The 72,089-nt window shown below is 34.6% G+C and overlaps 1 protein-coding gene across 1 annotated transcript; it reads right to left on the bottom strand.

Annotated features, from left to right (window-relative positions):
* Positions 1–39,015: 39,015 nt before the first annotated feature.
* LOC124890032 (ras-related protein RABD2a) lies at positions 39,016–45,965 on the bottom strand. Its single transcript, XM_047401927.1, has 8 exons — positions 45,647–45,965; positions 41,472–41,544; positions 40,708–40,755; positions 40,587–40,634; positions 40,166–40,237; positions 39,904–40,059; positions 39,704–39,807; positions 39,016–39,446 (listed from the first exon to the last, which is right to left on the bottom strand). Exons 1-8 carry the CDS (start codon positions 45,658–45,660, stop codon positions 39,350–39,352), a joined length of 612 nt encoding a protein of 203 aa, XP_047257883.1. The 5' UTR covers positions 45,661–45,965; the 3' UTR covers positions 39,016–39,349.
* Between the last annotated feature and the right edge of the window lie 26,124 nt (positions 45,966–72,089).

Below are 72,089 nucleotides of genomic sequence, written 5' to 3'. Positions count from 1 at the left end.
TTTATAGATGTAGAAAATCTTTCCTCCAAGAAAGAGGTTAGCCAAATATGGAAAAGAATTATATTTTTTCTTTCAGAAAAGTAAAAGTAATTATGGTAACTTTTATTTTCCTTCTAAGAAAAAGTAAAACTTAAATATAATAAGAAAATCAAGGCAAAAACTTAAATATGCATAAATATTGTGTGTGGGTGTGTTAGTTGATATTATATCAAATCCCGACTATAAAAAAAATTCTTTGTCTTGTTCCTGTATTATGATCTGCATCACTTCGGCATGTTTATCTGCTCGGACAACTCACATTTAAGCGCTTTTTCCTTCATAATCCTATTAAAGTATCAGATAATTTCTCAAAATATTTTTTGTCACACCCTTTTTTTAACCAAAAAGATTAAATTTTATTTTAAAAGAATTTTTATTATTAAGTGAAAAAAAGTAAAGTTTTTTCAAAAAGAATTCATTTTTACAATTAACTCAGAGTCGCCACATGACATAAATCTGGTGTGCCAAGTCACCTTTGAAAATCCTTTTTCAAAATGATTTTTGACTTTTTTAAACTGATCTGCAAACATAGATTCTGGCTAAGGAATTCTGTTGACCGAGGGGAAGGTGTTAGGCACCCCTCGATCCTTTGATTCAACCACGGTCACTTCATGGAGTATATCGTATAGTACAACACAATAAAATGTATAAACTAACAAAAACACACAAACCAAGCAACCAAACCAAACCAAACCAAAACAAGTCCAAAATAGTGTCCAGTCCAATTATTATAGTCCCAAAAATAGAAAAAAATACGTAAAATGTAAATCCTACTCTAAACTACTCCTAGACTGTGCTTTACCCGATGTCTTGGGCCTTGATCACGATCATCTTTCATCAATATAATACATCGGGGCATTTCCTAGTGAATAAATACAAATGGCCTCGGGGCATTCCCCGGCTAAATGAATCCATCAACATAAGACATCGAGGCATTCCCCGGTGAATAAGTATAAATGACCTCAGGGAATTCCCTGGCTAAATGAATACAATTGATCCAAATGCGGTAAGCAAAACCATTCAACACAATATTTCAAACACTCCACAACACATGATTCCTAAATTTGCCTACCCGGCCTATTGTTTACCTACCAATTTCAACATATCATAATACTATCACGTTCAACATCGTTAATGCATCAAAATTAATCAATATTCAGTTTTTCTCAATTTTCAAACCATGCCCCAATTTTATTCTCAACCACAAAAGTAACTAATTCTTCAACTATCGCTTCAATTTTTTAAAATCTGAATTCCAACATCAATCACATACACACAACAAAGATTCAAGCATGCTAAACACACAATACATTCACAATCACATAAAAGTTAAAAGGGATAAAAGAGATAATTGGACCTCATATGCTTTTCAATTGGAATAATCCTTTCGAATAGAACCGCGTTCGAAAAAACTCGATTTGAACCTCAATAACAAATTCCACGGGGACCCGTCAACTCGATCAAACCCAAAAATCCGAGAACAAATCCAAAGTTATGAATTGAACAATGACCCACACCTAATTCCACAGACAGAGATCTGCTCCGTTCATTTTTTGGTGGGGTTTTTGGTGGTTCTTCATCGAGGTCGATGGAAAACAACTTTGGGGGTGTTGGTCGCAGTTTTTAATGAATTTTAGGGTGGCTTGGAATGCTTGTCATCGATGTGAATAAGGTTTGGAGAGATGGTAGTCGGATCACGAGATGAGGCAATGATTTCAACAAAAATATCATTTTTCATTGATGAAAAGATCGCCGTAATAGTAGCGTGAACGAACTATTATTTCTCTCCTTCCTCGCACGTGCAATCTCTCCCCTCTCTTATTTTTTTCTTCTCCTTTGATAAAAAACTCTTAGCTTCTCTCTTACTTCAACCAGCTCTCTCTTACATCCTATCTCTGATCTCTATTTTTTTCTCATACAGGTGTGGGTGTGTGAGTCTTCTCCGGTTAGGTTTTGTGTGTGTGTCATGAGGGTGAGTGACTATGTGAAAGCATTTGATCGTGAATTTGATACTTCTGAATAAAATTTGATATTGGAGATGAACTGAAAAATTTGGTGGTACTTTTGAATTTGAAAAGGATATCCCGAGTTGTGAGAGAGTCAAGTCATATGTAATTCCAGGGTTAAAAAGAATGTGGACTATACCGAGTTGGAGAGTCGAGTGAGGTCTCGTTGAGGTTTCGATCTGCGGATCTATCATTACAGCAAAATGAAAATTTCAAGTTAAAAGATAAATGAAAGTACAAAAGTCCTATCTATGCAACATTTCTTGATTCTCGTCTTGGGTCTCCGATGCTTTCTAAAGTGACAAAAGATCTGATATTCTCTCGGTTGAACTGAAAAATGCTTTCACACAGTCAAATTCATGATCAAATACTTTTACACAGTCACTCACCCTCACGACGCACACACAGACCCTCATCGAAGAAGACCTGCACACCCACACCTATGTGAGAGAAAAATAGAGATTGGAGAAAGAATATGAGAGAGAGCTGGTCGGATTGAGACAAAAGTGGAGAGATCTGATCAAAAGAGAAGAGAAAAATGATAGAGAAGAGATATTGCACGTGCGAGAGAGGAGAGAAACAATAGTTTGTTCACGCTACTGTTATGGCAACCTTTTTGTCACTAGAAAGAGATGTTTTCGCCAGAATCATCGCGTCGTCTCGTGATCCGACTACCATACCTCCAAAACTGATTCACATCAATGACTAGTATTCCAAACCACCCTAAAATTCATTAAAAACCGCGACCAACACCCTCAAAGTTTGTTTTCCATCGACCTCGATAGAGAACCACCAAAAACCCCACCGAAAAATGAACGGAGCAGATCTCTATGTGTGGAATTAGGTGTGGGTCATTTTTCAATTTGTAACTTTGGGTTTGTGCTCAGATTTTGGGTTTGATCGAGTTGACGGGTCCCTGTGGAGTTTTTTAGTAAGGTTCAAATCGAGTTTTGGTGTTTCTAATAAAATTCATGGCTTTCAAATTCTTTCTCCATATAAAATTTGGTGTTAGAGATGAACTAAAAAATTGACCATGTTCCGTCAGTGGTACTTCTGAATTTGATCGTGAATTTGAAATTCTTCACCCTATTCTCCAGGCACGTTCCTGACTTACAATTTCTTTACCTTGTTGGTTGAATTACAATTTATTCATCCTGCTCTTCATGCGGGCTCCTGACTTGCAATTTCATCTCCTTGTTCTTCAGGCAGGCTCCCAACTTTCAATTTCTTTGCTATATTCTTCAGGCAGGCTCCTAACTTTCAATTTCATCACCCTATTTTTTAGACGGGCTCCTGACTTTTAATTTCTTCACCCTGTTCTTCGGGCAGGCTCCTGAAATTAATTTCAAAACTAGAATGAAAATTATTCCAAACAAGGATTATGATAAAGAAAGATTTCCTTTTACTGACAGTAATGTCCCATTTTCTAGGAGAGTCCTGAACATAAAGTAATGTCCCATTTTCCAGGAAGGTCCTGAACATGAAGTAAATCTCCATTTTTTCAGGAAGGTCCTGAACATAATGTAAATTCCCATTTTCCAGGAGGGTCCTGAACATAAAGTAAATTCTCATTTTCCAAGAGGGTCTTGAACGTAAAGTAAATTCCCATTTTCCAGGAGGATCCTGAACACAAAGTAAGTTCCTATTTTCCAGGAAGGTCCTAAAAATAAAGTAAATTCCCATTTTTAAGGAGGTTCCTGAACATAAAGTAAATTCTCATTTTCAGGAGGGTCCTGAAAATAAAGTAAATTCTCGTTTTTCAGGAGGGTCCTGAACATAAAGTAAATTCCCATTTTTCAGGAGGGTACTAAACATAAAGTAAATTCTCATTTTCCAGGAGGGTCCTGAACATAAAGTAAATTCCCATTTTCCTGGAGGGTCCTAAACATAAAGTAAGTTCCCATTTTGCAGGAAGGTCATGAACATAAAGTAAGTTCCCATTTTGCAGGAGGATCCTGAACATGAAGTAAGTTCCCATTTTGTAGGGGGTCCTGAACATGAAGTAAATTCTCATTTTCCTGGAGGGTCCTAAACATGAAGTAAATTCCCATTTTCCAGGAGGGTCCTGAACATGAAATAAATTCCCATTTTCCAGGAGAGTCCTGGACATGAAGTAAATTCCCATTTTCTAGGAGGGTCCTGAACATAAAGAAATGTCCCATTTTCTAGGAGGGTCCTGAACATAAAGTAATGCCCCATTTTCCAGGAGGGTCCTGAACATAAGTTCTAAATAATTAGAATTAAATTTTTTTTTTGCCCTAGTTTATCATCAAAAGCTTTTGTAGTTGTCACTTTCAATCACAACTACTTGCAACAATGCACAATGCAAAGATGAATCAAGATTCTGATCAACAAATGCACCTTTAAAGGGTAAATAGAATGATTGAGACTAACAGTCCGTCTCTTTAGAGTGAAGGGAAAGATACTTGCTAAAAGTGCATCTTTTAGGATTAACGTCTCAAATTAGGAAGTGCACCTCCTAGCCATGAGACCTGAAATACCCAAATTAGAGAATGTGTCTATTAGGGGTACAAGATGATGAGTTTTACCATAATAGTGATTACCAACTATGTAAAACAACACTGCTCTTGCATTTGCAGAAATAAGGAATTGCAACTCTAAATATTCGTGCTTTGAAGCCTTTGATTTGAAGGTAGCAATTGTTCCTATTTCATACAAAGAAAACTTGTAAGTTTAAACATGGTGGTTGGCTTTCAGCTTTGGATTTTGAGGTGATTACTCTTGCACTTCTGACATTTAATCTTGCTTTCAACTAAAGGCACATCACTACCTTGCTGCACCATTGATCCAAACTCAGGTTATTATGAGTGACTTTGAAACAAACACCATATATCGATTCAGCTGTGTTTCAAAAAAATTCCTTGAGCCTTGGTATTTCAACAAATCCCCAAACTTGCTTGTTGACAAGACCTTCTGCATGCCTTGTTTCATCTTACAATTATGTCTTTTTCATGTGCTGCCTTTTTGTCTTGCTTTGTATAATTGAAGAAGCTAGTAGCCTGTTTTGAAATCTTTTCTCACTAATTTTGACATGGACTTGACTTAAAGACAAGAGAAAAATGACAATGATTTTTTATTTGGATAAATGACTCAAGAAAATAAAGAGAAGAAAGAAAATACCATGAATTTCCCCATTTGAAATAAAGAAATGAAAAATTTATCTAAAAATGGCAGTCAACTCTAGTGATTATGCCATGCATTTTGGATTAAGCTGCCTGATCTTTCCATCCAAACTTTCTACCAATTTTTCTTGAGTTAATGGCCCGGGAACTGAGTTACTTCCTTGGGCCGATTACATTCAGAGACCTTATTCGGCTAGTGATGCCTTGAAGGGTTTTCGCCAAGCCTCTCTCATTCTCTTTTTATCATCTTACCATTGCCTTATGGTGTTCGTGAGGGTTTTTCACCAAGAGACTCTCTTATTTTTATTTATCTTACCAGCGTCTTATGGTGCCCGTGAGGGTTGTCTCTATGAAGACTCTCTCATTTTTATTTCTCTCAACTTATCATCGCCTTATGGTGCCCGTGAGGGTTTTCACCCATAAGACTCTCATTTTTATTTCTCTCCTAGTTCCTTATGCTGCAGAAGATAATTAGTACCTAAATGAATCATCATATCCTTCACATGCTTAAACTTAACATTTATAAAGATTGATCTGAAGGTCTTTTTTTGGTTGTAACTTGGCTTTTGGATATGGTTAGAAAGAAAAGATGGCATGAGGCCCATATGACACTTGAAGCGGGGTGGTATTTACAACTTTTGGAATCGACTCAAATAATAAAAATTAACTTATGCCCCAGTTTTTTTTTACTGCATAATTCTAAATTGTTTATTTAGTTGGATCGAGCCTAGAGTAGGGCAGCCTACGTATATCACCCCCGAGAGAGGAGAATCAGGTCATGCGTAATTCTGATGCTCGTTCTTTTGCTTGATTCTGAATTCTCTCCTCTTTTTTTGGTTGTCTCTTTTTTTCTCTTTGAAATCTTTTCTGACTATATTTTTCTTAACACTTTTCTCTTTTCTTTCTTTTTTTGACACATTTTTTCTCTTTTTTCTCTTTTTTTTAAAACTTTTCGGACTCTATTTTTTAATCGACACTTTTGAACTTTACTGACTCTATCTTGATTCCAAAAGAGGGGTATGAAAGAAAATAAAACTAAAGTTCAAATGGTGTAAAAAAGGATGATACAACGTTTGGATAGAAGAATGAAATGTCTTCGTCATATCAATCCTTAAAAATGCAAGTACGTAACATGCAATATGAAAGTGGGCGATGCATGACATTTTTTACAACACTAACATGACCTGAGCATGTGCGTCACTACTTTTGTACTTCTCCAACATACCACTCCACCTTTATTGTGCATCACTCACATCGAATAACCCATGCTTTCGCGGAACTGATTATCTTCCTGTTTCTCTTGATATAGGAATCACGCTTCCGCTACTTGACATAATTGAGATATGTTTTTCAATTGATGACTAAGTTATTCTTGTGATTCTCGAGATGATTTCCTTAATTTTGAAAGAAGGCTTCAATATGGTCTTCAATTGTCTCAACACTCTACCTATTTTATTTGATGCTCTTTTTCTAAATGTAGCATTTTGATTCAAAATTCATGCTTAAACTGGATTTCAAGATCTAGCTGAAAATTCCACCAGCATGTCATATCATTAAAATCAACATAAAACGTATTGTGTAAAGAAAACAAACAAACAACATAAATAAGACAAAAACAATAAGGACACCACATTTCATTAAAAAAAGGTTTAAACAAAAACGATAGAGAAACAAGATAGATTCCGAACTACAACCCTAAAATAATTCGAAAAAACAGAAAGGAAAACAAAACAAACTACCAACAATCCTTCTAAGTAAAGAAATGAGTGACATCCCTTTTTTTAGCTTGACATCTTAGCCACCGATTTGCATATCAATATGACTAGAGCCTCCACCGTTGTCCAACACATTTCTTTCAACAAATAGGTTCTGGATTCTCATTACTTCCCATGTATTCTGCAGTATCGTGTGTTGATGAAGGATTCTGTGTGACCTTTGTAGTGTCAATGTTTTGAACTACGATTAATTTTTCTTGAATCATCCTTTCTAATTCTCTTTTCAAAGCACTACAACCTTCAATACTATGACCCTGAATAACAGAATGATATACACATCATACATGAGGATCAAAATTTCTTAAATGTGGATTAGGAGTACACCCAAGGAGAGGAGTGATCATGCCCAACTCTTTTAATCTCTGTAATAAACTGACATACGACTCCCCAATTAGTATAAAATTATTCCTAGGCTTTTTGTTAAGAAATTTTGGTGGTCCAATTAACATTGATGTGGGCTCAGGAATATAGCAATGATCATCAAGAGTATTAAACATGCATTTACTAGCAGCCTGGGAAAGCACAACCATTAGGAGGCTAGCCAATGTGGAAGCCTCAGTAGAGGCTTAAGCAGCAAAATCACAAATGATAGATGATGCTATCAATGTGGCAGATTTACATGGAAAAGCTGGAGAATGAGTGATGGAGGCATTGGGATCCTTTTGTCTTGGAGTAAATTTTTAGTCATGTTGTGGTGCACCAACAACAATAGGAAATTGACTTTGCAATTGTGATGGAAAACTCAAGGTATTTGTGGGATGAATAACGTGGAATGAGGGAGGAGGCAACCCACTGGCCTAAGTTCGGTGCAGTTTCATCATTTGTTATCTTAGTCTCACAATCTTTTGCTTTAAATTCTTATTTTCCTGACTCTTTGTCTGATCCACGATATCACTCTCTATATCCTTGTTGAATATTACTAACTCTTCCTTAGTCTTGGTGTGATGTGGAGGACCAGCCACAATGCCACAAACCAACCACCTTAAACTAACTGAACAAGAGATAATAAATGCATTAGAATTCAACACTTTCTCAAAATCTTTCTCTTTTTTTCTCTTTTAAAAAGATCACCGAACCCAAGAAGAGCGCCTACGTATCTCACTCCCGCAAGAGGAGAATCAGGTGTGCGTAATTCTTGAAATTTGGCCAAAAAATGACCAATCAAACTCTCTTTCTTTTCTTGAACTTTAAGAAGAAAACAAATTGTCAAAGAATTGACAAAAATCTTTTTGAAATTTTTTATATTTAAAATTCCTATATAAAATGAAACCTATGATTAGCAAAGGAATTTCTTTTTTATTTTTTTTGAATTTCATACGAAAATAAAACTTGAAATTATTAAAGAAAAATATTTTTTTTAGTTTTATTTTAAAAATGTATATGAAACACCTACTCTAAATAAAGAGTGAAGAAAATCTTTTTGGATTTTTTAAATAAGATCACCGAACCCTAGAAGGGCTGCTTACGTAGCTCACTCCCAAGAGAGGATAATCAGTTGTGTGTAGTTCATTCAAATTGGACAATTAAACATCAAACAACCAACTGAACCTTGACTTGAGATACACGACCACAAACAACATATGAAAAACGTCAATAAAATCTTTTTTTAAATTTTCAATTTGACACTTACATAAAAATGACATCAACAACTATGAAAGGAAAATCTTTATGATATTTTTATACGAAACACACAAAACCTCTACCTTTTTTTTTTGAATTTTCTTTTTATGAGATGTTTCTATTGCAAAAATTTTTTTTGGGGGGTTTTCGAATGGTGAATACTTACTAAAGAAACAAAAGGAAAATCTTCTCTCTTTTTTTGAAAAATGAGTGCAAAACATGAAAATATTTTTGAATTTTTGGACTGTAAAAAACAAAAGTCATACAGAACTCTAAACACTACGAAACCCTCTTTTTTTTATTCACCTTATCTTTTTTTCTCTTTTTTTTCTTTTCCCCTCTTTTTTTCTTTTTTTTTTTCAACTTTCTCTTACCTACATACTTTACTTCTAACACGCGATTTCCCCAAATCAGTCCGTTAAATGACCCTGTCACCCTAAAAAATACAATATTTAGCACGTAAGGATGCTTTTAAGGGTGAGTCTCCTACAAAATACCAAGCGGGTCCCAATAGGTCTCAATATGATGTAGATAAGCATGAACTAAAGGCTGACCTATGCTGGGGTCCACTAACAAGGTTGTTCGGGGGAGCATATGGTTGGTAGTGGCTACGACATCTTTTCACCTACTCTATACGTCCGGTGGCTTCCCCTCCTAAAATAAGGGTAACTCAACTAGAGTTCGTGTATACGATGTACACTCTGGAACTTTTTGCAGAAAAAATTGACTCAGATTATGCAAATGATGTCAGATATAAAGTGGTAACACATAAAGAAAGATTGTAAACCAAGAGCACGTAGGCACTCAACAATGATAAAATAATAAACACAAATAATAACACAAACAAAATATTTATACACCTATAGTGTTAAACTAAGCTGATACAACTCAAAAAAATAAGCTTGAATTCTTAAAAATCCCCATCTGAGTCCCCAAACTGTCACACCCCTTTTTTAACCAAAAAGATTAATTTTTTTTTAAAAGAATTTTTATTATTAAGTGACAAAAAGTAAAGTTGTTTAAAAAAAATTCATTTTACAATTAACTCAGAGTTGCCACTTGACATAATCTGGTGTGCCAAGTCACCTTTGAAAATCCTTTTTCAAAATAGTTTTTGACTCTTTTAAACTGATCCATGAACTGAGATTTCGGCTAAGGAATTCTTTTGACCGAGAGGAAGGTGTTGGACACCCCTCAATCCTGTGGTTCAACCATGGTCGCTTTGTAGAGTATATCGAATAATACAACACTATAAAATGTATAAACCAACAAAAAACACAAAACAAGAAAACAAACAAACCTAACCAAAACAAGTCCAAAAATAGTGTCCAATTCAATTATTATAGTCCCCAAAATAGAAAAAATACAGAAAATATAAATCCCATTCTAAACTACTCCTAGACTGTGCTTTACCTGATGCCTCGGATCTTGATCAAGATCATCTTCCGTCAACATAATACGTCGGGACATTTTTCGGTGAATAAATACAAATGGCCTCGGGGCATTCCCCGGCTAAATGAATACAATTGATCCAAATACAGTTAACAAAACCATTCAACACAATATTCCAAACATTCCACAACCCACGATTCCTAAATTTGCCTACTCAGCCTACCATTTGCCTACTAATTTCAACATATCATAATATTATCACGTTAAACATCATTAATGCATCAAAATTAATCAATATTCATTTTTTCTCGATTTTCAAACCACGACCCTAATTTCATTCTCAACCACACAATTAACTAATTCTTCGACTATCACTTCAATTTTCAAAAATCCAAATTCCAACATCAATCACATACACACAACAAAGATTTAAATATGCTAAACACATAAATCATTCACAATCACATAAAAATTAAAACGGAGAAAAGAGATAACTGGACCTCAAATGCTTTTCAATTGGAATAATCCTTTCGAATAGTGCCGCGTTCAAAAAAACTCGATTTGAACCTCATTAAAAAACTCCACAGGGACCCATCAACTCGATCAAACCTAAAAATCCGAGCACAAACCCAAAGTTACGAATTGAACAATGATCTAGACCTAATTCCACACACACAGACCTGCTTCATTTATTTTCCAATAGGGTTTTGGTAGTTCTTCATCGAGGTCGATAGAAAACAAACTTTGGGGGTATTGGTCGCGGTTTTTAATAAATTTCAGGATGGTTTGGGATAGTGGTCATCGATGTAAATTGAGTTTGGAGAGGGTAGTCGAATCATGAGATGAGGCAATGATTCCGATGAAAACATCATTTTCTGGCGACGAAAAGGTCGCTGTAACAGTAGCATGAATGAGCTATTATTTCTCTCCTCTGTCACACGCACAATCTCTCCTCTCTCTTATTTTTCTCTTTTCTTTTGACTAGATCTCTCTGTTTTTCTCTCACTCTGACCAGCTTTCTCTCTCACTTATTCTCTCTCTCACATCTTCTCTCTGATCTCTATTTTTTTCTCACACAGGTGTGGGCGTACGGGTCTTCTTCGGTAAGGATCTATGTGTGCATCGTGAGGGTGAGTGACTGTGTGTGTTATTATGAGAGTGATGAATAGAATTGTGAAGAAGAAAAGGGAAATGGAGTGTGGTGTGAATTCTGGGGAGAAGATGATTGTGTCTATGGGTGTATTTTTTTCCACTGAAGTGTGTTTTTGTCTGTGTAATGAGAATTGTCTGTATAGGCAGTGTAGTGTGTTCGGTGTGTTAGGTGTGTAAGGTGTATGTGTTGTGTGTGTATAGTGAGTCTATAGGGTAGGTGTAGGGGCAAGCATGTGGGGGTAGGGGTAGTTAGGTAGAGTGGTTAAGGTAGGGTAGGGAGAGGTAAAAATGAGTAAAATTTAATTTTTGGGGTAGACAAAATTACGTATCTACATTTTTTTAATAAAATTCATTATACTTAAAAATAAAAATGACATAATTAACCACATAGAGCTGAAACTTTAGACAGACATTTTCTTTCAATTTTTCTGCATGAGCTTTTTCTTCTCTAAATTCGACTTCGAGTGTATTATTGGTGCTTTCCTCACCCTATATAAACATCAAATTCAGCTATTCCAAAATTTAAGATCTTTCAAAATACAGTTTGATAAACTATCTCTCTCTCTCTCACATACACACATATATCACAATTGTTTTGTATATGGACTTAACATGCCAATAAAACTTGAATGTAAAACCTCAATCCTATTCATAGTGAACATAAGATTAAAAAATAAATATAAGAAGTTATTTATTTACTCTATTATACATTACTGTGTGTTATGTATATGAGTAGATATTTGTAACACTCAGCATTTTGGGTTAGAATGTAAACCATCATTTCTACGCGTAAATATTCCAAAAGCCATAAATCTAATGTGAATGTAGTGTGTTAATCAACTATATAGTGTGGTAATCAAGTTAAGCATGAATTAAGATCATAGAGGTCCCTTAACTCAAGAACGAGTTGAAAGTCTTCCTATCGATTGAGTTTTGGTGAGCGTTTAAACTTGGATCAAATTCAATCGATCATAACTTTTTGTATATATTGAATTAAAGGGTCTACTATATATCAAATGAAAGTTCTTTGGGTCATATTTTCAACACCTCTAGTTTTACCTAAATCCAATATCGGGTTAAAAAGTTATGGCCATTTTACAGTGAGCTATCAGAACTGCCAAAGTACGATGAGAAGGCCAACGAACCATAGCGCCAGCGATGACCATCGCCTAAACCATTGCAACTGAGGTATTAAGTCTATTTTTTGGCCAAAAAGAAATGGTTTGAGGGACATTCCATCCCTGGGGTGACGATTCATCGCCCAAACCATCCCGAACCTCCATTTAGCGACCTAAAGTCATTTTTAATGGGATTTTGGGGTCTTTTCCATTTTTTTAACACCTAATTACATCAAATCACGGGACATAACTCCTTATTAATCGATAACATCAAAATTAGGATTTTTCCTAAGAACAAGGAATCAAGAACCAACCTCTAAGTTTAAGATTTCCAATGAATGAATTGAGATTCAAGTTCTTCTCTTTAAACTAATTAATATATAGTACATGGGGTTTTCCTAAATCTCATGGGTAGGATTTTGATATGAATTTAAAAAAGATTTGTTTTTAAATATGTAAGTATGTACTCCATTATAAGTGAGATTTTGTTTTAACACAAAACGCATACATTGTGATATGATTTTGAGAAGAATATTAAAAGATCATGGGATTGTTTGCTTATATATCTCAATTGCTGAATTTGTGGACATGTGATTTGAATTTTAAAAGGTTTTATGAACATGAGTTGTGAATCCTTGACGTTTATGAATCCCACATAATGCTATTGTTAAAGTACTGAGAGCATGAGTTTTAAAACCCCTTTTTATCATGAAAAGTATGTTTGGCTAATGTTGTACTACTTCATAAATATTGAATTTTCTTGACTATTTTGTGTTGGGGAATCGATATGCATATGTTTGGTAGATGGGAGTCTTGTTGGTGTTCATAAAATGACCTACATAAAACATGTGGAGGAATTACCTCAAATGAAAAGAGGAAGAGAATGTTGTGAGTATGATGCATGTTTTGTCTTATATCAAACTTAAAGCTTAAATTGATGTAAGTTAAATGGTTACCCGAAGAAAGCACATGTCAGATGACTCTGTACTGGAAATCATGAATTGCCGACACGGAAACTTGATACCCTTCTGTGTGATCTTGTGTGTCCTTCCCTCACTAATACTCCAATCTTGGTGACCACCAAGACTTGATAATTAGTGAAAATGTGAAATTGTAAGGTGTACCATCTAGCTCAATAGTGCTAAATTTTTGTTGAAAAAACATTATACTATGCTCATGTGTTTTCAAATGATTTTACATTAAAGTGTTTTATAATAGCTCTCACCTATGTTATATAAAAGTTGTATTTTGTTTTTGGATTACTCTACGTACCAGTATAATTGTATTGTCCTTCTATCTTTCAGGGTCTGAGGCTCAGTCTAGAGGTTCTGCAAAGCCATAGAGTTTTTGGCCAGAAGTGAAGTGTGTGTGCAGCTGCTGAGCCTTCTTTATTTTAGAAGGGTCTATTTCTTTTTGCAATATGTTATTTATTTTGATTTTGGTCCACTGGGGGCCTTGTCCCAATTTTAGTTGTGATGACTGGTTTTAATGTTTTAGAGATTTCACAGATAGATGTTAGATGATATTGAAAGTTTTATTAAATTCTTTAACTTTTCAGTTGTATGATGTTATTGGCCATGTTTTCATATGAATCCATTTCTGCATTCTCTTTATGATTGTATGAATGTGTGCATGATTGCCTGTTAACAAAGGGGCGCTCGGGCCTTCACAGCTCGGGATGCTTGTCACGGCCAAGGCCTTGTTTGGGTTGTGACAAACTTGATATCAAAGCACAGTTCATGATCCCAGGGTGTCTGTGAAATTCCTTCGGATAGAATCATATTTATGGGTGTGTAGCGCACCACACTTATAAGTAGGAGGTTGTAAGTCATTTAGGAATGTTTTCCTTACATATATTCTAGTTTGTTCTATAGAGTCAGAATGTTCCTCTTTTATACTCTAGTTCATGCTATGGTGTCTTCCATACGAAAGTAAAGTTATCCTAATTTTTTCCTTACTCTGATGTTCTTTGATATATCTCATTATTGAGGTGATTCAAGTGCAGAAGCTTAGAATATAAATGATGTGGTCCTTTTTTGATGGAGTCATAAAGGATTATAAAATTGTGCAAAGACTTGAGAAGAGTCCATTAGTTCTTTAAGGTGTATTGATTCTAGTATAAACTATGATCCTGATGAAATCGTGCTCTTCATCCTGAGTTATTAAGTTTATCCAGTCCCTTTCAAAATTTTTGTTGCAGATGTCATGCCTAAGGGGAATGATGTGTAGCAGAATATTGAAATTGTATTTCCACCTGAGTAGTAGTGTATGTTAAAGTGTCATGACCTATTAGTAGGGAGATTAGGCCCAGAAGTTGGGGATATGAAATCACAAGGTTAGTATTTAGAGTGAGAGAAGTTTTGTGTAAGTGAATACTTTTAGTTGTATAACCGTTAATTGAGGAATGATTTGTCATTTTATATTGATAGACTAATGTGGTAGTGATATTTGTAGATTTTAAGGTATTTGATGAAGGAAGTGTTTGGCTGAGATTATTATCTATTTAGAAATACGGAAGGAGCCTAGAGTGGATAGTTAGGGTAGTTACAGAAATCCCTTATAGGTTGTGAATGGAAATAGTTAGATTATCCAATAAGTTATAATTATAGACTCATTGTTGTTGTGGAATTTGAAGGTAGTCTAAAGGTATGTTTAGGTAAGTAAGTATGATGTGAGAAAGTAAAGTATGTAGATAAGATTGTATTGGGATATACTATAAGATTAAGGTTGACCATGTCTATTATGTGACTTTACCCCCTTGACCTTCTTTTCTTTAGTGGTTGTAAACTAGTGCTACTTGTGAGAAGGTATGTAGTAGATTTTGAGTTACAGTAGTAATGTCATGAAGGTGATTTGGTAGTAGGTAGTATCTAAGTAAAATGAGGTATTTGGGTTGAATTTCCCAATTTGACGGACTAGTATATTAGGTTGCATGCTTCATTGGTTGTAAATAATTGATGCTAGACTATAGGCTTGAATTTTAGGTGTAGAATAGGGTGGTAAGAATAGTAGCTTAATATTAATGATGTATCTCTTTGTGGGAATGAATTAGTAGGCTTGATGGGATTTCTGAAAAATCCTAGGTTGATGATTAAAAAAAATATTTAAGTGGTAATCATGAGGCGTATGTGTATATGAGGACTAGTGTTAAAATGATGAATTATGGGTGATTCATTAAGTGGATAAGGGCGTAAGTATATAAGAATAAGTTGCACCCTGGTAGTATTATGTTAGGTAAGATTTTATGATATAAGTTATATAATTAATGGTCTAATGTTAGAAGGTTAAGTAGAGGAGGGTGGAGTTTTATGTGATAAGGAGTGAGGATGTGTATGTTCATGAGACTGGGAGTTGTAGGTTAATGATGATAGAGGATAGCGAAAATTAAGATTAACGTTCTTGGAAAGCGATGCCTTTAGAGTATGCTTAAAGGGGGGAATTTAGCATTTATGCGTATAAGTGTTTTGCGTACCTAGGTGTGTTCGTGAAATTATAGTATGGAGAAGTCTGGTGAGTTATTGTATGGTGTTAGTTAGAGTTGAGTTGAGGAAATATAGGTAGGCAATATAAGCCTTGGTTATGGTCTTACAAATTTTGTTAAGTTGTAAGTTGTGTGATTAGAAGTGTAATGCGAGTATTCCAAGGAGTTGAAAATAGAGTGTTAATTGTTTAGAAGCGTGGATGTCCATGCCCATAATGATGTTAGTCATGAGTTGATGATTTTGGGTTTAGAGGAAGTTATGATTAGTGTCCTTGAGGGGGAATGTCCTAGAAAGAATTTAGTGTCTTTATGTTAAATTGTTGAGGGAAGTTGTGTTCATGTGTATACCTATGCCCCTTATTGTATTGAGAATTATGATTATAGACTGATAAGAAGTTATGTTTTCAAGTCTAGGATTGTGACTTTGGTCTAAAGGGGAGCTGGTGAGTTAAGGTAGTTTTTGAATTTTCTCATTGTGGCAAGTTAGGGAAGATTCATGGTAAACCTATTCCTATTCAAGCATATTCCTCCTACTTCAGTTTAAGAGTTCATTCTACCAATGTCTTATATATTTAAGTCCTGCATATGTCTAAGAATTGAGTTCTCTATGTCAGTCTTGTCATGTTCCGACCCCCAAATTAGAAGCAACGATATCTCAATAAATCTAGTCCTTCACATATTCAGCTCTATGATACGATGTTTATGATCTATAAATCTATGTCCCAAATCATGCTTGGTTCTAAGAAACTATGGTTTCATATGTTACTATTTCATCTTATGTCAGGATTAGCCAAATGACAAATTTGTGTGATCTTATGACTAATTCAGCTTTGAAAATAAGAAGCGATAGCTCCGAGTAAAAGTTCTTGTCTCAATCATTGACTTTGTGAATTCTGAACTTTTGTTAAATGACTCATGAGGTAAGCGCTCATGTTTCTCACTATGGTTAGCCCTAAGAACTCGTGCCATGTTGAGTTTATGCCATAATGACTCTTCACTCATGATCTAAATACTTGACATATGAAGCACTTCGTGATTGTATCGTATCTTCATTTCAAATCCCTCCTTGAGTAGTGCAAAAAGGTATAACCTATGGTCTGACAAGTGTTACTTCCAATCTTGATGATTGTGCTCGGGTCCCTTAATGACCCTCCATATGTTAGTGTAATGGTGGTTGTGGAAGCGTAGGAATATGTTAGGCAGGGGACTAGATGTTCTTGAAGGTTAAAATCTTGAGGTGATTTCTGGAGCTAAGGTTAAAAGAGAAGAGGGAAGAAGAGACAAATTCTCATTATGAGAAATATTTAGAAAGGAAGTATATGGCGATAATATTTGTGAGAGTTATTGATTTGCTGGTTTTAGGGGAGAGGTTCATGAAGTGAGGTGTCGTAATGATAGGCTTGAATTTTGTGTTTGGTGAATAAATAAACCAATGTGACATGTTGTTAGTAATTCTTGAATTAAGACTTGAGGTTGTGGAATTATAGTGATGAGATGAGGTGATTTCTTAATGTGATTTAGAGTACAGGGTCTCATAGGTTAAGTTAGCACCTTTTTCCTCCGAGTTAGGCTTCAACATAGAAGTATTATACGGCGGAACATAAATTATTGTGGTTAGATGTGCTATGGGAGAATTGTAAGTTGGAAATGATGAAGTACGTTGATTAATGTTGGAGTATAGACAAGTAGTATCTCTGAGTTTAAGTCTATTCGAGATATCTTTGAGTTAGAGAATGTTTCTAATCTAATCTAACCTTATATCTCGCGGGAATCTCATCTCGTGTCTCGTGCCAATCTTAATTGGGCCAAGGAGTCTTAGAAAAAAAAATTCATGCCTTACAATGTTTCGATTATGTGCAATAGAATACATGTCAAGATCATGTCGATGTTAAGCTTTGTTATCTTATGATGGCACCAATGTAAATTAGGCCTACTATCACCAAATTAACTCATTCCTTACGTTGTGGTGATAATGAATCGTAGAACTCATGTGCAAGGTCATCCCAATGTAAAGTTTCACTTCCTCATACTACGTGCTTATGCATTTTACTAGGGGTTATCATGAATCTATTTCGATGCCTTTGCATATATTATTGAGGAAAAATGTTCAATGTGAGGTTACATTCCTTATTCCATACCTTTAGAGCTTCAACAAGTCCCTACCCATCATTCGGGGATGAATGATCCCAAGAGGGAGATAATGTAACTTCGTACATTTCGGGCTAGAATTTAAATTTTCATTTCCACGCGTAGATGTTCCAAAAGCCATAAATCCAATATGCATGTAGTGTGCTAATAAACTATATAGTGTGGGAATCTATTTGAGCATGAATTAAGATCATAGAGGTCCCTTAACTCAAGGACGAGTTGAAAGCCTTCCTATCGATTGAGTTTTGGTGAGAGTTTAAACTTGGGTCAACTTCAATCGGCCATAACTTTTTGTATATATCAAATTAGAGGTCCTACTATATATCAAATGAAAGTTCTTTGAGTCCTCTTTCCAACTCCAGTAATTTTTCCTAAATCTGATATAGGGGTAAAAAGTTATGACCATTTTACAGTGAGCTGTCTGAACTGCCAAAGTGCGATAGAAAGGCCGATGGCCTGTCGCCCAAACCGTCGCAACTGAGGCAGTAAGTCTATTTTCTAGCTAAAAAGCGATGAGGGACGGTCCATCCCTGGGGTGATGGTTCGTCGTCCAAACCATCCCGAACCTCTATTTAGAGATCTAAAGCTGTTTTTAAAGGGATTTTTAGGTCTTTTTCACCTTTTAAACACCTAATTACATCAAATCAAGGGACATAACTCCTCGTTCATCCATAACATCAAAATTAGGGTTTTTTCCAAGAACAAAGAATCAAGAACCAACCTCTAAGTTCAAGATTTTCAAGGAACGAATCGAGATTTGAGTTCTTCTCTCTAAACTAATTAATATAAAGTACTTGGGGTTGTCCTAAATCTCATGGGTAGGATTTTGATACAAATTTAAACAAGATTTTTTTTAATTATGTAAGTATGTACTCTATTATAAGTGGGGTTTCGTTTTAACACGAAAAACATGCATTGTGATATGGTTTTGAGAAGAATATAGAAAGATCATGGGGTTGTTTGCTTATATATCTCAATTGTTGAATTTGTCGACATGTGATTTGAATTTTAAAAGGTGTTATGAACATGATTTGTGAATCCTTGATGTTTATGAACCCCACATAATGCTATTGTTAAAGTATCAAGAGCATGAGTTTTAAAACTCCTTTTTATCATGAAAAAATGTGTTTGGCTAATGTTGTACTACTTGGTAAATGTTGAAGTTTCTCGACCTTTTCATGTTGGGGAATCGATATGCATATGTTTGGTGTGTGGGAGTCTTGTTGGTGTCCATAAAATGACTTGCATAAAACGTGTGGAGGAATTGCCTCGAATGAAAAGAGGAAGACAATGTTGTGAGTATAATGCATATTTTATCTTATATATCAAACTTAAAGCTTAAATTGATGTGAATTAGATGGTTACCCAAAGAAAGCACGAGTGAGATGACTCTATGCTGGAAACCGTGAATTACCGACATGGGAACTTAGTACCCTTCTATGTGATCTTGTGTACCTAGTATTATGTCATCCCAAATTGGGACCTATGGTTAGGAGCCCTGCTTTGTGATCTTGAGCCCAACCACGACATATTGACTTGATTGGAGTTGTGGCACCCTGCTGTGTGATCTAGTGTGTCCTTCCCTCACTAATACTCCAATCTTGGCGGCAATCGAGACTTGGCAGTTGGTGAAAATATGAAATTGTAGGATGTACCATCTAGCTCAATAGTGCTGTATTTTTGTTGAAAATTTATTATACTATGCCCATGTGTAAAGTTTTTTATAATAGCTCTCACCTATGTTATATAAAAGTCTTATTTTGTTTTTGGATTACTCTGCTTACCAGTACAATTAGGGTCTGAGGCTCAGTCTAGAGGTCCTGCAAAACCGGAGAGTTTTCGGTTGGCTAGAAGTGAAGTGTGTGTGCAGCTGGTGAGCCTTCTTTATTCCGGATGGCCTATTTCTTTCTATCATATGTTATTTATTTTTGTTTAGGTCCACTGGGGGCCTTGTCCCAGTTTTAGTTGTGATGACTAGTTTTGATGTACTAGAGATTTCGCAGACAGATATTAGATGATGTTGAAGGTTTTATTGAATTCTTTGACTTTTCAGTCGTATGATGTTATTGACTATGTTTTCGTATGAATCCATTTTCGCATTCTCTTTATGATTGTATGAACGTATGTATGATTGACTGTTAACAAAGGGGTGTTCGGGTCTTCACAACTTGGGATGCTCGCCACGGCTAGGGCCTTGTTCGGGTCATGACAATATTTGATCAAATTTTGATTGAAAATAATCAACTTTTTTTTCTTTGTCTTGTTTCTGTGTTAAGGACTGCATCATTTTGATAGGTTGTTTAACAATTAGTTGTTGAAGACTCTCAATTTGGTTATCAACCTTCACATAAATACAAAAAACATATGAGTATATAATTAAGTTGATTAAACTGATTGAATTTAACATACACTTATATAGGACTGTACATATGACTTTATCTCGTCCAAATCAACTTTCATCATGTATTGATGTTCAAACTTGCTGGAAGATGGAAAAAAGTCTTCTCTGTGTCATGGTGCGATGAAGAACTTTTTAAACCTTTAGGATCTTTAGTTGTGCATTCACCGTCGATTTTTATTTTCTCTGTTGAGATATTTTCTTTTGAATCAACTATTGGTGATTTCTTTGGTTCTTGCACTCCGACAGTTTTTGTATCAAAACTAACTGTCTTCTTTCTTTTTGAATGTTGTGCTAATGATGTATCAGTAACGTAACCCGCCTTTATGAGAATTTCAGATGGTGGTAATGTATTGAAATTCTCAAAACCTTAAGGTTTTAGGAGAGAATCTGATAGCTTGTCATCAACAACCCTTTTCCCATAACGATCTGTCGAAGTAGTAAGTGCAGATGAAGGGGTAGAGTTATATATTTCAATTCCCTCTCGCATCAACAAATCAAGTCTTTGAACTTCTTCAAGCTTTGGACGTCGATTCTTGTAAATAAACTACAAACCAAAAAAGAAAATATAAAAATAAAAATACAAAATATTTGAAAGTTGAAGACTAAGCCGAACCAGAAAAAAACTGAAACAAAAACATAAAAGTTTCAATAGTTACTAAGAATTACCTTACTGAACATGCCACTTATAAATTTCTCATATTTCGACTTGACGCTGACAACCTTCCAGTTAAAAGTTCTTGAAATTATGTTTGTATCCCCCTTGGAGCCATTCGTCCCCCGAATGAAACTAAAACTTGGCTAAAATACCAAGGAAAGACTGAGATGATATATGGGATACTTACGAACTGAGTCATAACTGAATATCTGGAATTTGAAACTGATGCATGATGCATGAACAGAGGTGAATTTGTAATTTGCACAGATGTGAATATTTTACCTCATGGAATGACCATATTCATGAAACTCCGGCTAGTAAGACAAGATGGAAAAACCATAGGAACTTGTTTGTCTGGCTGCTAAACTAAATTACTGGCTATACGGACTGAATTATATTGAAAGCTTATACTCAACTGGAGTATTTCTTTAATACTCTTTCTAAGAAGTTCTAATAACAGCAAGGAGAAAAGAACTTGGGCATGATCTGAATAATATATATGAGTAAGGAATCTTAATATGGCTATAAATTTGTACCATGGAACATAGGCCAATGAAACATAAACTGGAATTTTCTAACCTTAGACAATGCAACTGCTACACTCAAGCTTAGACATACTCCTCAAATACTCCCTCAACTATACATTCCATTTCAATACCGTACTTCACTTGAGGCTACTAAAAATATTCACATGGGCACTGATAACTCTATCTATTGAATCTGAGCTGTACTGAATTCTCTCACTATGTTCAAGCTTACTCGAATCTACAAAGTACTACACATCACACCATGACACTAGTCTGAATCATGAATTTAATACACTCTGCGCTTTCACAACTTCTCATCTCATGAATAATTCCTATTACCACTTCAACAACTACATTCAACCCTTACTAGACATTCTCTGACGCATAATGCATTCATCTACATATATATAAACATGACATTCAAGCCTATCATCATAACCATATATGCACTTCTAAACAAACACCCATAAAAGCATCTTTCTCATATTCTCCAAACCTCTATCATCAACAACTTCCATGCACTACCCCAAGAAAATACACATAAAAATTTCAACTAACTATGACATATATAAAAAACCTGGCCTCAATTTTACTTCACACTTACAGCCTTAGCTAAAGCAAGCATACAACAATCTTTCATCAACAAGAAATGTTTTATCAATCTAATCTAAATAATTGTTCATCATCACTATATTGGCCTAAGGAGAGGTCACTGAAAGGTTAGAACATGAGGACCTGAAATATAAAAAAATACTATGCATAAATGGGACACTTTACTGAGGCTTGAGGAATAAAGTATCCACGACATAGATTTATTACAAAGATCAAAACTGAGGATATACATGACATAATATGAATTTCATTGATCATATAGAGTATAACATGAGTACCTGGAACTGAACATATTGTAAAGCATGAGTACATGAGTCATGAGCTGCATGACCTAAGTTTGGAGTTCATAATTTCATGGAATATGATTCTTACTGTAGAGTGAACTGGAACTCTTCATACAAGGATATGGAAGCATACATGATTCTCTATGATATACATGAACATGAACTATGATCATGGAGCTGACACGTAAGGCATGAGTCGATATTATGATGACTGAATATAATACTGAAATAAGAATGGGTTAGGAATCATCCTTCTTTACTGATTTTCTACACATTCAAGCATCACTACTAGGATCTGGGAGCCTAACTTGGTTTCTCGTTCTATCATCTCCCCCTTAGCTTAAAGCCATCATTCTTAGTATGTGGGACCCTTTTGATGAACTCTAAACTGAACTGCAACCACTTTACTCTAAAGCCTGAGATACATCAATAGTAAACTCTGCCTGAAAGACTACACATGATAGTGAAAAATCTACTGCTAGTACTACCTTCTGATATAAAACTCTTAACTTTCTATAGCCCCAATAGTCATCATATAATAACTTAAGCACTTACTAACTTAGAATTTTCATGAGTATCACCATACCATGAGTTCACACCATCTAAAATTTTAACTTTTTTTTTCTATTAGCTCAACCATCCATAATTCAAACTTAGATTCTAACACTTAACATGGATATTCCCAAACCTTTAATAAGCCATGCTACGTTGATCATAGCCTACTAATATCATATATCTAAACTTATATTTTCCCTCAACTATGAGAACTACCATTACACCAACATACCCAACATTAACAACTTATAATTTTGAATCAACAAATTTAAATTCTTGCATACACTGTTTCAAGCCTTCTGGTTTACCTTCATACAACTAGCCTCATGGATACATAATACATCAAATTCAAATAACACTATCCCCACTTTTACTGCTATTAAACTTCTAGGTTCATGCTTCTAACTCTAGGTCATATGTTGCATAGGATTCTGGGGAGGGATCTGAAAGCATATCAGACTTTGGATTAGTGCACGAGTTTTCATGGTCATGAATGAAATCTTTAAACTTTGGAAAATAACAGAACCGATAGGATACTTTTACGCCTGTGTACAATCCCACAACTGTCTGCGGGGGCTATCTGAATGAAGGAATTTGAGCTTTACTATTTCTATTGCCTTAAAAGTAATGTAGAGTTGACATGAGTGGAGCATGATGAGAATCTACATAAGCTTCATATAGAACCTTTCTATAACACGATCTGATACATGAAAGAAGGGAAAATTTTCTTATATGCCCTGTAGCCTCTCGAAGAAAAGTACAGACATCTCCGTACTGTTCTGCAAGACTCTACTAGACACGGCTTTATAGACACCCTAGGACACTTGAACTATGTGCTCTGATACCATATTTTTCATGATCCGAGACTATCCCCTAGTCGTAACACGGTACTTGAAACCCCAAGTGATCCCAAGATAAACTATGAATTGGCATACTATTAAGCAACTGATTTATAATATATAAATAACTAGTTCTGTAGTGCAGAAATATAATCATGACAAAATCTGGGAAGAATTATAATACTGATACAATTTACAATCTGACAAAACTGAAGAGAGAAATGAAATTACATGACTAACTCTGATTGACATCTACAAAGCCTCTACTATACTAACTATAGATAGCTGGGACATGACCCTAACTACCACAATTAATACATATGAGTAATAAAGTAAAGTATACGAACAACATCTGACTGAAGTCCCCGAAATAGGATAACTCATCACCTGTAGGATGGAACTGCAACTGTCTAATCATGATGTATGAACTTCAATTGGTACCGACATTATGAAATAATGTAGCCACACAGCTGTATATGTGGATCAGTACTTCTAGAATGTACTGAGTAAGCGGGGGTGAATGCAATAAGTAAAACTAATTTCATACGTAATCTTAAAATATGCATGCTAAGTGTAAGTAGACTCATCAAGAGACTGAAATAAATTAAAATCTGAAGTAGCTTAAATCATGAGTAACAAACATAATCTGATAAGATGGTGAATCACTACACTTAGTTTCTTAAAACTTTACTTATTGTAACATAAGTAGAGCTGAAGCTGGGATACGATAAACATGAATACATGAACATACAAAACAAAAAATACATGTACTAGGCTGATCTGATTAACTGAATAACTGATGCCTAGGTGATGGAATGATTGAAATCTAAGAAAAGAGATAACTAGCGCCTATACACTGAGTAGCTGATATATGAATACGAACTACTAATATTCGAACACTGAATAGTTGATAACTGAATACTGATCATGTAATACTGAACTATACTTAGTCTGAATAACTAGACTAAAACTGTGGGGTATTGTGAATATGAGATAAGGACTAACTGAACAACATGAGATAACCGAGCATGAATATATGGAAACTGTAATATATGAGAATGCAAGACAAAGAATAAGCATATTTCTAAAATAATCTGTAAACTAAAAGACTAAAATTTGATAACTGAATAACGGAGTGTCTGTATGTTTTGGTCAAGAAAACCTGAACTAAAACTATACTGAATACTGCACGGAGACTATGGGAGCTATCATGTAACTGACATAAACCATATGAGCTATCATGGAGTCCAACGTCTGACCCACGTTGAGGATTGAGGAGGGATGCTCTATCCTTTCCATCAGAATTGAACCTGAATTGTAGTGATCACTAACTGATGTCCTGAAGGAATAGGGTGTCAAGCCTAAATTGACGGGTGACCCCTGAGAGGAAGCCAAGCCTAAACTGACGAGTAACTCTTTATATCCTACGCTGGCTACGTAGCTCTGAAATGTAGGGATTGCTACTAACGACTCTGCCTAACTGACGGGGAAGCTGTCATCCCTGCATTCGGTCGATGCTAAATCCTACTCCCAGTTGAAAGACACTGAATACTAATTGATGCATGCACTGATAACTTATAAATGATAAGCTCAGGCCATGGTATTTTGGAAATAATAGTGCATACATATTCTAGGGTAATTATGAATATATAAACTGATAAAACTCAACATAAATATGAATATCTGAGTATGTTGATAAGATTCATGGATTAACTGTCTGAATACTTGAATATCTGAATTTATGTAAATCACATAGGTATCGGGTGTTCATAACCCACCAGCACTAAATGGAAATAATAATGATGACATATCAAGCTTTAAAAATCATAGTAGGGGATCATTACTCAAAACCCAACGTTTAGACATTTCGTCAAACATGTAAAGAGTCATGAGCTTGATCATGCGAATATGGTATACATGTGAAAGCAACATGAGTGCATGACTAAATTCATAAGTTGGGGATTTAACATGGAATCAATGGAATAGGACATATAAACTTGCAACTCAAAGAATGAATAGATTAATTTTTCACTTAGAAACACTTGTAGACATGACAAAGTTCATAATTCGATAGTATAACATGAAATTCAATTGGATACGTCATGGGAATCAAAACTTAAAGCATGAGATAACCTAACTTTTCATGAAAACATACTTGGACATGAATTTAGTCAAATTACTAAGGAAATCATGATTTAAATTTATCTTGAACACATGATATTTCATAAACAAAAGGGAAAATTCATATCTTTAATTAAAGAAAAGTTTTTTGGGCTCTATGGGTGAAAGGGGACCCATGGATGAACTCCCACATACCTTAAACCCTTAATCTTGGGAAGGAAGCACCATTCTTGAAGATTATTGAACTTGGGAAACTTGAATTCATGGTTTTCTTGGAGAGAAAGTAATAAAATTGATGTTCTTAGGAGAGGATTAGGGTTTCTTTGAAAGGAGAATTGGAGAAGAAGGCCAATTACGACCTAAAATATACCCTAAATAGTGTTATGGACGATGAGGTAGAAGGGAAAATACATAATTTTCCCTCGAGCAATTAAATTCGCAGCTGGAATGCGGTTTATAGGTTCACTGCGATGTGGTCTTTTTGCAGTGGCTTACTAGTTCTAACAAAAATGACCATAACTTTTCGATCGAGTATCGGATTAAAGAGAAATTGGTATCGTTGAAAAGCTAATTCAATTATCTATAATTTGGTGGGTCTTGAGCTGAAAAATTTCACGTATATAAAAAGTTATACACGTTCAAAGTTGACCCTTGTAGAATAGAATATCAAACTTTGGACAAATCAAAAGCTCTTAGCTTAACTTTGTTCTAAGTGATTTCTATGAACATTCTTCACCTCATAAACACTTCACACACTAGGATAAAGATCATGATACATGCATTCAATTATAAATCAAGAACTGGATGTAAACACCTTCACCGCGACGCGGCCCTATCGCGGTGACTTATTGGATTCGTGACCCAAACCTTATCTGAAAAATTCAAAACTCCCCTGAGACATACTTCTTACATCCCTAAACATGAATTAACTCAAAAACTAACATCTTGGGGTCAGAAAGACCAAAATAAAATTTCTCAAAGTTTAGGGGTCTTAAAAATGGCTAAGTTCCCAACACTTAGTGAAAATTTCAAGCCTTAAGCACCTTAAGCATGTAACTAAGAGTTGAATTGAGTTAGGATAAGTACGGGGTATTACAATCACGCAATTGCAAATACAAAAAATTATTAATGAAATACATAATAGACATGTGCAAAGCATCTGCAATGTTTTCAAAGTTTTTCATCTTAAAACGCTGAACAAAATTTATTTTTTAATAGGATTTTTAACATTTGGAAAGTACTTCTCCATTAAAACAGATTTGGATGATTCATAATACAGGTAACCTCGATGTTATCGCGACATTTAAGACTAGTAATGAGAGCAAACTCAAAGATAGAAAACTTAAGCACAGTTTTCTTCACAAAAACATGTATTTCATCTGGGTTATCTTACTCTATCTCAAGCATGAGCAAGCATTTTGAAGTTTTCCCCAAAAAGTTGCACTAAGGCATGTCGAGAAATAACCCAAAAAATAATTGGCGAAAAAGATTTTGTACTTCTTCGCCCAAATACTTTTTATATCTGACCTAAAATCGCGGTTGCATGAATTGTCGAAATGCAACGAATGCGGAGGAACTTTTTTTATTCGATATTTCAAATCATGTAAACACAAAATATACATAGCAATCATATTTAAAACTCCAAAACACAATAACATTGTTATGTATAATGTACATTATACGCTATATTGGTATGTGTGTGCCTTTTTATGTATGTGTCTTTGTATACATAGCATTATACACTACATATTTATGTATGTCCATAAATATACATATCAATGTTATGTACATTTTTCATATACATAAGAATTGTTGTGTATATGACCTGAAAATACCAGCGTAGGTCATACGTAACACTCTGTTATGTATATATAGAAACAAAAGAAAACACCTAATCTTGAATGAAAAATATTGAATCCCATACTTATTGAAACTGTTTAAGTTATCAATAACTTCTAAAATATATATTATACTTTTTACACTAAATTCTTATGTATATGCCTTTATATACATAATAATATTATGTATATACTACACATATACATAACAATTATTATTATATGGACTAAAAACTAACAAAAATTCTCACATGAATGAAAATAACAAGAAATTTCGAACAAAAAATAAGCAGATTCAAACACAAAACTCACATTACCTTTGGTAGATGAGGCCGTGGGGTATCCTTTTTTTTTCTTCCTTGAAGTTTTTTCGATTTGATTTTTTGAACTTTGAGCAACAACTTTGCTCAACTTTTTCATCTTAACGGGGTTGTTCCGATGTTTTAATCTATTTTTACTGAAATTTGGATCCTCGTTATCAAAATTTTCAGGAACAAACCCAATAACTCGATTTGTTGGTTCACTATGTTCTAACTGAGTTAATCCTAGACTAAAAGATGGAGAATCATCCGTTACTAAGTAAGATTTAACGAATGAAACACATGCAACAACTTATTCCATCGAATCTTTATTTGGTAAAATTGAAAAACAAAATTTTACTAACCTCCAGTATAAAGTTTCAGAATGTTTTTAATGGAGTTTCTAATACTTTTGAATGACGCTGATGAAGAGTTTGAACCAAACAAAATTGAGAATTCAAAATTGGTAACCACTTGAAAGTGGTTCCTTGATTGTAGGCAAAGCGTAAAGATGGAAAGGCAGAGTTCTGTATATGAATCTTAGAGAGAAAAATTGTAAAAATGGGATATTTATAATTAGTTTTGAGAAGTGGGATATCGTGTAGTAAAGTAAAGTAAAGTAGTTGTTTTATGTAACTTTTAGTAAGAATATTACCATTTCTCCCTTGTCTTCAATGAAGCACAATTTCTTTAAAAAAAAATCAATAAAGCACAATCTGTAGCCATTAAAGAACTTGATTTATAAGTTTTTCAATCTCGATTAACTTAAAATCTCCTCTTAACTATTTCAAATTTTAGATACAAGCTCTTCTCAATGTTTCGAGTTCTTTGATATATAATTCGCTTGAAACTGTTCACGTTGGCCAAGTGGCCATTTGGCGTAATTATCCCTATGAAAAAAGTCTCGTTACTTCTTAATAAACAAACGTGTTGCAGTTATTTTAGGAGTGTTATTAAGGATACACAACAATGAAATTAGGAATAACATTTTTTATGAATAGGTAAATATATTTCTTTTCTTGTTACTTTTATGAGTGCTTCGTCAAATTTAAAGTCGTCAATATGGGCCAGACCTGTTGGGCTGGCCTGATTCAGTCTGTAATTTGATAGGGCTGGGATACGATTTTTATAGTCCATTTAAGCACAGGATTTTTAGCCCGGTTCGTATAAGCCCGTTAGTCCGTAGGGCTTGAGCAATATGGGCAGGACTGGCCCGTGGACCAAATAAAAAATAATTAAAAAATAGAATAAAGTACTAAGAACTAAAAAAAATGAGTCCAAACTCAAAGTCTATTTTAGAGGTGTACAAAAATCGAACCAACCAATAAATCAAACCGATAAAAATGTTATTGGTTTATTGTTATTGGGTTATTGGGTTAACAATTTTTTAATAGTTTTATAAAAAAATTATTGGATTATTGGTTCGGTTCAGTTTTTTCTTATTGGGTTATTGGATAAACCGATAACCCAAGAAGAATATTCCAAATTATATATATATATATATATATATATATATATATATATATATATATATATAAAACCTACTCTATATTTCTCTTTCATTTCTATAAACCTATTCAAGCTTGAAGATTCTTGTAAAATAAAGCACATCATGTAGGATTTTTGCTGCAACTAAAATTTCATTTCTTTGCTTGTTAGGTCCTACTATTTCTATATTATGCATATTTTCTTATCAGTTAAACCGGCAACCGAACTATTAAGGACTAAAAATCGATAAAAAATATCTTATTGGTTTGATTATTGATTTAACATATTTAGAAATCGATAATACATAAAATCGAATCGAACTGGCCGATGCACACCCCTAGTCTATTTGGATCATCATAGATATTTCAATATTAGGGAAAGGACAAAAATAACACCTAAAACTAAAATAATTCCACAAAACTAGCACGTAAATTTAACCTAGCAAATAGCCACTCGATCATGGCACTTCTTAGCCCAAGATGTCCACTATCACGGCGGCTACACGTACCTCACCTCCCCATCATTTCTTTTTCTCTCATGCAACCTCACTTTCCATTATTTTGGGATAAACTTAACTGGACGGATAAATATACTTAACGCGATGAATATGCAAGTTACCAATCCATTCAAATTTAAAAAATTATATTTTCATGGACTTAATTAATCCCCGTCACAAAATTCTTATCACAATCCATTTATCTGATGATCCGTTCTTATCATATTCATATTTTGATTTTTATTCTTTTCATTTTGGTCACCTACACGAGCTGTGTGGGCACTGCACTCATATTCCACTTGTTTTCACCCCAAAGCTTTAACTAGTATTATTCTTTTTTCTATGTCAAATCACTTGATTAAGTAACGACAATTATTTAGAGCTCCCGGATTAAGCATTTAAGCTTATACTCAGTTTCATTTTAGTTTTACTTATTTATACAATAAAATACAACATCAGATACCTTTAATATAATACAATTGTTAAAGATATATATATATCTATATATAATAATGATATAGTTTCTATATATACACATATTCTATATAATAATTATAACATTTTTATACTATTTTTACCTACAATTATTATTTAGATACATATTTTATACGACTCTATATAATTTCTACATGCATTATAAGAATGTATCAATCTAGTAGAAGAGAGTATCAATTGAGTATATGGACAAGTGTATCAATGTAGTATAAAAGTGTATTAATGTGGTATAAAAGAATATCAATTGATTATAGGGACTGCATGTGCTTGCATTGAATTTCCCTTCTCTTTTTTAAAAAGTGTATCAATATATTATAAAAGTGTATCAATTTGGTATAAAAGTGTATCATTTGAGTATAGAGAATACATGAAACTAATTGAGCCAAATGGCTAAGAAAAGGAATTAGTTTAGTCGACTGGACAATCCATGTCCACCTTTTCAAATGTAGGCCATTTTTTTAAAAAAATGAACAACCCATGTCCTTGTCCCAATATTAAATATGTTTATAAAAGAAAAAAATTACCCGGACTAGCCACTATTGGGCTTTTATTACCACTTAAAATCTAATTTTTAATTAATTACAATTCATAGCCCCTCTTACCTATTAATTATTCCTAATTACAATTCATAACCTTTTTCATGTATTTTCTCTCTTTTTCTATTTTCTATTATTCTCTTCTTTTTTTTCTTTTTTCAAATTTTTTCTTCAGTTTTTCTTTTCCTTTTTTGTTGCTTTCTCTTTATTTTTTATTTTTTTACTTTTTTCTTTTTTCTTTTTATTTTTTATTCTTTTTTTTTTCCTTTTCATTTTTCTCCTCTCTTTTCTTCTTCTTTTTTTGTATTTTTTCTCCTTCATTTTTTTCTCCTCCTTTTTCTCTTATTTTTCTCCTTCTTTTTTTTTTCTTTTCAATTTCTCTCCTTCTTTTCATTTGTGCGAACTAACAAACACAAATACAAGTGCAAACTATAAAAGACAAATACAAATGTGAACTATAATAAACAAATACAAGTACAAACTATAAAATATAAATTCAAATGCCAATTATAACATATAAATAGAAGTGTGAGCTATAAAATACAACTACAAATGTGAACTATAACATATAAATACAAGTGTGAGCTATCATTTGTATTTTTTAATTATTGAAAAAGAACGATTGATTTTCTTTCAACGAATACTTATTTGTATTTATTGATACTAGTTGTATTTATTTATACAAATAAATACAACTCAAATTTTTATACAAATACAATATATGCAAATACATATTGTATTTGTATTTGTAAAATCATTTGTTTCATTTGTTTGTCATTGTATTTGTATCAAGTGATATTTGTTTATTTACAAATATGAATGATAATTTTGATATACAAATACAAAACGGTACATTTGTATCAAATGATACATTGCATATTTATATATTTTAGAATCACGAAAATACAATTAATGCACTTACTTGTTTGTATACAAATACAAATGATAAATTGTACATGGTCACGACTAAATACAATATGCAATCAACTTACAAATACAAATACAAAATAATTTATTAAAAATAAAAAGGTAAGGAAGAAAATAGAATACAAATACAAGTTTAATCCAAATATAATCTAAATATACAAACACAATAAAACCATGATATAAATATAATCCAATATAATATGCAATCAATTATAAAATACAAATACAAAATAGTTCTTTAAAATACAATTGTCAATTATATAAAATATAAATGATGGCCCAAACTAACAAATACAAATACAAGTGAGAACTATTAAATACAAATACAAATATGAACTATAAAATATAAATATAAGTGCGAACTTTAAAATACAAATACAAATACAGTTGTATCAATAAATACAAAAATATAAATGACGGTGTGACTACAAATACGATAAATAATTATGGTATTTACATTATCATCCATGAATTGTGCTAGACTAGTCATATTTTTCAAAAATACAAAAATTATAAAATAGAAAAAAATAATAATAAAGAAAGTAAGTACAAAAAAGAAAATTAAAAAATCAAAGAAGAAAAGAAAAGAAGAAAGAGAAATAGAAGTTAGAGATAAAAGAGAGAGAAAAAGAAAAAAAAAAAAAAAAAGAAAGAAAAGAAAAAAAAAAAAGTAGGAAAAAAAAAAAAGAAGAAGAAAAAATAGGAAAAACACAAAAAAATAAAAATATAAAAAAAGATAACGGTAGTGTTAGGCAAGAAAATATTCAGTTCAATGAGATAAGCGTGATTGAGATTTTTTTCTTTTTTAAAATATTGAATTCCATTTTTGGCATGACTAAATAGGAATTGTATTCATATTTTATATGAATACATACAATCTGTAAAACCGAATACAATGGGCATAAATCGAATACATCAGCTATAAATGGTAATTATGTAAAATGTGGCTATGGAAGGTGGGTTTTATAGTAAAATGTTGCTATTTTGAAAGATCCCCTTTATAAAATACATAAATAATCAAAATACAAAATACTAAATTTTTAAGAATTCAAATATGTTTTATGAAGTTGATGTGACGATGTTGAACATGCCATAAATGTCATGAGGGTTTTTTTAAGGAGTTTATTTTCACTTTTAATGGACTAAATATTGTCATTTCGTCGTGTTTTATTGTGATTAGTTAAAACAAAATTAGATTAATGTTGCTATTTAGCTTAGTTGTATTATTATTCATTAACAGTTTCATTTGTTTTTTAATATCTCTATTTGATTTGAATTTGGTGTCAAAAATTATTTAATTCATAGATTATTAGAATTTTTTTGTAAATTTGAGACTTGACTAACAAATAGTAACTTCATGTAATATTATATCGTAAATATTTATTTAATTAAAATAATTTAAAATACATATTAAGATTATAAATATAATATATTTTAAAAAATGGGTTGATCCGTAGGGGCCAACCCACAGTATGATGAGTTGGACTCGCTATTTTCTGACCTGTCATGTTGATGGGTCAGTCTAGCCTGACCCGTCAAACTCCAAAGCTCGTGTGAACTAGCCCAGATAGGCTAAACTGACCCGTATTGACAGCTCTAATCAATTTTATAGCTGACTAACGATTACTTAACTTGCTGTGCTTATGTGTATAATTTTATTTTAATACAAGAAAAATGAATCTTCCCCCTGATTGCCTTGATTTTGATTCGAGAAAGGTGTTTTATCACACCACTAGACGTGCATTCATTTTCTTTATCAATTAAATGTAGGGTAATCACTCATAAACTGCACAATTACTACAAGAACATATATATTCAAGCTTTCTCTATCATTTCCAACAGCCACATATGTAAAGCACAGCCTTAAGTAAACTGGTATGACATTACATTTTCCTTAATATTATCCTTAATGTCCGTGTTATGTGGCAACTTACGTCCACATGTAGAGGCAGAGTCAGTATTTCAATTCAGGGGGTTTAATATTTGAAGAAAACCTAATCGAATGGGGTTCAACACCTATTATAGATACATAAAAAAATATTTTAATCATGTGTAAATAGTATATTTTTCATCGAAAGTGGTTCAGATGAACCCCCTGCCAAAGAGCTGGCTCCGCCCCTGCCTACATGTCGTCTTATGTGTATTGTGTCACATAGAATATGTGTGTCTACTTATTCAACTTTATACAAGGTTAAATATCTATCTCTGCACATTCAAAACTGCAAGATACTAGATGGCAGTTGAGACAAAGTCAAAAAAGAGCAAGTTTAGCCTTTAAAAAAAATAGCTCCATCTACTTAGAAATGGGAAAGAACATTCTAATTGAGCATTTCATGTATACAACGATTGAAACATTGTGAAAGTGCGTGTATACAACGATTGAAACATTGTGAAAGTGCGTGAATACAAGCTAGTACATTATTGTATTCTACTTATATCTCATTTGGTCAAGCTTATTTTTCTTCAAAAATGCTTATTTTTTCTCAGAAGTGTTTATTTTTTAAAAATTAAGGTGTATAGCCAAGTTTTTGGGAGAAAATAAGCGCATCTAGGAATCGTAGAAACTGTTTTTTATAAGCTAAAACAAGTAATTTCTCCCCAAAAGCATTTTTGAAAGCTTAGTCAAACACTAATTGTTGCTCAAAAGTGTTTTTTTTTTTTTTTTAAATTTATGTTCAAACATAAATTACTTCTCACTAAAAGTAACTTTTTGGAAATCACTTTTAAAAAAGAATACTTCTCAAAATAAATTAATTTTATAAGCTTCGCCAAACATGCTATGTAGCTCCAATGTCTACGTTATAATAAGAGCCCGAAGCTAAAAGAGACACTTTTTCAGGCTTAGGAGTCAAAACAGACAGTACTTTTATTTATGTTACAAAATGGACGGTTTGCTCATTTTGGGGTAAACTACAACTAACACCGTCTGTCAACGTTTGGGGAAGAAAAAAAATATTAATACAGCTTGCCCAAAAATGGGCAAACTACATTTCATAAAAAAAATTGTAATAGTTTGCCCACAAATGGACAAACTACTGAGAGATTCTTATTGAAAACGTTTGCCCACAAAATTATTGAGAGATTCGCCACTTTAGTGTTATTTCTAAAACGATTCTTATATAATGAACGTTTTGTCTCTTCAATTTTTGAGAAATAGTACAACTTTTTCACTTATAAATATGTTGTTGTTTACTTTATTTTATCTCATTCATCACAAGCTACATTCATTGTTCACGAAAAGCTTTCTTTTTTCCCAAATAGTTATTCATTTAAATTTCTTATAAGGATAAAAATAATGAGTGACACCGTTAGGGTTAGTTTAGTTATTGGGGTGGAGAAGTTTTGTATGAAGGTGGTTCGGTTAGATATAGTCTTTCTGCAAAAATGGTTCAAGTGTTTAAAATAAAATGAAGTTTGCAAGCCCCAGTAGTGTAATGCATAATCCTTACAAAAATAATACGCATGCCAGTGGTTCCATAACATGGCTACTTTACTGTTTTGCAAAAATTCAAGATTAAATCTTCTTAAATTAATTATAAACATAAACATCCGTACAATTATTTTTTTTCTCTATTGACTATAGTCTAAGAAAAATTTTAAGCCGCTAAATTGAAATGTAAAACTTATTAAGGTTATAAATATAATGCTGGAAAATTTTCTTTTACTGAGCCGAATTAAAGAAAAATAAAAAAATTAACTCAAATTCAAAAGTATCTTGATATTTTAATAAAGTAGATGAACAAGAAAAAAATATGAAAAATCGTGTCAACAAAATAATTGAGATTGAAGATATTGATGTCTTGACTTATAGAAGAAGTTTAGAAACTATAATTTACAATTTTTATGAGATTGATGTTATGAAGTGTGCAATATGAACTTCTTATACAAGAGTGGGAATAAGTTTTTTATTCAAAAAATAGTATACTTCCTCTGTTTCAAAAATAATGACCTGCTTATTTTTTTTATCAGTTTCAAAAGTAAATGTCCTCTTTCCTTTTTTGATAATACTTCTTTAAAATTTCACGTGACATATTTAAGACCACAAGATTAAAGTATATTTTGATACACTTGACATAACTTTAGTTTAGGACCACAAGATTTAAAATAAAATAAAATTTCTTAAACTCCTTGCCAAGTTAAATTAGGTCATTCTTTTTTAAATAGAGGGAGTATTAAAAAAATAGATAAATTATATTCTAAGAAAATATTTATATAATACATAAATTGAATTCTAAGAAAACTGTTATGTAATTAAATACTTTTGTAGTGTTAAATAGGGGTGTACATAGGTCGGGTTGGTTCGATTTTTATTAAAAAAAAAAAAAACCAATCATGTCGGTTTATTAAAACTACAAACCAAATCAAACCAACATAAAATTGGTTTTTTCGGTTTAGGTTTTAGTCGTTTTTTTTGGATTTTTTGTTTTTTTTTGTTTTTTTTTTATAATCTTTAGTTTTTACAATTATATTGTGATCGAAAATTAGATCAAATATGTTTTCACTCATGTGCTAATAAAAACCATAATTATGAAAAAATGAGGAGCGAAAAGCTCTTTTGAAACTAAAAAGTGAGATGAAGAGTGAAAAGTTTAGGTTTTAAGTTTATATTGGGTTTTCGATCATTTAATTAGCAATTAATGGATGAATATTACAACTTAAAGGCTCAAATCTAAATATATAGGGCAAAATTCAAAAATAGCATACTTATCCCCTTAATTATGAGTTTCATAATTACATAATATAGCAAGTTGTATTTTGTATCTTTGAAAACTGTTGCTACAAAAATACAAATACATATGATTTTTATTGTCCTTATGATCGATATGTATTTTGTATTTTTGCAAATTGTTGCTACAAAAATACAAATACATATGCTACAAAATGTAATTCGTAAAAGTGTCGCTATTTTTTTTGTAATTTAATACTTAAGTATGCTATTTTATGTATTTTTTCAAATATATATCTACATCTACTTTCAAATTATTGAAAATTACTAAAACTAGTTGAAAAAATATTTAAAAAGAAGATTATAATTAATATTTTTTGTATAAAAAATTTTAAATATTATATATATATTATGTCGCTTTGATTCGGGTTCGGTTTGACTTTTTTTTGGTTAACACCAAATCAAACCAAGAATGGTCGATTTTTTTTCTAACGCCAAACCAATCAAACCAAATCATAAGTCGATTTTTTTTCTCGGTTTGATTTGGTTCGTCGGTTCGGTTTGATTTGACGGTTTGATCTGTACACCCTTAGTATTAAATATCGGTATCTCTAATTTTAAATTATGAATTTAAAAAATATAGATAACAAAATATAATTTATAAAAATCAAAACTTGTGATAAAAAATGAATAGCAAATAATACTCCCTCCGTATTCTTTCGTTTAAAAAGGAATGACCTAATTTCTTTTTTAGTCCGTTTAAAAAAGAATGACCTCTTTCCTTTTTTGGCAACACTTTACTTTCAACTTTTCATGTGGCATGTTTAGGTACACAAGATTAAAGGATATTTTGGTACATTTGACACAACTTTAATTTAAGGCCACAAGATTCAAAAATCTTCTTTATTTTCTTAAACTTTGTTTCAAGTCAAAGTAGGTCATTCATTTTGAAATGAAGGGAGTACTTATATTAAGTAAAATAAACAACAATTACTGAATAAGAATAGATTTTATTCAAATTTAAATTGAAAAACATATTACATGACAGATTCGGACTAATAAAATTATAAAAAAGCATACTGCACAAACATTAAACTCACTGAATGACTACATGATAACTAATCAACGGCAAAAAAATTTCAAATCAAACATCAAATACACATAAAAACTTCCAATATTTTCTTTTTTTCTGTTCTTCATTTCATTTCCTTTTCAAAACACGTTTCTCCTGCTCAGTTTCATTAAGCATATCTTCAAATGAGTTTATTTTTCTTTTGATTCTTTTAGCAATGTCATAAGAAAATTTCTATCTTCTATGACTTCATTGAGATTAAATAGTGTGTCAAACTTCATAGTGTTCAGTGAAGTCGCGATATCTCCATCGAATATGGGTCTCTTCAATTGTGGTGGAATGATGTACGTTTCATTTATTGACATACTTTATACACTGAAAATAATCACATCCACCATTTTTCTAAAACAACAAAATAAGGAAAAATGTTAACATACACATATTTTTAATTGAACAACTTAAACATTTTACCTTCGAACGTGCACAGCTCCAAAACTTACGACCAAGAATTTTTGGAGTCCTTGATATTTTTATTTTTATAATATTCATTGCATTTACATACATCCAGTTCAATTCAATATAAAAACATTTCGAATTGTTGAGACATTATTATTAAGGGATTCTCAAAGTCCAAAAAGGTGATATTAGTAGAATAATATGATAGATGGATGAGATAAAATTGAGTGAATAACAACACATATATATGTGAAAAAGTTGTACCATTTCTCAAAAATTGAAGTGACAAAACGTTCACTATATAAAAATCTTTTCAGAAATAACAATCAGGTGGCGAATCTCTCAGTAGTTTTGTGGGCAAAAGTTTTCAATAAGTGCTGTTCATTTCGACTCTTAAGTATGAAAAAATATTCCTTTTAACTCCGAACTCATATAATAACGCATTTGAGCACTCTTGGGGATCAAGGTTGCTTCCTTCGGCAAGCGTTAAAAATGATCAAAGTCATTATTTCACGATTATACACTTTTTTTGTTAACTTTTATCTTACAACTCAAATGTTGTTTTAATAATATTTATGTGCTTTTCTTAAAAATTTCTCATTGAAACAAAATATACGTGTCAAAAGATTAGTTATTGAGAAAATGTACGACGTACTCAATGCAATCCCATAAGTGGATCTAAATGCAATCCCATAAGTGGATCTAAAGAGGGTAATAAAGATAAATATTAGCTAAATTTATATTTAAGAGTAATTAATCGTTGTTGTTTTAAGACCACACCACATTATGAAGAACAACATTATGGAAAAGATCACTAGAAAGCAACACACCAAATGGTTGAGATTTGAGAAGTTAAAAACATCTCACAAGAACATTATGGCAAGAGCATTTTATTTGAAGAGCATGATAGTCAAGTACAACAGCATTACAGCTCTATCACTATCCCATCTAATAAAAACCAACTTCTAAAACATATATTATGCCTGAAACTGCAGAAACAAACACTGCAACTTTGACATGGAAACCCGACGAAGTGAAAATATAGAACGGAGACGAAAGAGTCCTATACGTAAAAGCACTTCTTGTGATTTGTACAGGCCACTTGGATACCGGTGTATAAAAAGAATGGAACTGGCACAGCTTAGAAAACAAGGCATTCCGATTGGAATGTGACTCTGGAAGCAATTCTAGCTAGCAGAATGCGACACCTAAGAAGAACAGCAGCCACTTTTTTGGTTAACAGGTTGTCCGCGTATCTGCACGGTGGGTGGCTTTGCATTGTTTGATGCTGGCTGTGTTGCCATCCTGTATCAAGTAGTCAAAAACGTCAAACAAATAAAATTTTGGCAAAATATATATGGACTACCTACCAGCTTTTGTTCAGACTGTAGTGAAACATACCGCTTTTTAGCATATCAAGATCATATCTTAATGGGATTAATCAGTTTCAAGCAATTACTCCATAAAGTTTTGAAAATAGTTCCATAGTCAAACTCGCGTGAATACAGGTTCGAAGTAATCAATAAGGAGGTGAAAGTACTAGAATAATGAACAGAAAATACCTATTCTTTATCTCAGCTGCCATTGCCATGAAAGCTTGCTCAACATTAGTGGCACTCTTTGCACTAGCCTCCATAAATGGAATGCCAATTTCATCAGCAAATGCCTAGTATGTGAATCAAGAACTATTTCAGTCAATTGAAAAGCATTGTGCTAGAAGGACAAACCAAAAAAGAAAATGAACAGAATGCTAGATCTTAACCTTTGCTGTATCGTACGACACTGCTCGGTTATCATTCAAGTCAGACTTGTTTCCAACCAAAAGCTTGTTTACATTTTCGCTTGCATAGCGATCAATTTCACTCAACCATTGCTTAACATTGTTGAAGCTTTCTTGATCAGTTATATCATAAACTATCTGCCAGAATATTCAAAGAAAAAATACAAGAGTAAGGATTTCATCAAGCGAAAAGGAAAAAAGTTAACTGATTCATTTGCTTTATAAAGGAGTCACGGAAACATACTATTATGCCATGTGCCCCACGGTAGTAACTACTTGTGATTGTCCTGAAACGTTCTTGTCCAGCAGTGTCCCACTGGCAAATGTAACACAGACGAGGACTTAAAATTTCATTTTGAAAATGCATAATGACAGGAACAAAAGCTAGCAGATAAATTCAGATTATTTTCAATTGTAAAAGAACACAACTCAATCCTAGAGCACCTGATATCTGTATGGAAGAATTAAAATAAAGATTCAAGTGAAGTGCATAAATCCATGGAAAACCACACAGAATATTATAACAAAAATATTAGAAGTTGTATTCATCACCTAGCTAATTTGTAACCTCTAAAGCTACTTGACCTTTTCCAAAAGAAATTAACATGAATAAATTCTGTCAATTCTCAACCCAAAAAAACTAAAAGAAAGAAAGAAAACCATACAATTTGAAGTTTAATAGTCTTCCCATCTTGCTCCACAGTACGTATTTTCTGCAACATAAAGTAGGAACTTCACCAACTGCAAGAATTTTATATATGTAAGTCACTACTAATTTTGGCTTACAAAGTCAACACCAATTGTGCTGATGTAGCTGTCCAAATAAGAGTCATCCTGCATCAGAAGAGAAGGAAGCAGTTAATCAGCTTATAAAACATAATGATCTAGAAATGTATCACATTTGTTTGGACACAAAGCAAGATTTCCAAAACAATTAAATCCAGTGCCCATCACAAATGCTAAAGAGTTTACATCACTATCAAAAGGCAATTTACACCAGGATTCTAATAACTGCAGACATCTACATTTGAAATAAAAAATGACTGTACTTTATCCTCAAGGCATCTATCATTTTGTTCTTTCCCCACAGCCCAAGACATGCTGGCAGGCACAGTTCTCCATGTTGCTGTCTTCCTTTTCTCTATTTTCTAACTATCATCAGCTGCTTTAAGCTTTCTCTTAATAGCTTGTGCAAATGTATTTGACAGGAAGGGTCCAAACTCGAGATCAAAAAAAAGCCAAATAAAATAGAAATGTGGCATTCACAAGGATAGTCATGACATAAGTATGTGCATGACCTAATTGAGCAATGACCTAATAACTTGGACCTAACCTGACAGAAATTCTAAAATGCTTAGATAAGGCTATAGAGGAGCAACATGGGGCAACTTCCATATCTGCTGCTAAATACACGAGCACATGTCAACATGTGCAACTTCCCTGGTTTCATTGCTTATATCAGCCATTAAAAGAATCATGCAAGTAACATTCAGCTCAGATGCAAAAGTAACTATAAGTGGGACAAAATTGAATGAGATGAAAATACTCACGGCAAATCTCAGGAGAAGACATGACTTTCCAACACCTGAATCTCCTATCAACAGAAGTTTGAACAAGTAGTCACTGCAGAAAGCATAAGAAGAGACGGCGTTAAGTTCCATTTGAGCTGAAATTAACAATAATCTTTATAGGCAGATAGATTTTTATGAAGGGAACTTAAGAAATACAAGGTCCCATCCAGTAAACCTTCTGGCATCTTTAGGTCGAGGTGCAAACTAGTAGTCAGCAAGAATTGAGGTTACATAATGAAGCGGAGTAAGAACCATATGGTCCTAAGTTCAAATTCTAGAGGAGGCAAAACACTAAGTGATTTCTTTCTGTCTGTTCAAGCCTTGGTGGATAAAGGTACCCCCAGTGGCTACACCATAGATTTGTCAAGGTGCATGTAAGGACCTGGACACCATGGTTATAAATAAAAAGAAGAATCGTGTGAACATTGATAGGACCCCAGCAACCTAATCCTTATGAATCAAATCCATCAAAAATTCTCTACGAGCACCTGGACTAAGACAAAAAAGTGATCAATACAGTTCTTTTTTATCTTGTTATTATGGTAATGTCAGGACAGCTTGTGTACCTTGACCAATGCATGGGGCAGCCTGCTACAGCCAACAAGCACAAATTCCGTGTAAATCAATGCACATAGAAAACTCATATTCTTCCCTTTCTTGAGATTGATTTGAATAACAGGCAGAAACTAAAAACCAAAATGGTACCAACCAAGCTCCTAAATCATCAAATAAGAATCAAAGAAAATGGTCAATTTAGCACTCAAAGGGTGTCGCATAGCGGTCAATGAAGTGGTTTGAGAACCATGAGGCCTCACATTCAAATTCCAAAGATAAAAACACTAGGTGATTTATTCCTATCTGCTCTTGTCCTAGCCTTGGTATACAAAATTATCACGTACCTATGGAATTAAACTGACCCGAACACCACAATTATCAAAGAAAAGGGCCAATTTTAGCACTCGGTCAATGAGAATCATGGCGTATCCGGTTCAAATTCTAGAGACAAACTTCTTGTTGGTGAGATGTGACAAATATCCCGTGGAATTAGACGAGGTGCGCAAGCTGGCCCGGACACCATGTTATCAAAAAAAATAAAACACTAGGTTATTTATCCTATCTGTTTTAGGCTACGAGCCAGCCTTGCTGGACAGCTTTATCTGAACCCCATGGAATTAAACTGACCCAAACACCACGATTATCAGGAAAAAAATGGCCAACTTTAAAATTTTCATGGATCTAAAGGACACGACAATTAAATATAAGATTCAATTGAACAATCAATAAAAATCTACGCGATCCAAGCTGAAATCAACATTTCAATAGCATTTTTCAACACAGAGAAAAAAAATGCTAGCAATGAAATTCAAAGGAGAGGGTATTTTCAAAGAACTGACTATTCGGAATTCATGATTTTGCGAAACGATTAACGATTTCGATTAACACTAATTTAACTTGATATATGGGCAGATAGATCTTTACGAAGGAAGTTCTTAAAGAAAATACAAGGTCCCATCCAGTAAACCTTCTGGCATCTTTAGATAGAGGTGCAAACTAGTAATCAACAAGAATCCAGTAAACATTGCACCCACGGTGTGGCCTAGGAGTCAATGAAGTTGGAGGCAATGCACTAGGTGATTTCTTCCTATATGTTTAAGCTATGGTGGATAGAGGTACCCGGTAGCTACCTCGTCGATTAGTCAAGTTGCATGTAAGTTGCTTCGGACAGCACGGTTATAAATAAAAAGAAAGAATCAAGTGAACATTGATATGAGCCGAGCGACCTTAATCCTTATGAATCAAATCCTGCAAACATTCTCTACGAGCACCTCGACTAATAGCCTGTTGACCAATCTTCTAAAATCAGCTTATTTAATTAGTGGTTTTTCCAAAAGTGTTTTTCAAAAAAGTATTTTTGGTGAGAAACAATTGTGTTTGACCAAAAAATTTAAATCACTTTTTTGCAGCAATTTGTATTTGTCCAAGCTTTTAGAAGTGCTTCTAAGTGGGAAAAGCTACTTTTTTAAGCTTATGCTACTCCCCAGAAGCACTTGTTTCTCCCAAAAGCTTGGCCAAACACAACATTTTTTTAAAAATAAGCACTTATGAATTTTGATCTCCAAAAGCTTCGTCAAACAGGCTATAAATCAAAAGGTGATCACGGCAGTTCCTTTTTTATCTTTTAATTATGGTAGTGTCGGGCTAACTTGTGTGTACCAAGACTAAGCTGCTACAACCAACAAGCACAACCAATGCACATAGAGAGCTCATAATCTTCCCCTTTTCCAGATAGATTTGGATAATAGGCAGAAACTAAAGACTAAATTTGTACCAGCCAAAATCATAAATCATCAAATAAGAATCAAAGTGAATGGTCAACTTTACCACCCAAGGGTGTCGCTTATTGGTTAATGAACTGGGTTGAGAACCACGAGTTTCAAATTCCAGACACAAAAAACACTACCCCTCTATACCAAGACTAAGCTGCTACAACCAATGCACATAGAGAGCTCATAATCTTCCCCTTTTCCAGATAGATTTGGATAATAGGCAGAAACTAAAGACTAAATTTGTACCAGCCAAAATCATAAATCATCAAATAAGAATCAAAGTGAATGGTCAACTTTACCACCCAAGGGTGTCGCTTATTGGTTAATGAACTGGGTTGAGAACCACGAGTTTCAAATTCCAGACACAAAAAACACTACCCCTCTATTCCACCCCCCAAAGAAAAAAACACTAAGGGGTCGTTTGGTAGAATGTATAAGAACAATGCAAAATATAGTGTATTAGTAATGCTTGCATTAGTAATACTTGTATTATTTATGCTTGTATTAGTTATGCATGTATTATTTCTTATACATTGTTTGGTTTGCTTACATAATTTCTATAAAAGAAATTTTTGTTTACAAAAATACCCTTCTTTGATTTTGTACACTTTTTTGCAACAAAGTTCTTTTGTTATTTCAAACATAATTAGTATTGTTGAACTATTATATAGAGGTTTAGGATTAATTGCAAGACCTTCGTCTTTGCGCAAAATGTTACACCGACGTATTAACATAGTCGAAACAAAAATAAAATACAAGACGTAAAATTAAGAAATAGGCTCAATTTTTTTTTAAAAATCTTTTTAAAAACTCTCAAAGCAAAGCAAAAATATGTTATAGTTATTTAAATCATCATTCATTGTTGTAAATTCAAATGGCGGGAAAAAAAATTGTGAAATGTTTTGAAAAGATTCACTATTACAAATTAAAATGGCGGGAAAAGAAATGGTGAAATATTTTGAGAGGGAAATTAAGGGGTAATAAAGTCATTTAATAAGTTAATGCATGTGTTTAAAGTCTTTGTATTACTAATACATAGGAAATAGAGTGTATTACTAATACACACTTCAATACACAATAGAGTGTAACTAATGCTTGTATTAGTTATACATAGGCAAAAAGTCGTACCAAACAAGGTACTAGCAGTACACATTAACTAATGCATGCATTATATTTTACAATACACTCTACCAAACGGCCCCTAAGTGATTCTTCCCATCTGTCCTATCCTTGATGGATAGACTTAATAAATGTTGTTAATGGGAGGTGGCACGTATCCCATGGATTTAGTCGAGGTGCCACGAAAGCTGTCCTGAACACCACAGTTATTTTTTTTTTTTTTGTAAAACCATTATTTCCCTGACGCACTTTCTCAAGGGGTTCCAAATTCATCTTTCTCATTCACTCTATTCCTTTAGAAATGGATTTTAGCATAAATGGCTTTTTTTTTATCACAAGCCTTGTTTTATAGAAATGAAATTGTGATTTATTCCGATCTATTCTAGCCGTGGAGAATAATTAAACTGGTCCGAACGCCATGGTTACCAAAAATGCTTGTTATATATATATATGATATACATAGAAATGAACATGGTAATCTAGTCCTATTTGTTCTAGTGAAATCAAATTCTCCCGAACACCACGATTATCAAAAAATACCAATTTCAAAACATTCATGGATCTAAAGGACACAACAATTAAATACAAAATTCAATTACGCTATCAACAAACTCCGCAAATCCAATCAGAAATCAACATTCAAATCGCATTATTCAACACAAAAAAATGTCTAGACATGTAATTCAAAGGGGATTTTGAAGAACTAACTATTCGGGATTCATGATTTTTGCGAAGCCGATTGATCCAAATACGAGAAGGGAACCGGAAAGATTCTCTGTTCCCAACGGCCGTATATCGCCGGAAAATCGGATCGTCGCCGGGAAATCGCCGAGGGAAAATGTTGACAGCGCGTGAGAAAGAGATAGATCAAATGAGTGATGAGACAGTAATATATATATATATATATGGGCACCGACGAAAGGGATGAATGGTTTTGGGGAAACTAAACTATAATTCTGCTTTGCTTTATTCAATCATCAAAACTATTTTGGACCACATACTCCTTCAATATCAATATAAGACAAAAAGAAAATTATTAGTACTAGTAGTATCTAAAAAAGTGATTTTTTTCATGGTGTGTTTGGTGACACTTCGTTAAACAAATAGATATTTTTAAGTCAAAAAATTAATGAAAAATATTTTTGCTTCATTTCAAATAGTTCAAGAATAATTTCGGTCCCTTTTCATTTTGATTATAATAATTATACTCAATCTCTATTAACCTAATACGATCATTAAAAAAAATTAATTAAAGGTATTTTTTAGTAGGGATTAAAAAAAATTAATTAAAGATATTTTTTAGTAGGAAGACTTACGCGAAATAGCCACAATTTGAGCAAAAGGGGCACGGGACAGCAACACTTTCAAAAATTATAATTTATAACTGATGTATTATTGTATTTGTAGCAGTGAATACAAGCGTATCATCGAATACAAACCTTCTTTCTCTTTTTTCTTTTTTCGTATTCTATATTTTCACTCCTCTTTTTCTCCTTCTTTATATTTTATATTTTTCCCTCTCTATGTCTTCCTCAAATGTATCAAATTTACATTTGTATTTAATATACGAAAAATGTTCAAAAATATTCCTAAACTATCTGAAATAGAGCGAAAATACACTTTGTTAGTTTTTTGACTAAAAAATTATAATACACTGTAATTTTTAGCTCAATTCTGCTTCTAATTGCATGCATAAGGGGCTTAAGACTTGAAATTTTCACTAAGTGTTGGGGACTTAGTCATTTTCAAGACCCCTAAACTTTGAGGATTTTTATTTTGGTCTTCCCGACCTCGAGATATTGTTTTCTGAGTTAATTCATGTTCAGGGAGTAAAAGTATGCCCCGGAGGAGTTTCGCATTTTTCTGACAAGGTTTGGGGCATGTTTGGGCCATGAAACTAGTGGGTCACCTTGATAAGCTTGCATTACAACATTAGTCATGACCTCATACTTACCGCGTCGCGGTGAGGGATTTCTTCAACTGCAACAAGACCACATCGCAGTGAGGATGTTATGTCCAGATCTTGATTTAAATGATTGGGGGGCAATTGGGTATTTTACACCTTCAACCTAAATGGTCCATAACACGACTTGGGGCATATTTTAGGGTATTATTTGCCCTTCTTCTCAAAATCACTCTTAAGAAAACCCTCCTCCTTCCCCAAGAACAAATTTAATTCCTTTTTCGCTAAGTAATCAATAATTCAAGCTCCCCAAGTTCAAGAACCTTCAAGAAAGCACCAAGATTAAGGTTTCTTCTCAAGATCATCTCCCAAGTCTTAAAGGTCAAGTTTACTTCACCAAGACAAAAACTTTAAGGCTTGTGGGGTTATGAACAAGGGTACCCTTTCACCCTTGTGCCCAAAGTGCATAGTTTTAAGGTTTAATTTACTTGTGTTGAATTAGGGTTCATACCCAAATTGCTATATTCTTGAAGTCTGTTATTACCATGATATTGAAAGCTTTAAGTACATTAAGGATTGCTTATATTCATGTTTTACTTGTAAGATTCATATTGTGATTTCGATTTCATCATCTTTACTCGATATTGTTGAAAGATTTTAATGTGATCATTGAGCATGACTTTTTGTTATGAATTTTCATGAATTTAAAGCATGAATTTTAAACCCTGAAGTGAAGTATTGAGTTTACAAAAAGATTATGCTCTTAAGATCTATTGACAAGTTTTATATCATAATTTAAAGCAAAAAAGAATCCACATTTGTTCATCCTCATTATGATTTAAAGTAAGAGATGCATAACTGGTTTTTATTCTATAAACCCTTGTGCTATTTTAAGGTGGATTTCCTAAAGTATGAGCATATAAGTAATATGGAAGTAGTATTTAGCACCGAGTTAGGTATGAGTTTGAGGTCACATGCCCCAGAACTACGTGCCATTGTAGGTTTAAGTCCCAATATGGGTTAAGTATAGTGATCACTAAGTTAAAGTTCTATTTTGATGGAAAGGGTAGAATAACTCTCCCCAACGTGGGTAAGACATTGGACTTCATGATAGCTCACATGGTTTATGTTGGTTAGAAGAACCTTCCAAAAGAAAGAATAAAAGTAAAGCTTTTATAAACTAAGTGTTATGGCTCACAAAGTTTATTCTTATGCTTCATTACTCATTTTTGTGATTTTGCAATCTTTGTTTATTCAAGCTCAAGGTGAGTCATTTATACTTAGCATGCATTATTGAAAGTTTATCTGAATATTCAGTTATTATATTATGTATGCATTCACCCCCACATACTTATTACATTTAGGTACTGACCCACATATATGTCTATGTGCTACATTGTCTTATAATATAGGTTCTGGTGCTCAGTTCCAGCAGCACGATTGATTACAGGCATCATCACCTACATCCTGACTTTTGGTGAGTCCTCATAGTCTGAGGACCCAGTTTATTAGACTTTGATATTGAAGAAGTATTTCAGTTATTTGTTTTCTATTCATGTTTGGGTCAGCTGGGGTCTGTCCCAGTAGCTCTTTAGTTAGAAGTAGAGGCTTGTTCGACTATTTTCGTTTTTAGTTCAAAAGTGTCAATTTTAAAGATTTTCAAGATAAGGACTTTCAATTAAGATATTAATTCAGTTATATTCAGATTTCATATGTCAAGTTTACTTTTATCATGAGTTCCAAGTTTATAAGGCTTAAAGGATTAGCTTGGGACTACTTATAGTCTTGGGCACCGTGTGATGTATAGGGAGTACTTTCGGGGTGTTACAAACTTGGAATTAGAGCCTAAGGTTTTAAAAAGTCCTAGGGAGTCAGACAAGTTGCGTTACGTAGAGTCTTGATCATGGATGTGAAGCGAGCCACATTTATAAGCAAAAGGTTACGAAATGAGTAAGGAATCATCATTTCTTTCATAATCTATTATGTGTACAATTGTTTTTATCTTTCTTAACTCATGCTTTTACGTGACAGAAGATGCCTCCTCACCGAGCCAATGCAGAAATGGCGACCAACCAACCATGCACGCCGACCCCTTGAATGAGAACGTATCCTATGCTGAATTTTAGGTTGTCTTTCAGGCGTTGGCCCACGTTATGAATGCCAACGTTCAGGGCAACTAACACGTGGCAGTTCCCACTTCAGCAAAATGGTAATCTAGTTGCAGCCAGAATTCATGATTTCATGAGGATGAATTCACCAGAGTTCTATGGGTCAAAGATGGATGAAGATCCTTAACGCTTCACTGATGAAGTTAGAAAGATTACCCAGATTATGCATGTTACTAAGAAGGAGAGTTTATAATTGGCATCCTATAGACTGAAGGGTATTGTTTATGATTGGGTTGTTATGTTGAAAGAAGGCAGAGGTGAGAATGCAGCTCTTGCAAGTTGATAGGTATTCTATAATGCATATCTGGATATTTTTTTTTGCATGAGATGAGGGAAGCTAAGGTGGAGGAGTTTATGAACCTGAGGTAGGGCTCTATGATGGTGAAGGAGTACTGCCTTAAGTTCACTCAACTATCTAAGTATGCTCCCGAGTTGGTATCTGACTTTAGATCTTATATAAGTAAGTTTGTTACTGGGGTATCTGATTTGGTATTCAAGTAGTGTAGGACTGCCATGCTTATGGGGGATATGGATATTTCTAGGTTGATGACTCATGCTTACAAGATTGAGGCAGAAAAGTTGAAGGAAAGAGAGAAGAGAAACAAGAAGGCCAGGATGGAGAAGTTTGAGTATGGTCAACCAAGGTCTAGAGAGGGAAACTGTTCTCAGTTTCAGGGTCATTCTTCAGTGCCAACGTCATCTTTAGCCAGTGCCCCTACACCTAGGACCAAGTAGGAGCAGTAGGGCAGGACTTCTAATCCCAGGTCTCAGATCAGTGTGGGTGAAAGACCCAATCATCCGATATGTGCAAAGTGTGACAGGATTCATCCGGGTGAGTGTTTGCTAGGAAAAAAGGGTTGTTATAGGTGTGGAAAAATAAGACACGGAATCAAGAAGTGTCCATATGCTAAGCAGGGAAGTAGGGATGGTTATCTCCATACTCAGGTTATTAATGCACTAGCTTCACCAGCTTGCCTAGTTCCTCTTCAGGGTGTATCATCCAGTACCAGTGGCGGTCAGTGCCAGAATTGGTTCTATGCTTTACTATCTCGATAGGAGTAAGAGAGTTCACCAGATATTATTACTGGTATGCTTCGTGTCTTTCATCTTGATGTATATGTGTTGTTAGACCCGGGGTTACATCTTTTTTATATGACTCTATTGATTGCGATAAATTTTAGGTCAGGACCTGAAAATCTCTCTAAGCCCTTCTCAGTCTCCACTCTTGTGGGTGAGTCAATTATTGCCAAACGAGTTTATGAGAAATGTCTTATTACTATCCTCTATAATATCATACTAGCAAACCTAATAGAGTTCATGCATCAATAAATTGTCGCACCTAAGTGGTGAAGTTTCAGATTCTTGATAAGGCAGTTTTTGAATGGAAAAGTAGTTATGTGTCTCCTAAAGGTCGTTTTGTATCTTATCTTAAGGCCAGAAAGTTGGTATCAAAAGGGTGAATCTATTATTTAGTTCAAGTCAAAGATACTAAATCTAAAGCTCCAACAGTTCAGTCAATCCGTGTAGTTAACGAGTTTTTCGAGGTTTTTCCCAAATATTTGCCAGAGGTACCTCCAGATACAGAAATAAAATTCGGTAGTTATTTTCTCCCTGATACTCATCCCATCTCCATCCCTCTATAACGTATGGATCCATCCGAGATTAAAGAGTTAAAAAAGCAGCTTAAAGACCTCTTGATAAAGGTTTATAAGTCCTAGTGTCTCTCCATGGGGTGCTCCAATCCTTTTCGTGTGCAAGAAAGATTGTTCTCTCCGAATATGCATCGAATACCGCCAGTTGAACAAAGTCATAATCAAGAACAAATATCCTCTTCCTAGGATTGATGACTTATTCAACTAACTTCAAGGTGCAAGTTATTTCTCTAAGATAGATCTCAGATCTAGCTATCATCAGCTTAGAGTCAGAGAATGTGACATTCTGAAGACAGCCTTCAGAAGTCAGTATGGTCACTACAAATTTTTAGTTATGTCTTTTGGACTAACAAATGCCCCTGCAGCTTTCATAGACTTGATGAACAGGGTGTTCAAGACATTCTTGGACATGTTTGTCATAGTCTTCATTGATGACATCGCTGTCTATTCTTATAGTGAGAATGATCATGCAGACCACCTGAGGGTTGTGTTGCAAACCCTTAAAGATCATCAGTTATTTTCTAAGTTTAGTAAGTGCGAATTTTGGTTGAGATTAATAGATTTCGTTGGGCACATTATTTCTGGTGATGGAATTTGAGTTGATCCTCAAAAGACCGAGGCAGTGAAAAACTGGCCTAGACCCATCTCTCTATCTGATATCAGGAGTTTATTGGGTTTGCCTGGCTATTACCAACGGTTTGTTGAAAGGTTCTCTTTTATTTCTACCCCCATGTCTAGGATAAACCAGAAAAGGTTAAATTTCTATGGTCAAAGTCCTGCGAGACGAGTTTTTAAGAGTTAAAGACTCGAATCACTTCCGCTCTAGTCTTGACTTTTCTAGATGGCCCCAATGGGTTCATAGTATATTGTGATACTTCTAGATTTGGTCAGGTTTGTATTTTGTTACAGAGAGGTAAGGTCATAGCCTATGCCTCTAAACAGCTAAACCCCATGAAAAGAATTATTCACCCCATGATCTTGAGTTGGCATCTGTTGTCTTTGCCTTGAAAATTTGGAGGTATTATCTTTATGGGGTTCATGTTGATGTGTTCACAGATCATAAGAGTTTACAGTATGTATTCACATAGAAAGACCTAAATCTTCATTAGAGGAGATGACTTGAGTTATTGAAAGATTACGATATGAGTGTGTTGTATCATCCAGGCAAGGCCAATGTAGTGGCAGATACCCTTATCAGATTGTTTATGGGTAGTGATGCCTATGTTGAAGATAATAAGAAGGATTTAGTTTGTGAGGTTCATCAGTTTGCTAGATTAGGTGTTCGGTTGGTTGATTCAGCTGAAGGTAGTATATGGGTTCAGGATGGTCCAAAATTTTTATTGGTTGCCGAAGTGAAAGAAAAACAAGATAGGAATCCTAGTTTGGTTAAGTTGAAGGAGACAGTTAGAGATCAGAAAGTAGAGGTTTTCTCCCAAGGGGGAGATGGTGTGCTTTGTTGTCAAGGCAGGCTATGTGTTCTGTGTGTTGATGGTTTGAGATAACAAATATTAGCAGAAGCACATGGTGCGCGGTATTCTATTCACACAGGAGCTACTAAGATATACAGTGACTTACGAGAAATCTATTGGTGGAGTGGCATGAAGAAAGATATTTCTAGTTTATGGCTAACTGTGCAAATTATCAACAGGTAAAGGTTGAGCACCAAAGGCCTAGTGGTACACTTCAAGAGTTTAGAATCCCCACCAAAGGCATCGTACTCAGCTGAAGATTATCCCAAGCTTTATCTTAAGGAGTTGGTTAAATTGCATGGGGTTACGTTTTCTATCATTTCAGATAGAGGTACTCAGTTTACCTCTCACTTTTGGAGGGCTTTCCAGAAGGGTCTTGGTACCCAAGTTCACCTTTGTACGACCTTTCATCCTCAGATGGATGGCCAAGCAGAGAGGACCATGCAGACTTTAGAGGACATGTTGAGGGCGTGTGTTGTTGACTTTAAGAGAAGTTGGGATGACTATTTACCTTTTATTGAGTTTGCCTATAACAATGTTATCACTCCAGCATTCAGATAGCTCTATTTTAGGCTCTCTATGGGAACAGATATAGATTTCCTTTTGATTTCTTCGAGGTAGGTGAGACTACTTTGATATGGCCAGATTTGGTGTTTAAGGCTATAAAGAAAGTTTAGTTAATTCGAGAGAGGCTGAGGACAACCCAAAGTCGTCAGAAATCTTATGCGAATGTGAGAAGAAGAGATCTTGAGTTTGATGTTAGTGACTTGGTCTATTTGAAAATTTCACCTATGAAAGGAGTGAAGAGATTTGTCAAGAAGAGAAAGCTCAGTCCCCACTATGTTGGCCCTTATAGAATTTTGAGCCGTTTTGGGAAGGTAGCTTATGAGTTAGAGTTGCCTATAGATTTGGCATCAATGCATCCAATGTTTCATATCTCATTATTAAAGAAATATATTGGTGAACCAGCTTCAGTCGTGCCCTTAGAGAGTGTGGAGGTGGAAGATATTCTCTCCTACAAATAAATCCTAGTTGAGATCCTTGACCCTCAAACTCATAGGTTGAGGAACAAAAAGGTTCCATTGGTGAAAGTTCTATGAAAAAATCAGTCTGTTGAGGGAGCTACTTGGAAATCAGAAGTAGATATGCGAGCCAAGTACCCACATTTTTTCTCCGCAAACTCAGATTGAACTTGAGGTAATGATTTTTCTTTAGATTGATTTTTTTGTTCTCTGTTCCAACTATGTAACCATTCTCATGTCATTGCATGCATTCGTGAAACCAGTTCAGTTTAAGTATCATGTTTAAGACTCAGTTGTGTAATTAGGTTCAAAGTCATTCATGTTCAGTATATGATCTCAAGTTCCTTGAGACACTGCTCTCAGTCTAACCAGCCTCATTCGAGGACGAATATTCCAAAGGGGGAGATATTGTAATACCCCATAATATTATTAGCTCGATTCATCTCCTAGTTGCATGCATAAAGGGCTTAAGGCTTGAAATTTTTAGTAAGTTTTGGGGACTTAGTCATTTTCAAGACTCCTAAACTTTGAAGATTTTTATCATGCTCTTCCCGACCCTGATACGTTGATTTTTGAGTTAATTCATGTTCAGGAATGTAAAAAGCATGCCTCAAAGAAGTTTTGGATTTTTCATACAAGGTTTGGGGCATGTTTGGGTCACAAAACCAGTGGGTCACCGTGATACGCCTGCATCGCGGCATTAGTCCAACTTCATACTGACCGTGTCGTGGTGAGGGATTTTTTCAACCGCGATAAGACCACGTTGTGGTGAGGATATTACGTCTAGCTCTTTATTTAAATGATTGAGGGTTGTCCATAACACGACTTGGGGCATCTTTTAGGGCATTGTTTGTGGTTCTTCTCAAAATCACTCTCAAGAAAATTCTCCTCCTTCTCTAAGAACAAATTCAATTCCTTTTTCCCCAAGTAATCAAGAATTCAAGATCTACAAGTTCAAGAACCTTCAAGAAAGCACCAAGATTAGGGTTTCTTCTCAACATTATCTCCCAAGTCTCAAAGGTCATGTTTATTCACTAAGCGAAGAACTTTAAGCTATGTGGGGTTATGAACAAGGGTACCTTATCACCATTGTGCCCAAAGTTTATGGTTTTAAGATTTAATTTACTTATTTTGAATCAGGGTTCATATCCAAATTTCTATATTCTTGAAGTCTGTTATCACCATGATATTGAAAACTTTAAGTACATCAAGGATTGTTTATATTCATGTTTTACTTGTAAGATTCATATTGTTATTTCGATTTCATCATCTTGATTCGATATTGTTGAAAAATGTTAATGTGATCATTGAGCATGAAGTTTTGTTATGAATTTTCATGAATTTAAAGCATGAATTTTAAGCCGTAAGTTAAAGTATTGAGTTTACAAGAAGATTATGATCTTAAGCTCAATTGACAAGTTTTATATCATGATTTAAAGCAAAGATTGATCTTTTGATCTTAAGATAAGATATAGAATTCACATTTATTCATCATGATTATGATTTAAAGAACGAAATGCATAACAAGTTTTCATTCTATAAAAGCTTATGATATTTTAAGGTGAATTTCCTAAAGTATAAGCATATAAGTTGTAAGACCCCGCAAAATCCTAAGCTTCATTCTGTCCTTTAGGCTTGTCAAGAGGTCCCAGACTTAGAATATTTTCGCTAAGTACTCAAACTTAGTGTCATTTTAACCTACGAAGGTTGGAAATATTATTTCAAGACCTTTACATTCATTAAATATTGATGTTTAGGTTGATTCATGATCAGGAATATCCGTAGGAGTTTTCGGACAAGTTTTGGATTTTTCAGACTTCGTTTGAAGCCCCTTTAGAAACTTAAAATAGTGGATCAACACAATATTGGTGCGCCACGTCGACTATCATGTTGATTAATATTTTACCAGCTACCAGCATCCAATTCTAATGAATCGATGCGAACATGGCATGACACATTGGCTATCGTATCAATGCCATCGACGCTCCGCATTGGCCTGCGGTTGGTAACCCAATTTTCAGTCATTTAAAAGAACGCGTTCTTGGGGGTATTTAGGTCTATTTTACCTTGACCCTCATCCGCCAAAACACTAAATTAAACTCCCTATGGAGCAAATATAGTCATTCATTCTCCAATTAGCTCAAGAACAACACCCTAGGTGCTTAAATTTCAAATCAAGAACTCAAGATTCAACCATAAAATTTCAGAAAATTTTCAACACAGGTATGTGAAGTGTTCATCCAAGAATCTCTTTTAAACTTCAAGTAATTGATTTTATGATTTCCACGGTTGGAATTAAAGTGTATCCATGATTACTATTTGGATTAAGTTCCTAATTCGTGATTATATATATATCATGTGAAATTGATCATTGTATGTGTAGATTCATGTGAATCCATAACAAACCCTTGACTCGAATTAGAGATGAATTATGATGCTCACTTGTTGTTCAATACTATGTGCATATTCTATGCTCACCAAGTGTTGGATAAAGTGTCCATGTGAACTATTAAGAGAATGAAATCATATCAAGTTAGCTTATTTGCAAGTTATATCATGCTAGTGTTTGTTAAAATACCCCAATGTATGAATGATGATCAAGTTCATAGTTTACATGTTTCATGTTATGCCATGTCTCTTAATTTATGCTATCGAGTCTTGGGGGTACTTGTACCCAACAATTTAGCTGATTACCTAGAGCCATGGTCAGTCATAGAACAGTCTCAGTCATGACACGATCAGTAGTACTCTCAGTCAGTTACAGAACTCAAAAAAATTTAGTAGAATCCATATTAGTCCAGTCTAATTCAGTATCTAGTTCAGACCTCATAAACTCAATCAGCTAACAGAATTCAGTAGTATTCGGTCAGTTAATGGAACTCAGTTCAGTTCAGCTAAATAGTAAGCTCAGTAATTATTTAGTCCAGCCTAGTACAGACTAGAAATCAGTTTACTGTCTATTCAGTGGGGAGTAGGATTCAGCACCGTGTTAACCCAGGGATGGGGGGCATTCCTATTAGCAGAGGGTTTGATCCTTAGCAGTAATCCCTTTGTTACAGAACTACATAGCCAGCATAGGTTGAGGTATCTTTCTACCAGACATTATGAGGGTTGATACTTATCATCTGAGTTATATTTATCAGCGAGGGTTGATAAAAGAGCTTCCAGTCAGAGAGAGTTAACTCACATCTTGTCCTTACCTGTGGCACGGTATTGAACCCTTCCAACTGGGGTTACAGTTTAGACCCCAAATCAACTAGAAAAGGGGGATGTCGGTTAGATGATTACCTCCCACAGTCTCAGTATAGAACTTAGTTAAGTTCTATAGATTCAGAACTATCAAACATTGTCACTCAGCTCAGTGTGGTACTCAGTATAGTTCCACAGTATTCAGAACTATCAGATAGTCATTCAAATAATTAGTAATACAGTATTCGTAAACCCAGATATCAGTTATCAGTATTACGATTTAGTACTCAGTATTAACACAATCTCAGTTACAATCTATGTGTTTATGCATGTACTCTTACTCAGTCACTCATGTTATTCAGTTATTATTGTTCATGCACCTGAACCCATACATTTCAGCCTACCTCACTGAGCATACTAGTACATTTAAAGTACTAACACATGTTTTTTCTTTGTGCTATGATTTCTTATATCATAGGTCCAGACGCACGGGCCCTAGAGCACCCTTAGCAGTTCAGATTTTCAGCTTTCAGAGTAGTGGTGAGTCCTCATAGTTCGAGGACATGCTTATTATTTACAGTACTTCATTTTTATTTTGGTAGATGGAGTTAGTTGGGGGCTTGTACCATCAATTCCACAGTTCAGACAGTTAGAGGCTTTTTTAGACTAAAGTATTTTCAGATAGTTTGTTCAGTTTTTCAGTACTTATATTCAGTTTTGGTATTTTGATACCATATTTAGATTTGTTTATAGATTTGAACCTTATGGCATATGTTTCTACCTATTTCTACATAATTACAATATTTATTACTCAGTTATTACTGCAGGTACCAGACATGGGTTAGCTTGTGGTCCTTTAGGATTAGGAGCACCGTGTAGTGTCTGGGGTACTGATTCGAGGCGTAATAAACTGGGTATCAGAGCCTAAGGTTCAATAGAGTCCTAGGAATTTTGAAAGCCATATTTAGTAGAGTCTTGTTCATGGGTGTGTCGCACGCCACACTTATGGACAAGAGGGTACGAGATGTTTTAGGAAAAGTTTCCTGTCTTTCAGAATTCACGTCGTGCGTGTAAGCATGAGCTCCAGTTACACTCTCTTTCTAATCTTAGTTTCTCTTTCATATATAGAATATGCCTCCAAAGAGGACTTAGGAAAGAGTAATAGGAGATCAATCAGCCCCTCAACCCATCCGTCTAGATCCTTTGGCCCAGCATGTCTCCCACGCAAAGTTCAGAGCAACCTTCATCACCCTAGCTCATTCTGTGGCAGCCCAGAATGAACGTCCAACTATGGTTCCAATCAACCTAATGGCCAATACTGATGCTTCTAGTATTCAAGACTTCACCCGAATGAACCGTTCATTATTTACCGGGTCTAAGTCAGATGAGGACCCTCAGGAATTTCTTGATCAGGTGTAGGTTACCAATATCATAGGGCTGACTGCTATTGAGAGATTTGAGTTGGATGCATATTATTTAAAAGATGTGGCTTACTCATTGTTCAAATAGTAGAAGGCAGAGAGGGCCGCAGATGCAGGGTCCATAGAATGGGAGGAGTTTGCAGTTGCTTTTCTGGATAGGTTCTTCCCTCTAGAGTTGAGGGAAGCAAAGGTTTTAGAGTTTATAAAACTAAAGCAGGGCAATATGATAATGCAAAACTATTCTTTCAAGTTTACTCAGTTAGCCAGATATGCCCTGCATATTATAGTAGATAGCAGAGCGAAGATGAGTAAGTTCGTGTCAGGAGTGTCTAGCAGTATGGTCAAGGAGTGTAGGACCGCAATACTTATTGACGAGATGGACATAGCCAGGATCATTGTCCATGCTCAATAGACAGAGAAGGACAAGAATAAAGAGAAACAGAGGGAGAATAAGAGGGCGAGAACAGGTAGTTTTAATTTCACTCAGCCTAAGTCAGAGGGTGGGAATCATTCTCAGTTCCACCCGAAATCCTCAGTTCAAGTCCTTTCTCAGCCAGTGCTCCAGTACCAAAATTTAGAGATGGCAACTGAGATAGGGCACAGGCCCTAAACCCCAGGGCAGTGTTAACAGTACCCAAACCAATCCCTTTTTCCAGAAGTGCGGTAGAAACCACCAGGGTGTCTACAGAGCTGGTAGCGATATGTGTTTTGGATGTGGAAAGCTAGGACACAGAGTCAGACAGTGTCCTCAGGTGGGTTCGTAGAGTCAGCATAACTATCTCCCAGCTCATTTCGCTTGCCTGAATCAGCAGGGTGCCTCTTCTAGTGCCACCAGTGGGCAGTGCCCAAATATAATCTATGCTCTTCAGTACTGATAGGATCAGGAAAGTTCTCCTGATATGGTCACTGGCACGTTACAAGTTTTCCATTTACATATTTATACTTTGCTAGATCCAGGAACTTCTTTGTCTTTTGTTACTCCATATATAGCTGTTGATTTCAGAATTAGTCCTGAAATTCTAGTAGAGACCTTCTTAGTTTCTACCCCAGTGGGTAAATCTATCATAGCCCAGCGGGTATACAGGAACTATCCAATTATGATATCTCAGAAAGTCACTTCAGCAGATTGAGTCAAATTAGAGATGACTGATTTCGATGTCATTCTCGATATGGATTAGCTTCATTCCTATTATGTCTCAGTAAACTGCAGAAACAAAGTTGTCCAATTTTAGTTTCTGAATGAACCCATCCTAGAGTAGAAGGGTAGTACTTCAGCACTTAGGGGTCAACTTATTTCTTACCTTTGGGCTAGAAAGATGATATCTAAGGGATATGTCTACCATCTCATTCGAGTCCAAGACTTTAGTTCAGAAATCCCTACTCTTGAATCAGTATCAGTAGTATGTGAATTCCTAGATGTGTTTCCCGAAGATCTTTTCGGAGTTCCTCCCGAAAGGGAAATTGATTTTAGAATTGATCTTCTATCAGATACTCAGCCCATCTCTATCCCTCCATATAAAATGGCTCCAACTGAACTTAGAGAATTAAAGAAGTAGTTAAAGGATCTCTTATAAGGGATTCATCAGACCTAGTGTGTGTCCCTGTGGGGCACACCAGTATTATTCATGCATAAGAAAGATGGTTCTCTTAGAATGCGCATAGATTACCGTTAGTTAAACAAAGTTATGGTCAAGAACAAGTATCCACTCCCCAGAATAGATGAATTATTTGACCAACTTCAGGGTGCCAGTTATTTCTCTAAGATAGACCATAGATCAGGCTATCATCAACTCAGAATTAGGGAAAGTGATATCCAAAAAATAGCTTTCCAAACTTGGTATGGTCACTTTGAATTTTTAGTCATGTCCTTTAGCTTACAAATGCCCCTGCAACTTTCATGGACTTGATGAACCGTGTGTTCAAGCAGTACTTGGACATGTTCGTCATAGTCTTCTTAGATGACATTCTTGTTTACTCCCATAGTGAACAAGATTATGCAAACCATCTCAAAACAGTATTGCAAACTCTCAAAAACCATCAGTTATTTGCCAAATCCAGTAAGTGCAAATTTTGGCTGAGGTCAGTAGTATTCCTTGGCCATATAATTTCTGGTGATGGCACTGGATTTGATCCCTAAAAGACCGAAGCAGTGAGAAAATAGCCTAGGCCCATCTTTCCATTAAATATCAGGAGTTTCTTGGGTTTAGCTGGATATTACCAATGGTTTATTAAGGGATTTTCATCTATTACATCCCTTATGTCCAGATTGACTCAGAGAAAAGTCAAGTTCCAGTGGTCAGATTCTTGTGAGAAGAGTTTTCAGGAGTTAAAGACTCGACTCACTACAACTCTAGTTTTGCCAGATAGTTTAGATAATTTTATTATGTACTGTGATGCTTCCAGAGTTGGATTAGGTTGTGTTCTGATGTAGAGAGGTAAGGTCATAGCCTCTTCCTCAAGACAGTTTAAGCCCCATGAGAAGAACTATCCTACTCATGATCTTGAGTTAGCAGTAGTAGTTTTTGCCTTAAATATTTGGAGGCATTACTTGTATGGTGTGCACATTGATGTGTTCACTGATCATAAGAGCCTGTAGTATGTGTTCTCTAAGAAAGACCTCAACCTCCATCAGAGAAGGTGGTTGGAATTATTGAAAGACTATGACATAAGTGTTTTGTATCATTCGGGCAAGGCCAATATAGTGTCTGACACTCTCAGTAGAATATCTATGGGTAGTGTTTCCCATGTTGAGAATAGTAAGAAGAGATTAGCCCAGGAAGTTCATCAACTAGCCCCGAATAAGTGTTCTTTTAGTTGATTCAGCAGAAGGTAGTGTATGGGTGCAGAGTAGCTCTGAATTATCCCTAGTTTTTGAAGTAAAGAAAAATAGCATAAGGATCCTAGTCTAGTCCAGTTGAAGGAATCAGTCAGAAATTAGAAGGTAGAGGTTTTCTCCCAAAGGGGAGATGGTGTTTTGCATTGTCAGGGTCATCTGTATGTGCCAGCTCTAGATGGCTTGACGCAGAAAATTCTTGCAGAAGTACATGGTATGCGTTACTCTATTCATCCAGGGGCCACGAAGATGTACCGTAATTTGCGGGAGATCTATTGGTAGAGTGGGATGAAAAGAGACATTGCATAGTTTGTGGCTAAGTGTTCAACATATCAGCAGGTTAAGATTGAGCATCAGCAGCCTAGTGGGTCCATGCAGGAGTTCAGTATTCCCACTTGGAAATAGGAAGAAGTGAACATGGACTTCATGATGGGCTTTCCTCGTACTCGTCGTTAGCATGATTCAGTTTGTGTCTTGTAGATAAGATGACCAAATCAGCTCATTTCCTTCTAGTTCATACCTCTTTTTCAGTCGAGGATTATGCCAAAATCTATGTCAGGGAGTTGGTTAGATTGCACGGTGTTCTGTTGCCATTATCTCAGATAGAGGTGCCCAGTTCCCCTCTTATTTTTGGAAAGCATTCCAAAAGGGTCTTGGTACCCGAGTTTATCTTAGTATAGCCTTTCATCCTCAGAAAGATGGTCAAGTAGAAAGGACCACTCAGACCTCGAAAGATATGTTACGAGCATGTGCGATAGACTTTAAAGGTAGTTGGGATGACCACTTGCCTTTGATTGAGTTTGCATATAACAACAACTATCACTCCAGTATTCAGATAGATCCATTTGAGGTGCTTTATGAGAGGAGGTGTAGATCTCCCATTGGTTGGTTTGAAGTGGGTGAGGATATATTAGTAGGACCTGACTTGGTGTTTGGTACCTTAGAGAAGGTCCAGTTGATCAGGGAAAGGCTTAAGACAGCTCAGAGACAACAAAAATCGTATACAGATATATGCAAAAAGGATCTCGAGTTCAAGATTGGTGACTATGTGTACTTGAAGATCTCTCCTATAAAAGAAGTGAAGCATTTTGGCAAGAATAGGAAACTCAGTCCCCGATATATCGGTCCTTACCGAATCCTCAGTCATTTTAGGAAGGTAGCTTACGAGTTTGAGTTACCTTTAGATTTATCTCCAGTTCATCCAGTGTTCCATGTCTCTTTGCTAAAGAAATGCATAGGTGACCCAATAGTCATAGTCCCTATTGAGGGCATAGATATTCAGAACAACCTCTCTTATGAAGAAATCCCAGTCAAAATCCTTGACTATCAGATTTGCAGACTGAGGAACAAAGAAGTTTCTCTAGTTAAAGTTCTTTGGTGAAATCAGTCCGTTGAGGGAGCTACTTGGGAAGCAGAAGCAGACATGCGAACCAAGTATCCTTATCTATTCTCCGCTAATCCAGACTTAGCTCAAGGTAATAGTTTCCTTAAGCTTAATTAGTTTTATGTTCGGATTTCAGTTACAAATATGGTATCAGTTCTCATTGCATGTTCAGTATATAGATTCAGTTTATAAGTAATCCCAGTCAAGCATTGATGAATCATGTTCAACTATATCCATGCAGCAAATATGCATGTTCAGTATGATAATTTAGAATACCAGTAATATCAGTCATATAGTCATATCTAGATGTTCATGTCTAGTAAGTAAGTCAGCCTCTCAGTATTCTCCATCACAGTAGTCTCATTTGAGGATGAATATTCCCAAGGGGGAGATAATGTAAGACCCCGCAAAATCCTAAGCTTAATTCAGTCCTTTAGGCTTGTCAAGGGGTCCCAGACTTAGAATATTTTAGCTAAGTACTCAGACTTAGTGTCATTATAACCTACAAAGGTTGGTAATCTTATTTTGTTACCTTTACGTTCATTAAATATTAATGTTTAGGTTGATTTATGATCAGGAATGTCCGTTGGTGTTTTCGAACAAGTTTTGGATTTTTCAGACTTCGTTTAAAGCCCATTTAGAACCTTAAAACATTGGATCAACGCGATCTTGGCACGCCGTATTGACTATCGCATTGATTAATATTTTCCCCAGCTACCAGCGTCTAATTCTAGAGAATCAATGTGAACATGGCGCGACGCGTTGGCTATCGCATCAATGCCATCGACGCACTGTGTCGAACTGCGCATCGGTAACCCAATTTTCAATTATTTAAAAGACCACATTATTGGGGGTATTTAGGTCTTTTTCCTTTGACCCTCAACCCCCAAAACACAAAATTAAACTTCCTATAGAGAAAATATAGCCATTCATTCTCCAATTAGCTTAAGAACAAAACCCTAGGTGCTTAAATTTCAAATCAAGAACTCAAGATTCAACCATAAACTTTCAGAAATTTTCAACACAGGTATGTGAAGTGTTCGTCCAACAATCTCTTTTAAAATTCAAGTAATTGATTTTATGATTTCCACGGTTGGAATTAAAGAGTATCTATGATTGCTATTTGGATTAAGTTCCTAATTCATGATTTTTTATATATATATATATATATATATATATATATAGATATAGATATATATATATATATAGATATATATAACTTTCAGAAATTTTCAACACAGGTATGTGAAGTGTTCATCCAAGAATCTCTTTTAAACTTCAAGTAATTGATTTTATGATTTCCACGGTTGGAATTAAAGAGTATCCATGATTGCTATTTGGATTAAGTTATATATATATATATGTATGTATATATCATGTGAAATTGATCATTATATGTGTAGATTCATGTGAATCCATGAAAACCCTTGACTCATGAAATTAGAGATGAATTATGATGCTCACTTGTTGTTCAATACTATGTGCATATTCTATGCTCACCAAGTTCTTGATAAAGTGTCCATATGAACTATTAAGAGAATGAAATCATGTCAAGTTAGCTTATTTGCAAGTTATATCATGCAAGTGTTTGTTAAAATGCCCCAATGTATGAATGATGATCAAGTTCATAGTTTACATATTTCATGTTAACCCATGTCTCTTAATTTATGCTATCGAGTCCTGGGGGTACTTGTACCCAACAATTTAGCTGATTACCTAGAGCCATGGTCAGTCATAGAATAGTATCAGTCACGACATGATCAGTAGTACTCTTAATCAGTTATATAACTCAGGAAAATTTAGTAGAATCCATATTAGTCCAGTCTAATTTAGTATCTAGTTCAAACCTTCGTAAACTCAGTCAGCTAACATAATTCAATAGTATTCCATCAGTCAATGGAACTCAGTGAACTCTGTTCAATTCAGCTAAACAGTATGCTTAGTCACTATTTAGTCCAGTCTAGTATAGACTAGAAATTAGTTCAGTGTCTATTCAGTTGGGAGTAGTATTTAGCACCGAGTTTACCCAGGGATGAGGGGCATTCCAGTCAGTAAAGGGTTCAACCCTTAGCAGCAATCCCTACATTACCAAACTACATAGCTAGCTTCAGTTGAGGTATCTTACTACTAGACATTATGAGGGTTGATACTTCTTATTTGAGTTATCCTGTCAGTGAGGTTTGACGAAATAGCTTCCTATTAGAGAGGGTTAACTCACAGCTTATCCTTACCCGTGGCACGGTATTGATACCCTTCCAATTAGGGTTACAGGTTGGAACCCAAATTAACTAAAGAAGAAGAATGTCGATTAGATAATTACCTCCCACAGTCTCAGTTCCAGTCTCAGTCTCAGTATAAAACTCAGTTCAGTTCTACAGATTCAGGAATATCAGACATGGCCACTCAGCTCAGTATGGAACTCATTATGGTTCCACAGTACTCAGAACTTTCAGATACACTCTTTTAAATAATCAGTAATGCAGTATTCATAAACCCAAATATCGGTTATCAGTATTTCGATTTAGTACTCAGTATTAGCACAACATCAGTTACAGTCTATGTGTTCATGCATGTACTCTTACTCAGTCATACTCATGTTATTCAGTTATTATTGATTACGCACATGAACCCATACATTTCAGCCTACCTCATTGAATATACTAGTATATTCAGAGTACTAACGCATGCTTTTTCTTTACGCTATGATGTCTTATATCATAGGTCTAGATGCACTGGCTCCAGAGCACCCTTAGCAGTTCAGATTCTCAGCTTTTAGAGTAGTGGTGAGTCCTCATAGTTCGAGGACATGCTTATTATTTATAGTAATTCAGTTTTATTTTAGTAGATGGAGTTAGTTGGCGGCTTGTACCATCAATTCCACAGTTCAGACAGTTAGAGACTTTGTCAGACTAGAGTATTTTCAGACAGTTTGCTCAGTACTTATATTCAGTTTTGGAATTTTGATACCGTATTCAGATTTATTTATAGATTTGAACCATATGGCATATGTTTCTGTATATTTCTGCATAATTAGAGTATTTATTACTCAGTTATTGCAGCAGGTACCGGACATGGGTTAGCTTGTATTCCTTCGAGATTAGGAGCATCGTGTAGTGTCTTAGGTACAGACTCGGGGCGTTACATAAGTAATATGGGAGTAGTATTTAACACTGAATTGGGTATGAGTCTAAGGTCACATACCCCAGAACTACGTGCCACCGTAGGTTAAGTTCCAATATGGGTTAAGTATAGTGATCACTAAGTTAAGGTTCTATTCTGATGGTGAGGGTAGAACAACTCTCCCCATCATGGGTAAGACGTTGGACTCTATGTCGATTAGAAAAACCTCCCAAAAGAAAGAATAAAAAGTAAAGCTTTTATAAACTAAGTGTTATGGCTCACAAAGTTTATTCTTATGCTTCATTGCTTATGTTTATGATTTTGCAGTCTTTATTTTATTCAATCTCAAGGTTAGTCATTTATACTTAGCATGCATCATTGAAAGTTTAGCTGAATATTCAGTTATTGTTTTATGCATGCATTCACCCCCACATAGTCAGTACATTTCAGAGATACTGACCCACATATATGCCTATTTGATATATATTATTATAATGTAGGATCTAATGTTCAATTCCAGCAGCACGATTGATTACAAGCATGTAACACCCCAATTTTTTGGAACCAGAACACTACACGGTGCTCATGATCCCGAAGGACTACAAGCTAACCATTTTTTGATATCTATACCTGAGAACTGCATAATATACTGAAATAAATACAGAAAACTAGTGGAAACTTGCCATAAGGTTCAAATATCTAAAAATAATCAATACTGAAAACTGAATACTAATACATCTATCCAAAAAGCCTCTAAACTTGTCTGAACTGTAGAGTTGATGGGACATGTCCCCAACTAACTTCGTCTACTAAAAATAAACTGAGTCTAATGCCATAATAAAATAAGGATTATCCTCTAATGAAGAGGACTCACTGCTATGTCTACTTCTGCTGACTGAGTCTGGACTTCTAAGGGTACTCTGGATCATACACTTTATAACCTATGGTATAGACACCATAGCGCAAGAGAAAGGTATGTGTCAGTACTTTGAATATAATGGTATGCTAGATGAGGTAAGGCTAAATGCAAGATCTTATGTATAAACATAGCTTAACTGAATAGCATGAGAGTACTGAATGAGGACATATGCATGAATGCACAAACCAAAATTGAAACCGCAGTAACAGTGAATACGAACTTTAAATACTGGTTTCTGAATACTGACTTACTGATGACTGAGTCTACTAGTACTGATGTCTGAGTTTACTAATACTGAGAGATAGAATAACTGAGTCTATTGAGACTGATGTCTAATCTTGCTGATATTGCTACTGATTTATTATATCTGAGATTAAGCCTATATAACGGGCGACATTAAAACTAGTAATGATGCCTGATACTTGATAAACTGAATCTGAGATCAAGCTTATATAAAAGGTGACATCTGAGTTTACTGATAATGAATATGATTGTCTGAATCTGAGATCAAGCCTATATAATGGGTGATCTCTGAGAGGTAGTCAAGCATAGTATAACAGGTGACTCCTCATCTGAATTCTATTACTGAGACTGAATCTGAAATTGAGACCGTGGGAGGTAGTCATCTAACCGACATGCCCCTTCTAGCTTCTTTGGGGTCCAATCTGTAACCCCAGTTAGAAGGGTGTCAATACCTTGCCATGGGTAAAGACACTTCTCTCTAAACCCAGGATGCCATGCATAACACAACGGGTTACACCTGGTCGGAGCCAAGCCTAATATAACGGGTGACTCTGGGGAGGTAGTCAAGCCTAATATGACGGGTGACTCCTTATCCTGCGGTGGCTACGCAGTTTTGGAGTGCAGGGATTGTTATTAACGACTCTACCTAAAATAACGGGTAGCTATCATCCCTGCCCTTGCTCGATGCTGAATTCTACTCCCAACTGAATAGACACTGAATTGATTCCTAGACTGAGCTGAATCTGTTACTGGTCATCTTCCTTGACTGAGCTAATTGAATTTACCTGGTTCCGTTATTTGAGAAAATGCTACTGAATTCTTGTTAGCTTATTGAGTTTCACTGAAGTCTGAACTGAATACTGGATACTACTGAATACTATTGAATTGAAACTGAATACTGAGTTAGATTAGACTGATACTGAGACTGAATTGAACTAGTACTAAGATTATTGAATTTTTCTTAAGTTCTGTACTGGCTGAATTCTACTGATCATATAATGATTGAATATATCTTGAAACTGATTCGGATCTAGACACGTAGCTAAATTTTTGGGTATAAATAGCCCCAGGAATTGATAGCATAAATAAATAAGACAGGGCCACACTTGAGTATCATGACAATGGACTTTCATTCACAACACAATCAATACGATATCTCATCAATCACTTGAATGTCAATAACATGTAAATTTATAGGGAATACATACTAATACCTCATAGTTGTTCAATAAGGAATACACATGGATAAGAATGCATGCAACTTATCATAATATATTCACTAAGGCATTTCAAAAAATGCTTGGCATGCACAAGTTATCGCATAATTGGGGATTTCATGCTTAACATACTAAAGAGCGCACTATTTTCTTTACTTAAGCGTTCTATCAAACATATGGGGAGCATGTTTTGGTTAAACCACTTAATTATCATGAATACATCAATATCATGCAACTTGAAGAGGGTTTATCAAGAACATTATACAATTCAACACATACTAGAATCAACTTTTGAAATTGGTAGTCTAACTCATGAATTAAAACTCAATAATAACATGAACTTCAATTTTAATTCACATGAATCATGAAAACTCATAAATATAAGATCTTTAAATTTAGAAAAAGGATTCTTGAACTTCTTGGGTGGAAGGAACCCAAGAATCAACATCTGCATACCTTGTTATATGATTCTCGAAAGATTTACGGAGGAATCTTAACGACTTGGGTCTTGAGCTATAAACACTAATGGTTGTTCTTAAAGAAAATTGAGAGAAAACATGTATATTTGGGTGAAATAATGAGAAATCTTGTGTTAAAGAGTATATAAAGGGGTAGCAAAATGACTGTCTTGCCCTTGGAATTAAAATTCGAAACTGGAAAAATCCCAATTTTATATGCTGGCGTGACACGCCATAATTGTGCCAGCTTACAGGAAATTGGAAAATTGGGAAACTAAGCCTTGGCACGATGCGGTGGAAATTGCGTTGCCCCATTGGTTGCAAACTGGAAAGCCACCGAGATGTGGTGGAATCGCGGAGGCTTACTGGATTTTGATAATTGCCATTTTGGATGGCTCTGCGATGCACTAAAGTACCAGGTGGTACACTGTCTCTCTAAAATGGCTCTAACTCTTCGCCCGAGTGTCGGATTTGGGCGAATTTGGTATCAACGGAAAACTTATTCAATTCTCCACATGAAAAAAAGTTGGTATTAGGTAAATTCTACACGGTTTAAAATATTTCTTACTTGGGAAGTCAGCCCTTACTCCCCTAAAGGATAAAACTCGACTTAAAGAAAATTCGAGGTATTACAGGGCATCACCACCTACATCCTGACTTTTGGTGAGTCCTCATAGTCTAAGGACCCAATTTTTAGACTTTTATATTGATGAAGTGTTTCAGTTATTTGTTTTTTTATTTATATTCGGGTCAGCTGGGGCCTGTCCCAGTGGCTCTCTAGTAAGACGTAGAAGCTTGTCTGACTGTTTCTGTTTTATGTTCAAAAGTGCCAGTTTTAAAGACTTTCAAGATAAAGACTTTAAATTAAGATATTAATTCAGTTATATTCAGATTTCATATGTTAAGTTTATTTTTATCATGATTTCCAAGTTTAGAAGGCTTAAAGGGTTAGCTTGGGACTACTTGCATTCTTAGGCACCGTGTGACGTCTAGGGGGTATTTTCAGGTCATTACAAAAATATCCATCCATTAAATATTTGGCTAAAAAATGTCTGTTTCTCAAACGGAATGCCACCAAGCATGCCACATGGAACAAAATTGCCATATAATTAATCCGGTCAGCGTCCATATGAAAAATTACCTTTTTAAATACATCAAAGATTTTAACTTTAGCCAAATTGATGCTATAGTTGACGTCGACGATGGAACCATTTCTGCTTTCTACAAATTCACACACATTAGAGAACCAATTAGATTAATGGATTTGAGGATATTACAAAAATTATTATGTTTTAGGTTAGTATAAGTGATTACACATTCAGGCAATCAAATATAAACAGAAGACTACCGAAGTCATTAATGATCACACTCTAGCTTAAAACTAATATATTCTTCTAATTGAAGCAGTTTTTCACTACTCTCAGGCATTATTTACCAATTAAAAATGAGCTCATAAAACCCAATTCTCACCTACTTTTTTTTAAACTAATATTTAATACCCCCCTCTCCCCGCCCCCAATGAGTTCAACGTACTTATTCTACTAGCTTATGATAATGAGATTTATATGTATTTTGTTGTCCAATTTATCTATAACATACAACATTGGACATTCTAAACAATCTAATGGAGATCCTAAGTACCACCTAGGCTGTGGCAGTCTAAGACCTCTCTTCCTTGTAAAATAATCCTCATTATTGGCATATTTAAAGCAATGACTATTCACATGACAGTAATTCATAAGCGATTCCAGCTGTGACATTTCTCATTAGCCGTTAGCTTCGATTGAGAACATTAAGATTCCGCTATTGCTCAGATATCTGGTGAAAATCGAAGAGAATATGGTAGCCATGGATGACATTTTCATTGAGCCAAAACATGGTTCAAACTTCAAGAGCTAAATTGTCATCATTGATGTCAAATATAGTGTCAATTTGGCTAATGCTAAAATCTTTTGATATATTTAGAAAGGTGATTTTTCATGTGGACTTTGACGTGGATTGATTATGTGACAATTTTATTTAATGTGGCATATTTGGTGGCATTCCATTAGAGAGAGGGGCATTTTTTAGCCAAATATTTAATAGAGGGGTATTTTTGAGTCAAATATTTAACGGAGGGATATTTTTGAGCCAAAAAACTAACGAAATGGTATTTTTACTCCATTTTAAATAGTTCTAGGGTATTTGTAACCCATTTCCATTTAATTTATATATTAACAGGTATTTGTCATTTGTATTTACTTGAGTCTATCATATATAAATATAGATGTATCATTTGATGTAAATATATTACTCCCTCCATTTAAAAAAGAATAACCTACTTTGACTTGACACAAAGTTTAAAAAAATAAAGAAGACTTTCAAATCTTGTGGCTTTAAATTAAATTTGTGTCAAATGTATCAAAATACCTTTTAATCTTGTGGCCTTAAATTAAATTTTGTCAAATGTATCAAAATACCCTTTAATCTTGTGGTCCTAAACATGTCATGTGGAAAGTTGAAATTAAAGTACTGCCAAAAAAAGAAAGGGGTCAAACTTTTTGAAACAGACTAAAAAGGTGAATAGGTCATTCTTTTTAAAATGGAGGAAGTATTTGAATAATTTAATTTGTATCAACAAATATAGTTTATATTTTATAGAATTGTATAAATACAAAACGCGGAACATCAGTCTGAAATAATGTAGCCTGAAAGACTCTAACTGTTTGAACGTGGAGATGATGGGACAAGTCCCCAACTAACTCCAACTATTGAATATACTGAACTACTAAAATATTGAAATGATAACTTTAGCCTCGAACTTTTTTGGACTCACTGCTAAATGTACTGCTGATAGGCTGGGCTGCTAAGTACAGTCAGGAGCCCGTGTGTCTGAACCTATGATATAAGACATCATAGCGCAAAAGAAAGAGATTACATCAGTACTTTGAATATACTTATATGTTAAGTGAGGTAGGCTAATATGCAAGGGTATATATGCATGAACAATAACTAACTGAGTAACATGAGTATGACTGATTGCGAGTACATATATAATTGAAACTGCTATAAATACTGATTATGCAATGTAGCATGTAAATCTACGTACTGTAACTGAGATCGCTAATAACTGAATTACTGAGAACTGAGTTACTGATAACTGGATGACTATTTCTAACAGTCCTAATTCTGTACAACTAAACTGAATTCTATACTGAGCTGGGTGATTGTGTCTGACAATCCTGATTTTATAGAACTAAACTGAGTTCTATACTGAGTCTGAAACTGAAACTAAAACTGTGGAAGGTAATCATCTAACCGACATTCCCCTTTTTGAATAGATTGGGGTCTAACCTGTAACTCCAGCTGGAAGGGTGTCAGTACCGTGCCATGAGTAAAGACAAGTTGAAGAGTCACCCTCATCTGGTAGGTTCCCTAAATAAGAATGGTGGTACCCTTAACTGGCAGGTAAAACACCTTATCAACCCTCAACTGGCAGGTTGATATCTCAACCTCCGCTAGCTATGTAGTTCTAAAATGCAAGGACTGCTACTAGGGATCACACCCTCTACTAGCAGGTAGGCCCCCATCCTTGGGTTTACTCGGTGCTGATTCCTACTCCCCAATGGAATAGACACTGAACTAATTTCTAGACTGTACTAGGATTGACTGAACTATTACTGATTGTACTAACTAACTAAACTAGACTGAGTTCACTGAGTTTTGTTAACTGACTGAATACATTGTTTATGATACTGAGCTGAAATGGAATGATACTGAGTTTCACTAAGTTCTATAATTGACTGAGTACTACTGTTCGTGACATTACTGAGATTGTTCTGTAACTACTGTAGCTCTAGGTAAACACCTAGATTTTTGGATATTGAATACCCTCAGGACTCGAAAGCATGGAAAGTAAAGCATGAAATGATCTTGAAAAGCATAACAATAAATACTTGTTAACAATATATTCACCTAGGCATTTTATCAAACACTTGAGATACATGAACTTGTACATAAATGGGACCACATAATGACATATCATGATTTCACTGTTCAATTTACATAGGCATTCTATCAAACACTTGGGGAGCATGATTATTTCACATGAGGATAGTCAACACATGACATCATAGATACAATAATCAATTGAAATTTCAAGGGTTTGACATGC

Source organism: Capsicum annuum, unplaced genomic scaffold, assembly GCF_002878395.1.
Source record: "Capsicum annuum cultivar UCD-10X-F1 unplaced genomic scaffold, UCD10Xv1.1 ctg1001, whole genome shotgun sequence".
In the NCBI taxonomy this organism is placed as follows: Eukaryota; Viridiplantae; Streptophyta; class Magnoliopsida; order Solanales; family Solanaceae; genus Capsicum; species Capsicum annuum.
Note: the sequence above shows the minus strand (reverse complement) of the source record. Positions and strands in the feature narration are given on the sequence as shown.

Excerpts from the sequence above, each read along its gene's own strand:
- LOC124890032 (XM_047401927.1), bottom strand. Across the intron at positions 40,635-40,707 it reads GCACAATTGGTGTTGACTTT|AAAATACGTACTGTGGAGCA; the intron begins GTAAGCCAAAAT and ends TTTATGTTGCAG. Across the intron at positions 39,808-39,903 it reads TGTCGTACGATACAGCAAAG|GCATTTGCTGATGAAATTGG; the intron begins GTTAAGATCTAG and ends TTCACATACTAG.